The sequence below is a fragment of the Triticum dicoccoides genome, chromosome 2B, assembly GCF_002162155.2.
Source record: "Triticum dicoccoides isolate Atlit2015 ecotype Zavitan chromosome 2B, WEW_v2.0, whole genome shotgun sequence".
Taxonomy (NCBI): domain Eukaryota; kingdom Viridiplantae; phylum Streptophyta; class Magnoliopsida; order Poales; family Poaceae; genus Triticum; species Triticum dicoccoides.
In genome coordinates this window covers 127,089,855-127,147,780 of record NC_041383.1, presented here as the reverse complement: position 1 = coordinate 127,147,780, position 57,926 = coordinate 127,089,855, and the positions used below count along the sequence as shown (strand labels likewise).

At 45.2% G+C, this 57,926-nt stretch overlaps 3 protein-coding genes across 3 annotated transcripts; all 3 read left to right on the top strand.

The window, feature by feature from the left end:
- The first annotated feature begins 17,404 nt into the window (after positions 1–17,404).
- Positions 17,405–20,606, top strand: LOC119367358 (probable serine/threonine-protein kinase PBL8). The gene is made up of 7 exons (XM_037632890.1): positions 17,405–17,653; positions 17,740–17,881; positions 17,995–18,134; positions 18,229–18,912; positions 18,986–19,127; positions 19,366–19,502; positions 20,074–20,606. The coding sequence occupies exons 1-7, from the start codon at positions 17,648–17,650 to the stop codon at positions 20,530–20,532; spliced, it is 1,710 nt and encodes a 569-aa protein (XP_037488787.1). The 5' UTR covers positions 17,405–17,647; the 3' UTR covers positions 20,533–20,606.
- A 2,965-nt stretch (positions 20,607–23,571) lies between these two features.
- LOC119362551 lies at positions 23,572–27,004 on the top strand. Its single transcript, XM_037627793.1, has 4 exons — positions 23,572–24,981; positions 25,882–26,037; positions 26,132–26,321; positions 26,602–27,004. The coding sequence occupies exons 1-4, from the start codon at positions 23,701–23,703 to the stop codon at positions 26,673–26,675; spliced, it is 1,701 nt and encodes a 566-aa protein (XP_037483690.1). The 5' UTR covers positions 23,572–23,700; the 3' UTR covers positions 26,676–27,004.
- Positions 27,005–28,679: 1,675 nt separating this feature from the next.
- LOC119362550 lies at positions 28,680–32,039 on the top strand. The gene is made up of 5 exons (XM_037627792.1): positions 28,680–28,792; positions 28,874–30,114; positions 30,914–31,069; positions 31,168–31,357; positions 31,636–32,039. Exons 2-5 carry the CDS (start codon positions 28,891–28,893, stop codon positions 31,698–31,700), a joined length of 1,635 nt encoding a protein of 544 aa, XP_037483689.1. The 5' UTR covers positions 28,680–28,792; positions 28,874–28,890; the 3' UTR covers positions 31,701–32,039.
- Positions 32,040–57,926: the final 25,887 nt, after the last annotated feature.

Here is a 57,926-nt window from a genome sequence, read left to right as displayed (position 1 = left end):
TGGCGATGCAGGGCTTCCGGAGGGGCTTGGCTTGGTGGGGAGGAAGAGGGGGTCGCGGCGGAGCTCCTGAGCTCAGCGGAGGGGCGAGGGGTGGCCGGTGACGGCTGCTATGGCGAACGGCGGCGATGGTGGTGTTCGGCTGTGAGAGAGAGAGCGAGGGAGAGGAGGGAAGAACCGCGGGAGAGTGAGAGAGAGCAGGGGGGAGGGCGTGGCGTCGTCCGGGGCATCGAGACGAGGAGGGGAGGGGCAGGCAGGCAGGCGAGCAGGTGGCGTGGCGCGGTGGCGCGCGCGCGCGCCGGCCACACTCCCCTCCCTCTGTCGAGGACGAAGACGACAGAGGAGGGAGGCGGGCTGGGCCGCCTGCTGGCTGGGCCGGCTAGCTGGCTGGGCTGCACAGGGAGGAGCCCAGGTAAGGTCCTCCCTTTTATTTATTTCTGTTTTTTAATTTTCTGACATTTGTTTTGATTTAAATAATATATTAAATCATTTATTTACCTTATGCCAATTTTTGCAGGAGCTAGATATATTATTCCAGAGCTCCTTTATAAATGGCATAATATTTGGACATATATTAATATATATAACTAATATATTTCCAATGCAAATATTTATGCATTAATTCCAAATGCCCAAAATAAATACCTATGAGCTCTTAAAAATATTGGTTTGATTTTTATCTCTGTCCAATATTTTCAGAGAGCAACATGAGCATTTTCTTGGACCCTTTTGGAGAAATTTTTATTTGGGTCATTTTCAAAAATGATTCTGAGGGTTTCACAAATCCCCATTTCAAATTAAATGGAATTTTAAACATGATGCACACACTCTGATGCATGACTAGCTAGGGTGTGACATCGAATCCCCGCGCACCTTTAGGCGTTTAATGCCCATGGAGACCGCCATCCGGAGGCCATTTAGAAGGGCCTCGTATTCGGCTGCGTTGTTGGAGTCTGTGTACATTATCTGGAGTACGTATTGAACTGTGTCTCCGGTTGGGGATGTCAGGATGACACCAGCCCCCAGGCCGGCCAACATTTTGGAGCCGTCAAAGTGCATGATCCAATTGGAATATGCGCCGTACTCTTTAGGGAGTTCGACTTCAGTCCATTCTGCGACGAAGTCGGTCAAAACTTGTGACTTAATAGCTCGCCGTGGCTTGTAGGTTATGTCGAACGGGAGGAGCTCGATGGCCCATTTTGCAATCCGGCCAGTCGCGTCGCGGTTGTTTATAATGTCATTAAGAGGTACTTCGGAGGCTACTGTTATCGAACACTCTTGAAAGTAGTGTTGCAGCTTCCGGGATGCCATGAACACTGCGTACGCTATCTTTTGATAATGTGGATACCGGGACTAGCATGGAGTTAGGACAGTGGACACGTAGTAAACTGGTTTTTGAAGGGGGAACTTGTGTCCGTCCGTTTCTCGTTCGACGACGAGGACCGCGCTTGCAACTTGATGTGTTGCTGCGATATATAATAACATTGGTTCGCCCATGTTGGGCGCGGCCAGGACCGGATTTGTTGCCAATATGGCTTTTATTTCTTCGAGTCCGGCCATGGCGGCATCCGTCCACTCGAAGTGTTCGGTGCGCCGGAGGAGGCGATAAAGAGGTAATGCCTTTTCTCCCAAACGGGAGATAAAGCGGCTTACAGCCGTCACGCATCCAGTCAATTTTTGTATTTGTTTGAGGTCTTTTGGGATATCCAATTGTGACAGAGCTCGGATCTTGGCTGGGTTTGCTTCAATTCCTCTACCGGATACAATGAAGCCCAAGAGCTTTCCGGCTGGTACGCCGAAGATGCATTTTTCCGGATTTAGCTTAATGTCGTATGTTCGGAGATTGTCGAATGTGAGCCTCAAGTCGTCTACTAGAGTTTCGACATGCTTGGATTTGACGACCACATCGTCTATGTATGCCTCCACTGTTTTGCCGATCTGGTTTGCCAGACATGTCTGAATCATGCGCTGATATGTTGCGCCGGCATTTTTGAGCCCGAAGGGCATTGTGTTGAAGCAGAATGGGCCGTATGGAGTGATGAATGCCGTTGCGGCTTGGTCTGGCTCTGCCATCTTGATTTGGTGGTAGCCGGAGTATGCGTCGAGGAAGCACAATGAATCGTGCCCTGCGTAGCGTCAATAATTTGATCGATGCGGGGGAGGGGGAAGGGATCCTTTGGGCAAGCCTTATTAAGGTCCTTGAAGTCGACACATAGGTGCCATGATTTATCCTTCTTTGGTACCATCACCAGATTTGCTAGCCAGTCCGGATGTTTTATATCTCTGATGAATCCGGCTTCCAATAGTTTGGCAAGCTCCTCTCCCATTGCCTGTCTCTTGGGTTCGGAAAATCGCCGAAGAGCCTATTTGACTGGCTTGAATCCTTTTAGGATATTTAGGCTGTGCTCGGCCAGCCGGCGTGGGATTCCTGGCATGTCTGAAGGGTGCCAGGAAAAAATGTCCCAATTTTCCTGTAGGAATTCTCGTAGTGCGGCGTCTACATCAGGGTTTAACTGTGCCCCAATGGATGTCGTCTTTGTAGGGTCCGTTGGATGGACTTGGAATTTGACTATTTTGTCCGCTGGCTTAAAAGAGGTGGACTTGGATCTCTTATCGAGTATCACATCGTCCCTGTTCACCGTGGAGCGCAGTGCAGTGAGTTCCTCGGCCGCTAGGGCTTTGGATAGTGCCTCGAGGGCTAGTGCGGTTGTCTTATTTTCGGCGCGGAGTGCTATGTTCGGATCACTGGCAAGAGTGATGATTCCGTTGGGCCCGGGCATTTTGAGCTTCATGTATCCGTAATGGGGTATAGCTTGAAAAATTGTGAATGCCTCTCGCCCTAATAAAGCGTGATATCCGCTGCTGAACGGGGCCACTTGGAACGTGACCTCTTCGGACCTGTAATTGTCCGGCGAGCTGAACACCACATCCACTGTAATTTTTCCTGTGCAGCGTGCTTCCCGACTAGGGATTAGTCCTCTAAAGGTTGTGCTGCTTCGCTCAATGCGGCTCCAGTCTATTTCCATTTTTCGAATGGTTTCCTCGTAAATGAGGTTTAATCCGCTGTCACCATCCATGAGTACCTTGGTAAGGCGAAAGCCGTCCACTATTGGACTAAGGACCAATGCGGCTGGTGCTCGGGCTGTTCGGAATTTAGGTTCGTCACTGGCGTTAAAGGTAATAGCCGTGTCACTCCATGGATTTATTGTTGCTACTTGGTAGACTTCGGCAAGGCTGCGGAGTGTTCGTTTCCACATATTATTTGATGCGAAAGTCTCGAAGACTGTTAATACCATACTGGTATTGCTGGGCTGGTTCTCTTGAGCTAGAAGCTCTTTGCCACTTTTGGCCACCTGCCGTAGTATCCAACATGCTCGAAGGCTATGAGTTGGAGTGGCGCCCTCTGTACTATGAATTTTGCAGGGTCCATTGAGCCATCCCTCCAGTATGGTTCCGTGCCCTTTAGGGGTTTTTTTGCTTTTTGGTATTTAACCCAGGTGCCTGGCGATGATGCACCCTTTTATTTCGGACTAGGGTTGTATTCGGAGCCAGATTATCCCAAAATTTGGTTTTGGTTTTCCAGGCGCTCTCCATCGCACAGTACTTTCGTACTATGGACGTCAAGTCGGCAAAGCGTGTAATTTCACGATGACTTATGGCGTTTAGGATTCCCTTGTTCGTGCAATTATTGCAGAAAAATGAAATTGCGTCTTCCTCGCGGCAGTCCTTTATCCTGTCCATAACCAGGAGGAATCTGGCCTAGTAATGATGTACTGTTTCAGCGGGCTCTTGCCGGATTCGGGATAGATCGCTTATGTTTGGGTGGGCGGGTGGAATTAAATTCGGAACCCGTCCAATCTAAGACTCAAGGGCCGAAAAGTTTCCGAACTTGGAAGCTTGGGTTTTTGGATATTGTCCAATGAATCAAGCCCGCTGCCTGACTTTAGGTTCAGGACTTGATCGACGTCCGTCCCTCCGCGGGAATCCGGTATGGAGGGGTCGGGAATCCGGACATAGCTAGTCCTTAATATAGAGGAAGGGTCGCCGTACTGTTCCTCCACCACAGCAATGTGGTGGGTAGCCTGGGGAGAGTTGATCTCTCTCAGATGGGTTTTAGGCCCAATCTGATCATAGTCTGTAGCGACTCCCAGGGCGGCGATGCGATCCAAGAGCTCGTTTAAGGAGGAGAGCTCCATCGGATTTAGCTGCTCGACAAGTTCCGAGTTAACGTGAAGGTTGCTTTCGATGACCCGAGAAGTCATCGTCGGCTTGGCGGCCGAACAGGCGGTCATAAGAAAACCGCCTAGTCGAAGAGTTTGGCCGATGGTCAAAGCTCCTTTAGCAACGGTGCCGCCTTTAAGGACGGGACGAGGCATCCTTCCTGATGGCGACGGCACAGAGGAACTTTCAATGAAAGCACCAATGTCGGTGTCAAAACCGGCGGATCTCGGGTAGGGGATCCCGAACTGTGCTTCTAGGCGGATGGTAACAGGAGACAAGGGACACGATGTTTTTACCCAGGTTCGGGCCCTCTCGGTGGAGGTAAACCCTACTCCTGCTTGATTAATATTGATGATATGGGTAGTGCAAGAGAAGATCTACCACGAGATCAGGGAGGCTAAACCCTAGAAGCTAGCCTATGGTATGATTGTTGTTCGTCCTACGGACTAAAACCCTCCGGTTTATATAGACAGCGAAGAGGGTTAGGGTTACACAGAGTCGGTTACAATGGTAGGAGATCTACATATCCGTATCGCCAAGCTTGCCTTCCACGCCAAGGAAAGTCCCATCCGGACACGGGACGGAGTCTTCAATCTTGTATCTTCATAGTCCAGGAGTCCGGCCAAAGGTGATAGTTCGGCTATCCGGACACCCCCTAATCCGGGACTCCCTCAGTATATAAGAAGCCTAATTTGCACATAGTAAAATGTACTCTACATATACAGTTCTCCTTCAGGACCTTGTTTTCTCCTGCTCCAATACTATGTGGTTTCTGATGGCCAAAAATTGCAGGTACCGAGATCCTGAAATATTCATATAAGATTCGAATATTCTGTGAAAAACAGATTTGCAAGAAACAACATAAGGAAAAAAACAAAGAGGTTATAGAGTACAATCATTTATAGGGTGATGCCCATGCACAAAGAACATCAAGAACTGAGAATTAATTACAGTGTTCATGCTGCATTATACCTTGAACTGTTTCCAGCTTCATCCAAGACATCTAAAAGAAGCTTTTTGGTAAACACGCTTTCACTATATTCTTTTGCTGCATCATTATTTTAGGGCAATCCAGGCATCTCCTAACAATATGGTTTAGTTCTCACGCTTTCTGGGCTCAGATTCTGCTCAATAGCAAGTAAACTTACCAGATAAGTTTGCCTTGTATTCTGAAAAAAAAAACTGTTAGCATCTCAATTCGTCGTCGAAATAAAAAAAACAAGAGGTTGTCTTTGGTTTAGAAGGTGGCTGTGCATTGTGGAACTACCCCACTCAAAATATTAGACCGCTAGAACTGAAGTACGTTGGGAAAGAATCCCCAAATCTTCAAACTGAAGACCGCTAGAACTGAAGAATGTCAGCAGAGGAGAGGTAGAAGCGAGATTGATATTGATGCTCACCCTGGAAACGAAAGAAACCCGCCGTAGGCAGGGGCTTAACAAGAAGGACCCGTGGATTCCCCGAGGGACCCGTGGATTCCCCGAGGAACTCCGTTCCTTCCCATTACCCCTAAGCGGAATTGTAGACTGAATAGAGTGTCAGACTTTCTTGATGGTAATGGTGTTTGGAGGGCGGATTTGTTGAGTCTACATTTTTTTCCCTATTGATGTGGCAGCAATATGACATATCCGGACATCACCATGGCAGCAGGAGGATTTTATTGCATGGCATCCCGACCCGAAAGGGTGCTTCTCCGTTCATAACGCTTACAAACTCGCTATGGAGGAACATGATATTGTCTTGCGCCGGCAGCCTCTAGTTCCAACCCGGACGGCAACCGACGAGTGTGGAATTTGATCTGGTAGGCGGCCGTGCCGCATCGTATGCGTACAATAGCATGGAAGGCCGTTTCAGGGGCACTAGCCACCGCGGTGAGCAAGCATAAGCGGCACTTGGTGTTGACGCTGGAACGCGTCACACGAACACGTCGATGTGTACCCGCGGCACCGAGGGAGATGCTCCGCAACTCACAACGCGGGAGGCCGACTTCCAGCGCGATACGCAAGACAGCAAGCCAGCGCTTTTGGGACCCGAAACCCCACACGCCCGGGAGGGACCCCGTCTGGGCGCGCGGCGGCTATGGGCTGCCCTAGGTCGACCTGATTGCCCCTAGGGCCTCGAGGTTCGCCGCCCTGCAATGAAGAAGAACGAACGAAGAACGAGGAAGAAGAAGAACTAGGGTTAAGGAGAAAAGATAAAAGATAAAAAGTGGTAGATTGATTGATCGATTGTGTGTTGTTCAATCGGCCATCACCCCTCAGGTATATAAGAGGCGGCTAGACTTCCCGTGCAAGGAAAAGGCTTGGATTCACGTCCAAAACCCTAGTCAAATTTGGATTGGTTTTGTTCGAACTTTCCAAAACTGTTCGGTTTAAACTGGCTGCACCTTGCGGGTAACTTTTGAGGTGGTAAACGACCTCGGATGGAAACGATCCCAAAAGCAATCTTGACTGTTTCGACGAGACGAACAACTTTTATGTTGAACGTTTTTTGATTAGAGTTCATCTTGAGGGTCAAATCGCTCGTGCAACACAGACTGTTATTCGCGCTACCCATCACACATGGTGTCTGGTGGGGCGCGTCACTTTTGGCTCGTAATAGTGCTGTATTCGGATGGCTCTAACTTTTGCATACGAACTTGGATTGGAACGATTCTTATATCAAAATCGATCGTTTCAACGAGACGAAGACAATCCATGTAGATCATTTTTCCATACGAGGCAGTCTTGGGGGCGTAATGTGCCGAATAGTGTTCTGAATACAAAATCTCAGTATTTCGAACACAACTTCGGCCTTGGAGATGAGATCAGATGGTGATGACCCAAACTTCAAAGATGTTCGTATCGACAATACGAAACTTTTTCATGTAGAACACTTCTCCATTTAAGGCCATTTTAAATAAGTTCTTGATTGTGCCAAAATCTGGTGTCAACACATGCCCCCCTGTTTTTCGGCAAAGCCTGTGTGCCGAAAAATAACTTGCACATAGCTTGCTCTAAGGACGATGTCAACACTCCATCGGCCATTTTGGCATATTCTTAGGACGATAAGTTTATATCGGCCATTGCTTGTGTGAATATTTTGACGCAAGCTTGGGTGAAACTTTCTCAACTTCCTTAACAATCCGATGATAAAGTCCCATAGATATGTATCTCAAGGTCATCCTTGGAACCATATTATTCACCCTTTTGCTAGGATTTTTCTGATAATCAATAATAAGCTTTCTCCAATCCTTACTTTTTGCCTGCATAAAAAAATCATTAGTGGCCGAAGCGATGAACTTCGATTCAGCCTTACCTATGTTGACGAGACTAAGCATCGGCTATTGAATGAAATACAATAAACCATGATTAACATAGTAGCCTGATGCTTGCTGTGCCAACTCTTTTGAATTGTCATGCCTAGAAATATAAACAGTTTTAAAGCAACCAAGGTAAATTTTGCATCTAGGCATACCTCAAGATAAACTACAAGTGATTCGTCAAAACATTCATAACCCTTGGATATTTGTTGCACTACTCATAACGAATCACCAAAAGCCTCAATATGTTTAGCACATATGGCAAAAGTTCCAAACCGAATAACATTGCATATTCGGCTTTGATTATTGTGCAATAAATATTTTAAGAGGCATGAGGCTTCACATAACAGCACCATATGGAGATATATAAACAACACCAACACCATGGCCATTGTTATGAATTCAACCATCGAAACATAATCTCCATAGCACTAGAGAGACAAGGTTAATATCACTTAACATGTACCTTGTCTCGGTTCCAATTGAACTAAGGACGATGTTAGAATTTCACACTGGCCATGATCGGATAGTTTCTTAGGACGATAGTTAATTATCGGCCATTATCATGAGGTCCATGTAGAATTCATCCATTAAAGAATGTATAGCCGAAATAAATAAATAAAATAGCAATAAAATATTTCGGCCCCTTTGTCTTAGCAACAAAAATGGAACTAACCAAATGTATAGTGATTTGGTAATACTCTATCATGATATGGAAAATTATGTTGCATCCATGGATCAAAATAAGTCCATGGAGGGTAAGTGATCATACCTGTGGATGAATTCCATGGCAAACGCATCAATGGCATTGTTGAAAAAATGGATGATGTGCTAACCAAAGATTTTGATGTTGTGATGCGCACCTTCGGCTTAATTGTTTGTGGCTTTCATTATTTTCCTTCTTCACTTTTATTGTACTTGTTGCAACAGAAGCATGCACATTATTTTTGTCTTGATTGATCTTCTTGGGAACCCATGCCATGTTCTTCTTTTTCAGCTCTTGTGCACTAAGATATTGTAATTTCTTCTTTTGTCAATATGATAAGCCGAGTGGGCATCTCGGCTGTGATTCTGTTTTGACCAATGGCAATTCTTTTTTGGCTTTGTGCACTCTCAACTTCTTTTCTTCAGATTTGGCACTCTGAGTCTTAACAATTGATTGCTTCATCTCATTGTCTGTAGTAGTCAATGTCAACACTTTCATTGGCTCTTTTTCATTTGAGATCAAATCTGAAGCAGCACACTTACGACCATCTCTTTTCACGCGGTAAACTTGCTTTACTACCTCTTTCTTCTTCCTTGAGGTCTGGACCGATTCCTTATGATTGAAACGGTCTTTGACGCGTGATTGTTCAAATGTTGATCTCCTTGGAGCTGCATAGTATTGGTGAGATGGTCTAGAGTAAGATGGAGAATGTGCCCTTGTATCATACATGTTCCATGATGAATATGTATCTATATGAGCATAGGGAGGCATCCACGGCATTGGCATTGGCGGCCCAAAATAAGGATATGAATATGTTGCATTAAAATTATCACTTTGCCAATACCAATCCTCATATTTGCGCCTTGGCGGTGATCTTAGTTTCTTTGCATGATTTGGCCGATAAGCATTCTTCTCTTCACTCTGCTTTTGATATTTATCCAATAGTTCAGCAACGGTGATTTTTGATCTCTTACACTTGCGCTTATTCTGGCCTTTGTTTTCTTTTGGTTTGCTTTCATCGATCATTAGATTTGCTTGCTGCCCCCCAGTCCTTGGCGTCTCCATTGTAGCTTCGATGGAACTCCCTCCCTCAAGATTATGCTCGTTATGCTCTTCAACAACTTCTTTACTTGAAAGCTTGATCCCATCACCTGCAGCTTTTACATTCTCTTTAAATGAATCGGCTTGAAGCAGCCGATGCAAAAACTTTTTGCCATCGGGACCAATCGGAATAGACTGGTCATCTCTTGGTGTTTCAACAAACTTCAATCGTCCTTTTTCAATGGCCGATTTAACTATTTGACGAAAATGTTGCAATCCTCAAAATTATGCTTGGACGAATCATGCAACTTACAATACATTTGTCCTTGGATTGATGGCTTAACATGGTGATCAAGAATTGTAATGTAATTATTTTTCAGCAACAAATCAAATATTTTATCACGCATGCTTGAATTGAAAGTATACTTCTTGTTTCCTAGACGATCTTGCTGTTTGAACGGCTTTGGAGATAAGCAAATGAATGGTTCAGATTTGGAATCTCCCCATTCGGCTATGCATTGTGTTTTCCACTCTATCTCCATGTCTTTGGATATGATATTATATTAGCATCGGTTTTCTCAATAGAATTTAACCTTGGCTTTAAATTTCTGAAACGAAGATATTTAAAACATACATGTCTCAGTTGAGACCAAGTGTAAGCCAAGTAAGAAATAAGCAAAGCTACCCAACTAGATATGAACTTTAGAGAAAGCAACGGGAAAAGTTTTGGCTGTAACAATAAGTCATTATCGGTCTTTATAAATGGTGCAGTGGGTTGACCGATATGTTCCATAACAATTTTACTGCTAACAAGTAAATTACCCTTCCTCATTGGTCTTTCAAAATTACTTATGAGAATATTTCTTATAGATGCATCAATAATGAAGTTGCGACCAAATCTGAAAATAGGTAAATTACTCGCTATGCATATCTCTTCAAATATGTTGGGAGAGCATGATAGTGGTGCAATTTGAAGAACATCTTGATCCGTCTTTGGATGGCTCCCCAACACCTTGTCATCATCTTTTTCTTGAATCCGTGCATCATTGCTTTGAAGATTTTTGTCGGCCGAACTTTGTTTGGCTACTTGTTCTTGTCCTTGAAGCTTGTCAATTTCTACGGCACGGAACTCATAGGGCAGGAAGTAGGTTCCATTAACTTCAGAAAAATCAAGCACCGTTGTTTTCCTATGCTTGCCATGCCCTTTCTCAATAATGCTTGCCTCGTTGGATTTGATGGATTCAGAATATATACTACTTGATTCGTCTTTTTCAACCGAAGCACTTTCATGTTCTGAATCATCCTTCTTTTCATTGATAGTACCAATTGGCAATGCTTCTTTTATCTGAGCCAATTCTTTTTCTATTTGTTTCTGACGGCGAGCGGCAAAATTAGCTTTAAGCTTTTTCTCAATTTCAGACCACTCCGGATATGATTGCCCCCCAATGCTTTTAGATTCTTTCGGCAATGACACACGGGTGTTGCCAAAATTTTGCAATTGTGTAGGGGGTGTATAATATAATGTAGCACTAGGTGAAGGCATATGCAGTGTTGTAAAACCATACTTTTGCTCGCCAATTTTATCAATTGGCAAAGATTCATCTTCTTGCAAAACTCTAGCTTTTATTGCGGCATAATCAGGAAATAGCCCCTTTTCATGTTGTTCAAGGCAAAGAGCACTAATTCTCTTATTTTGGGCTAAACTCTTCAATGCAGCCACCACTACCTCATCTTCTACAATGTTGGACACAACCGCTCCTGTAAAATTTACATTCATTCGGCTATAACCAGGAAGGTGTGAAGTCGAATTATGAGCATCTACAGTTGTGTATGGTGCCGAAGAATTACTAACATGAGGTGTAGCATATGACGGTTGAGAGTAACTGGCCAAATAGCCATTAGTAGCATGGCCAATTCTCTCATTCATCGGCATGGTTGGATTACTATATTGCACATTAGCTGCCGATGAATAAAAGGGTGAAACACTTTCTTGTATGGCATTAGAAATTCTAACTTGGGGTGTTTCAAATTGATTAATCGAACTCATCATGTTGCTCATCGGCATATGAATTTGTGGGGTTGCCGATGCATGGGAGTTGGGATACATATGTTGCATGTTGCTAAATTTATAAGAATTTGAAACATGAAGATTGTTTTGCATCGGCCCTTGCACATAGTTAGATGCATGATTGATAAAACTAGGGCTAGCCGATACTTTATGCTCAATAGGTGATCCAGCAACAACATATGGATTATTTGCATCTACAAAGGGGAATTGGGAACTCATATTACCTTTATAGATTGCAGCAACTTGATGACGATCTCTTCGTAGCAAGAACGGGCTGGAGACCGTTCAAAGCTTCGTCCCCAGCGGAGTCGCCAAAAAGTGTGTTGACGCTGGAACGCGTCACACGAACACGTCGATGTGTACCCGCGGCGCCGAGGGAGATGCTCCGCAACTCACACCGCGGGAGGCCGACTTCCAGCGCGATACGCAAGACAGCAAGCCGGCGCTTTTGGGACCTGAAACCCCACACGCCCGGGAGGGACCCCGTCTGGGCGCGCGGCGGCTATAGGCTGCCCTAGGTCGACCTGATCGCCCCTAGGGCCTCGAGGTTCGCCGCCCTGCAAAAAAGAAGAACGAACGAAGAACGAGGAAGAAGAAGAACGAGGGTTAAGGAGAAAAGATAAAAGATAAAAAGTGGTAGATTGATTGATCGATTGTGTGTTGTTCAATCGGCCATCACCCCTCAGGTATATAAGAGGCGGCTGGACTTCCCGTGCAAGGAAAAGGCTTGGATTCACGTCCAAAACCCTAGTCAAATTTGGATTAGTTTTGTCTGAACTTTTCAAAACTGTTCGGTTTAAACTGGCTACACCTTGCGTGTAACTTTTGAGGTGGTAAACGACCTTGGATGGAAACGAGCCCAAAAGCAATCTTGACTGTTTCGACGAGACAAACAACTTTTATGTTGAACGTTTTTTGATTAGAGTTTATGTTGAGGGTCAAATCGCTCGTGCAACACAGACTGTTATTCGCGCTACCCATCAGACATGGTGTCTCGTGGGGCGCGCCACTTTTGGCTCGTGATAGTGCTGTATTTGGATGGCTCTAACTTTTGCATACGAACTCGGATTGGAACAATTTTTATATCAAAATCGATCGTTTCGACGAGACGAAGACAATCCATGTAGATCATTTTTCCATACGAGGCAGTCTTGGGGGCATAATGTGCCGAATAGTGTTCTGAATACAAAATCTCAGTATTTCAAACACAACTTCGGCCTTCGAGATGAGATCAGATGGCGATGACCCAAACTTCAAAGATGTTCGTATCGACAATACGAAACTTTTTCATGTAGAACACTTCTCCATTTAAGGCCAATTTAAATAAGTTCTTGACTGTGCCAAAATCTGGTGTCAACACTTGGCTCATAGGGCGACTTGTACAATCTGTGGTAAGTATGATGAGGACTCGTTCCATGCACTTGTCACATGTGATAATGCGGCCACTCTTTGGGATACTATGAAAGAGGTTTGGTCCATACCTAAAAAGGAGCAAGTTGTGCACACGGGGATGAGTGGTTGTTGAATCTATTGGATCAAAATACTAGTGAGGTACGGGATATGATCATCATGCTACTGTGGAGGATCTGGTACTTGCGGAATGAATTATCGCATGGTAAAGAAATCCCTCCAGCTGAAACGTCTAAGACATTTCTATGTAGTTATCTTAGTTCTATTCGCAATGCAGCCAATCTCACCACAGAGCAAATTATCAGAGGGAAATCGCCTTTGGAGGGTGCATTGCAGCCAGTACCGATCAAGGCAGTGCCGCCGGATGCACCATGGCAGACACCACCACCACCTGGCTGGCTTGCCTTGTCTGTGGATGGATCTTATTCAGCGGAAGAGGGCTCGGCGGGAGCAGGCATGATCCTACGGGATAACTTGGGCTCTGTCATTTTTTCATCATGTCAACTATTATTCTGTTGTAACAATGTTCTCGAGGCGGAAATTCAAGCTATTAAGATTGGAATGTCTATGGCTATCGAATGGTCTAACCTTCCGGTCTTAGTACAATCGGACTCGATGGTGGCCCTTTCTTCTATGACTGATGCCTCACTTGATAAATCACCCAATGGTCAATTGGTCAGGGAGATCAAGAACTACATGCTGCAGAGGGAGTTTAAACCAGTGAAGATCGTGAGATCACAGAACATGGTCTCACATTGTCTTGCTAATTATGCCCGAACGGCTCGTAGCACCGCTTGTTGGTTGCAACGGCCACCCCCCTTCATTCATAATCTTGTATTAGCGGACTGTAAGCCTGTTACTTTGGAATAAACTTCTTTTAAACCCGCAAAAAAGAAGAAGAAGGCGACATCGAGGACATCATGGCACCGGCGCACCGCCCGTGTTCCCTTTGGCGCAAGGCACCATTATGTTGTGGCCCCATAGGGTCTCCGTCTGGTTGTCGCTCAGCATCAGGCTATCGCCGCCTGGGCCGCCAGCAACCGCACCCATGACCCATCTGAATCAGTCGTCGTGGCTGTGACCCCTCCTCGATCTCCCCGTAAAAGCACCCATGCGGCAACCTATGGTAGGAAGTGCCATCGACGACATGTTGAAGGACGTGTCGGCGGTGATGGTCTAGCATGGATCTGGATCCATCGTGGCAGCGATAGTCAAGGCGGAGACAAGTGTGGCGAGGCGATGGGCGGTCGGCATGATAACGTGTGTGAGGAGGAGACATCGAGGCGAGGGGACACTAGAGAGGAGGCGATCGACGGAGGAGAGGTCGGCGACAGGCACGGATATAATCTCGCCGCGCGCTGCTGTGAGAGAATAAGAATTCAGTCGTGCGGAAGGGAGGGGAGGTCGGAGGCTAAGGAAGGACGAAGCGATTGGTTTTCATTTTTTTGAGCTGACAAAGCAATTGATTCGGTAGACAGAGGATATTATGGCAGAAGAGGTGGAGGTTTCCTTTTCGCCCGAGCGAGGGAGAAGTGGAACGACGAGGCGAGCGAGCGAACGAACGAGGTACCACTGACCATCACCGACCGCAGACTCGTTCTTTAGGAGTAGATTAGCGGACTGTAAGCCTGTTACTTTGGAATAAACTTCTTTTAAACCCGCAAAAAAGAAGAAGAAGGAGACGTCGAGGACATCATGGCACCGGCTCCCCGCCTGTGTTCCCTTTGGCGCAAGGCACCATTATGTTGTGCCCCCACAAAGTCTCCATCTGGTTGTCGCTCAGCATCAGGCTATCGCCGCCTGGGCCGCCAGCAACCGCACCCATGACCCATCTGAATCAGTCGTCGTGGCTATGACCCCTCCTCGATCTCCCCGTATAAGCACCCATGCGGCAACCTATGGTAGGAAGTGCCATCGATGACATGTTGAAGGACGTGTCGGCGGTGATGGTCTAGCACGGATCTGGATCCATCGTGGCAGCGATAGTCAAGGCGGAGACAAGTGTGGCGAGGTGACGGGCGGTCGGTATGATAACGTGTGTGAGGAGGAGACATCGAGGCAAGGGGACACTAGAGAGGAGGCGATCGACGGAGGAGAGGTCGGCGACAGGCACGGATATAATCTCGCCGCGCGCTGCTGTGAGAGAATAAGAATTCAGTCGTGTGGAAGGGAGGGGAGGTCGGAGGCTAAGGAAGGACGAAGCGATTGGTTTTCATTTTTTTGAGCTGACAAAGCAATTGATTCGGTAGACAGAGGATATTATGGCAGAAGAGGTGGAGGTTTCCTTTTCGCCCGAGCGAGGGAGAAGTGGAACGACGAGGCGAGCGAGCGAACGAACGAGGTACCACTGACCATCACCGACCGCAGACTCGTTCTTTAGGAGTAGATTAGCGGACTGTAAGCCTGTTACTTTGGAATAAACTTCTTTTAAACCCGCAAAAAAGAAGAAGAAGGAGACGTCGAGGACATCAGGGCACCGGCGCCCCGCCCGTGTTCCCTTTGGCGCAAGGCACCATTATGTTGTGCCCCCACAGAGTCTCCATCTGGTTGTCGCTCAGCATCAGGCTATCGCCGCCTGGGCCGCCAGCAACCGCACCCATGACCCATCTGAATCAGTCGTCGTGGCTGTGACCCCTCCTCGATCTCCCCGTATAAGCACCCATGCGGCAACCTATGGTAGGAAGTGCCATCGACGACATGTTGAAGGACGTGTCGGCGGTGATGGTCTAGCACGGATCTGGATCCATCGTGGCAGCGATAGTCAAGGCGGAGACAAGTGTGGCGAGGCGACGGGCGGTCGGCATGATAACGTGTGTGAGGAGGAGACATCGAGGCAAGGGGACACTAGAGAGGAGGCGATCGACGGAGGAGAGGTCGATGACAGGCACGGATATAATCTCGCCGCGCGCTGCTGTGAGAGAATAAGAATTCAGTCGTGCGGAAGGGAGGGGAGGTCGGAGGCTAAGGAAGGACGAAGCGATTGGTTTTCATTTTTTTGAGCTGACAAAGCAATTGATTCGGTAGACAGAGGATATTATGGCAGAAGAGGTGGAGGTTTCCTTTTCGCCCGAGAGAGGGAGAAGTGGAACGACGAGGCGAGCGAGCGAACGAACGAGGTACCACTGACCATCACCATCCGCAGACTCGTTCTTTAGGAGTAGATTAGCGGACTGTAAGCCTGTTACTTTGGAATAAACTTCTTTTAAACCCGCAAAAAAGAAGAAGAAGGAGACGTCGAGGACATCATGGCACCGGCGCACCGCCCGTGTTCCCTTTGGCGCAAGGCACCATTATGTTGTGCCCCCACAGGGTCTCCGTCTGGTTGTCGCTCAGCATCAGGCTATCGCCGCCTGGGCCGCCAGCAACCGCACCAATGACCCATCTGAATCAGTCGTCGTGGCTGTGACCCCTCCTCGATCTCCCCGTATAAGCACCCATGCGGCAACCTATGGTAGGAAGTGCCATCGACGACATGTTGAAGGACGTGTCGGCGGTGATGGTCTAGCACGGATCTGGATCCATCGTGGCAGCGATAGTCAAGGCGGAGACAAGTGTGGCGAGGCGACGGGCGGTCGGCATGATAACGTGTGTGAGGAGGAGACATCAAGGCGAGGGGACACTAGAGAGGAGGCGATCGACGGAGGAGAGGTCGGCGACAGTCACAGATATAATCTCGCCGCGCGCTGCTGTGAGAGAATAAGAATTCAGTCGTGCGGAAGGGAGGGGAGGTCGGAGGCTAAGGAAGGACGAAGCGATTGGTTTTCATTTTTTTGAGCTGACAAAGCAATTGATTCGGTAGACAGAGGATATTATGGCAGAAGAGGTGGAGGTTTCCTTTTCGCCCGAGCGAGGGAGAAGTGGAACGACGAGGCGAGCGAGCGAACGAACGAGGTACCACTGACCATCACCGACCGCAGACTCGTTCTTTAGGAGTAGATATATATGCGCGGATTTTTCCTTAAATTCTGTTATTTGTTTCCTTCAAATTCGTTATTTTATTTCCTATTAAATCAAATTGCATTAATTGGAGGAATCGATTGATTTAGTAAATTAGGAAAGTTAGACTTGTGATCTTTTATACGTTAGGAAAGTGTTGCTTTACAAGAAAAGAGTGTAGAGGAAAATAAACCCGTAGAAAAGGGGTGGGAGGGGGACGAAAAAACCAGACAAAAAAACGAGACGAAAGTGGTGGGTACTATTCAACCAACTCGTTCATTAGGAATAGAGATACTGGAGTGTTATGTCTGAGCTGCCCGTCAGCATGATACGGTGGGAGAGAAATATACAAAATGATGGCTCCGACGGTTTAGAGACAAAAAGAATATTTAAATTTAAAACTAATATTTGACTTTGACACAATACATGTGGACCAATTCGTTGTCTTCGAATATAAAAACCTAATTTCCTTGAAAAAAAAGAATATAAAAACCTAATTTGACGTGGGGAGGCAATATATGCTAGGCAGCATCGCTTGCAGCTTGCAAGCCAGCTGCGTGGGTGCCGCGCGGGCTAGCTATGGGGTCCAGTTCCAAGGCTGCTTCAAGGAAGTCTGACGGCGTCGTCGTCGTCGTCCTCGTGGAGAACACTCCTCCACGGCTGCCTCGGCGGGGCCATGGCGGCGGGGGAGAAAGTCCCAGCAAGCGGCGGGTTGGCGCAGCAGCCACCGCCGATCGTCACGAACAACGACCTGCCGCTGGCGGCGTCCAACTCCAACCTGCACGCCTTCACGTTCGCGGAGCTGTGCGCGGCGACCGAGGGGTTCGCCTGCTGCAACCAAATCGGCAGCGGCGAGTTCGGGACGGCGTACAGGGGATTCATCGAGGACGGTGTCCGGCCGGGGCTCCCGGCGCAGCCCGTCGCCGTCAAGCGGACACGGTGGCGGGTCGACAACTACGTCGAGGGAATGGTGGTACGTACCTACTCCTCGATGTCAGCCCCCAATTTCACATTGATCAGATGTACTCCATCTCCATCTCTCGGCTACCGTGTGATCAGAAGGAGGCGATGTTCCTCGGGGAGCTGCAGCTGCGGCATCCCTGCCTGGTGAGGATGATCGGCTACTGCTGCGAGGAGGAGCACAGGCTCCTCGTCTACGAGCTCATGGACCATGGCAGCTTGGACGACTACTTCTTCAAGCGTACGTACGCACACAAGGAGCCCTCCTAGCGTTGATTCTATCCCCAATTCCCCATATGTGCAAATCAGAAAATGACATCGAAATGAATTCATTTCATGTGATGCAAATTTCAGCTTTTTATCGTCCCGTGCTGCCATGGTCAACCAGACTAAGCATCGTCTTAGCTACGGCGAAAGGGCTGGTGTCCCTCCACGGCGCGGAGAAGCCATTGATCTGCGGCGAATTCAATGCCTCCGACATCCTACTGGACTCGGTAGGAGACCATTCTGCATCTCTCGCCCTTGTTAAATGTTAACTACGCAACTTGGGAGGACACAACCGGCTAATAGTTTATGCTCCTTCTCCAGGATAACAATGCCAAGATCTCGCTCTCGGGCCTGAGGCTTGACACGAGAGCGAGCGACGGCTCGGTCACCACCACGCGCTCGCGCCTTGGAACACCGCGCGGCAGCGCACCGGAGTACGTCATGTCCGGCAGTCTCACCCCGAAATGCGACGTGTACAGCTTCGGGGTGGTGTTGTTGGAGATTCTGATCACAGGGATGAAGTGGGTAGACATGAAAAGACCCGTCAAGGAGGAGCGGAACCTGTTGGAGTACGCGCGGCCGAATCTCGAAGACCCGGTTAAACTGGCAGGGATCATGGATAGAGCATTGAAGGCCATCTACCCAGTGGCAGCCGCACACAAGGCTGCCCTGGTCACATACAAGTGTCTCCATGTCAAACCCGAGGAGAGGCCAGACATGTCGGACGTCGTGAAGGCGCTGGATCTGCTTACCGACGCCGCCATCAAGGAGGATCAGTTGCCGGTGCCGGCGCCCGTGTCGCCCAACTCCAACATGCACAGGTTCACCTTTGCGGAGCTGAGCGCCGCAACCGGAGGGTTCGCCTCAGGAAACAAAATCGGCAGCGGCAGTTTCGGGACGGTGTACAGGGGATCCCTCGAGGACGGCTTCCGGCCGGGGCTCCCGGCGCAGCCAGTCGCCGTCAAGAGAGTCCGTGCTGACGACTACCACTCCGAGGAACATCTGGTACGTAGGTAGATCGATGTACGTGTTCTGTTAGTGAATAGTATCTCTAATCAACTTCCTTCTCTGTGATTAGAAAGATTCGATATTCCTGGGGGAGCTGCAGCCGCGGCAGCCGAGCCTGGTGAAGATGATCGGCTACTGCTACGAGGGGCTGCACAGGCTTCTCGTCTACGAGCTAATGGGCCATGGCAGCTTGGCAAACTACCTCTCCAGTGGTAAGTCAGTACGCACGAAACCTCCCAATTAACGCCTTGACTTTAATTAACCCACATTTACAAAACTACGTACTACTCCTTTTGAAAGTGATCTGTGATGTGTGCAGAGCATGATTCATGATTAATGATTTCTGCAAGAATTGAAATGGATCAAGTTAATTTTCCAGTGATTTGTACCTGCAAAACAATTTCATGTGATATCTATTGGCAAAATAATATCATGTATCATATGTTTTAGATATTCGTGTTGTGTTGTCATGGTCAACACGGTTAAGCATTGCTCTAGCTACCGCGAAAGGGTTGTTGTCCCTCCATGGTGAAGAGAAGCCACTGATCTCCGTCAAATTTAACGCCTCCAACATCTTACTAGACTCGGTGATCATTCTTCCTCTTTTTTTAGTGATTGTTTATTTAGTCCATATGCATGGAATTTTGAGAGGATAACAATTTTTTGATGAAATAAACTCTGCACCCTAATTTCATTGAAATAAAATTGATAGTACAACACAATAAACATGTTTTGTTTGGTTGACCGTGCCCACTAGGCAACGATTGGAAAGAAAGAAACAACCACCTAACGCGAGAGGAACGGGCAACAAATTTTTGATGAGGGGCGCTTTTAATTAATTCAAATATAGCATCAAGCAAATACAAAGCATGATTAGCAATACCCGGCCTCTATACAACTAAGATGCACACAGTCAAAACTATACTTAATCATAATTAAAGAAGTGGTTCTAGGTATAGTTTTCTTAATTTACTTTTGCAATCACGATTTTTTCCATTTGACAAGAACTTCGTATTTTCGTTTATGCACTGAAAGAGTCAGGGCATCGTAATTAAGCATTTTATCAACAGGGCCACTAGAAAGACCATCGATTGCCACTATTACCTGGCTAGACCCAACATACACTCGCTAATGATTTTTACTCTTTGTACACTTCAGTATAACAATGTCAAGCTATCAGACCTGTGGTTCGCCAGAAAATACGGGAAAGGTGACGATCCTAACGTGTACACACTCGTAACAAGTGGGTACGGCTCTGCGCCGGAGTATGTCATGTCCGGGGACTTCACCAAGAAGAGCGACGTGTACTGTTTCAGAGTGGTGTTACTGGAGATCCTAACCGGGCAGAGGTTGGCCTGGTTGGCCTGTGCTTCAGAACAGAACCTGCGGAACCTACGACCACGTCTGAGAGACCCGCTCAAGCTAGGGAGGGTCATGGACCCGGTGTTGAAAGACATTTACCCGGTGGCAGCGGCACATGATGCTTGCATGGTCGCGTATAGGTGCCTTCACGCAAGCCCCGGGAACATGTTGGCTGTTGTGGAGGCGCTTGATTTGCTTGTTGGTGTCACCGTCGCGGACGAGGTCGAAGTTAGTCAGACAAGCACAAGGTCATGATCGTGAGCTAAGCTTTGTCATCGTTTCCATGTAAACATGTTAATCCGATCTCTATTTTCTTGTAATTATGTAGACGATCACTGTCCTTGTGTTTATACTTATGTACTATGGCGTGTTTGCATGTTTAATTCACTATGTTGTTTCTCTCTTATGGATACATCAAAAAAGACATCCAAGAAGGCATATTATTATTATTATCAGGACGAGGAAATCTCAGGCGGGAAGTGCAAGGCCAACTGGAAGCTCGTAACCTCGCCGGTGGACCGCGGTGGCCTTGGCATTCCAGACATGGTACGTTTTGCGCCCGCACTCCGCCTACGGTGGCTCTGGCTCGCATGGAAGCATCCGGACAGGCCATGGGTCGGCACGGGATCGCCGTGCGACGACAAGGACAGAGAACTATTCGCCGCTGAAACTAGAGTTGACATAGGAAATGGAAGGAGGGCCACGTTCTGGAACTGCACCTGGCTCGGCGATCAGCCGCTAAAACTTCAGTTCCCTCTGCTGTTCGCCAACTCATCAAGAAAGAACCGATCGGTGGCTGAAGCGCTCCAGGGCGACAGATGGATCCTTGATCTCCGGAGAAGCAATGCGATGGAGATCATCCCGCAGCTGGTCTCTCTGCGCCGCAGCATCCGCGAGGCCAATCTCACCTTGTGGGAAGAGGTGGAGGATGAGATCTCTTGGCGGGCGGGAGCTCAGTACAGTGCCAAATCAGCCTACGATGCTCAGTTCGATGGGCAGCCAAGAGGTGCACTACAACAGCTCATCTGGAAGGTATGGGCGCCAGGGAAAATCAAGTTCTTCATGTGGCTGTTGCACCATGACCGGCTCTGGTGCAACGACCGGCTGCAGCGGCGCGGATGGAAGAATGGCTACTTCTGCCAGTTATGCCTCAGAAACTTGGAGAGCTCGGCGCACCTCCTTTGGGACTGCCCCACGTCACAGCTGATTTGGGCCAGGGCAGCAGCATGGAGGGGCTGCGGCGCGCTCAGCCCAGTAACCTGGGACGGGTGCAAGACCACAACGGAGGTTGTCACTGCAATAGTCTCTGCATCATCACCATCCAACAGACGAGCCTCCAAATCCATGCTGGCTCTGGTTGCATGGAACATCTGGCAGGAACGCAACAGCTGCACGTTCAGGAAGAAGGAGGCTTGCGTTGACGATGTGATCAGTGCTTGCAGAAGAGAAATAGAGCAATGGAGGCTGGCAGGAGCAAAAGGATTAGAGCCCCCCTTCGGGGATATCACATGAGAAATAAACCTTAGACGATATCCAGAGGATAGGGGAAGGGGGAGAGCCTGCGTGCTCTTCTTTAAACCCGGTCTTTCTTTCTTCTGTTGCTAATCTCCTTTGATTAGTGACAATTTTTGTAACTCTCTCTTCTGCTAAATCAATGAAAAGCCAGGCATCTGGGTCTTTTAAAAAAAAGGCATATTATATCGGATACTCCTTCCGTCCCAAAATAAGTGTCTTAACTTTATACTACCTTTATTGAAACACCTATTTTGGATGTAGACACTTATTTTGGGACTGAGGGAGTATTTAGCAAGAAAAATAATGGGCAGTACAGTTGAAACACAACTGGACAGTACCAATTTTTTTTACATTGCCAAATATACTACTCCCTCCATCCCAAATAAGTAACGCCGATTTAGTACAAAGTCCATACAAAATTATACTAAATCAACGACACATATTTTGGCACGAAGGGGGTATTCTTCTTCTTCCTTCGATTGTACGCCACTCGGCAGAGATTGAAATTGCACCGAACCAACAGTGAAAGAAAGAGATATGTGCAAACGTCTTCGTTATACCACGATTTAAAGACAGCAATAACCACTCGTCCATTGAGATGAAATCTAGAAGTCGTTGAAGAAACATCAGTTGAAGCATCATGCCATGCAAAACAAGCTTGCAATCCGTCAACATCGTTTCAGAGGGTTGGATAAACCAGACCATGCCGAAGAATAATACAAATAAGATGTCAAAGTTGTCACACTAATGGCTGGCCAATTGCTCTGCTTGAATGACACACCAGAAACCAAGATATGAAGACAGCCAACATATCTGGTGATACAAACTCCCACGGGACAAAAAACTCCCTTCACGCCGGAACGGACATTGTCAAGGTAGGAAGAGACTAAAGAGACCTTGTTCCAACACATCATTGCTGCCATCGTCGCCTCGCCGATAAGGACATAAAACGGAATGGGCGGGCGGGTCCCTACTCCTCTTGCCACCGAGGGGGCCATCGAACGGGAACCCGATGCAGGTGCGTGGGGGGGGGGGACTTGGTGGCAACGGCTAGGGTTGAGAAAGGTCGCGCTCACTTTGACAACAAACTTGAGTTAATCCATAAGGTTTTAGTAGACAACATAGCAGTCAAGTTATCTAGACCCCTGCACAAAACTTAAGTCGTGTTTAAATCTTTTTTAACTAAAGTATCTGAATGCTACATGAAACATAAGCCAGATGACAGACGCAGAGACCTTAAAAAATTATAAGAGAATTTAGATCACTAAATTAGTGATCTAAATGCTTTTATATTTTTTTTACAGAGGGAGTTACTGGTTTATGCCTTCCGATGCGCAATTTTTGAGTTAATGGACAGAAGTGTGCATCTGGTCCAAGTTTATGGACCAGTGGGGCATTTTACTCCAGAACGTTCTAGGCAAAAGAAAACCGTGTCGTCGCTTGGAAGCAGTAGAATGCATTAGTTGGATTCTTTTTTTTAGAAACATGAGATATTTTTTAGACAAAATGGAGAATTTTTTGTAGTAGTACATTTGTTGTTGGAGAAATATAATGGGTTGCTAACTGGGCCACCCCTTGGTAACACACGCGGCGGAATGCCCAAAGGCCCATCGGCTGAAGCAGCCGCCGCCCCATTTGCTGCGGGGGAGAGCCCTGAAAACAAAATTGGTGCGGGGGAGAAGGCGAGTAGCGAACTGGCGATCGAACTCCATCCCCAAAATTTCGAAATCCAAAAGCGGCAAAGAAGTCCACGCCATTTCGGCGAATCCCTCCGTAAGTTGGATCCCTTCCTCCCTCAGCCCCTCTCGCTGCGATCCCATCCCCATACGCACATTCCTCCATGGATTTTCCTGCATAATCCTTACGCCGGGGTGCCCGAACCTGTACGCAGGCCATCTGCTCGACGAAATGCGCCGGACAACCTCCCGGCGCTGGGGGCCTTACCGCCGCGCTGGCCAGGCATCAGCCTCCGCCGCCGGCGCCGGCGCCGTCGGGGTCGACCGCCTCAGCGCCCTCCCGGACGCGCTCCTGCACCACATCATGTCGTTCCTCAAGGCGTGGGAGGTGGTGCCCACCTGCGTGCTCGCGCGGCGGTGGCACCACCTCTGGGCGTCTGTGCCCTGCATCGACCTCCGCGTGCGCCACTCCTCCTTCCGCGATGCCAACCCGCCGGAGGAGTTCCGTGACTTCGTGGACAGCCTCTTCCTCCACCGTGATGTGTCCGCGTCGGTGGACACGCTCCGCCTGCGGTCCAGCGACGACTATGTGGGCTTCGACGAGAAAGATGCCAACTCGTGGATCAGGACTGCTATCAGCCGCAAAGCGCGGGTTATTCATCTTGTTGGACATCGTAAGGGAGTCGCGTCGTTGGACCGCGTGCCCTTCGTCTCTTGCCACCTCAAGATCTTGAAGTTGTCGTATGCCAGGCTCGACGATAGGATCCTTGGACAGCTTTCTTCTAGTTGCAAATCCTTGGAAGAGCTGGATCTGAAGGATTGCTTGGTCACTGGCCCTAAGATTGTGTCTACCTCTTTGAAGACATTAATCATGCTCAAATGCACGTTCAATTGGGACTTCTCCATTACTGCTCCGAACCTCGTGCTGCTGCGCCTCATCACACCTTCCGTCCGAGTTCCGTCATTTATCAACTTTGGGTCACTGGTCACAGGCACCATCATACTTGATGATTCTCTCTTGTGTGATGATTTTGGATACATCAGTGATGAAGATAATTTTGATGAAACTACTGATGATGATAACCACAACAATGATAAGAGAGAGAGCTATAAGATTCATGATGACTGTTCCTTGAGTGATGATGATTTTGGATACATCAGTGATGATGATTTTGGATACATCAGTGATGATAACTTTGGATACATCAGTGATGATGGCAATTTTGATAATTTTGGATTTGGATATGGTTTTCCTAAAGGAAGATATGGACACAGTCGTTACAAGGATAATTATGATTATGGTAGCGATATTGATAGTGATGACAATACCTATGAATATAGTGAGATTGCAAATGATGCAAAGTATGGCTACAAAGGGGCCAAGCTTTCCAGTGAAGATGGTAAGTATGGTGGAAACAGTGGTCGAAATTATAGTAAGATTCTAGGTGGCCAAAATATGCTTGAGAGCCTTTCTACTGCTACGAGTTTGGACTTGTTAAGTGATGCTGGAGAGGTATAGCTATCACCATCTTTTACTGATCTGTCTCTTTCCTCTCTTATTTTCTATTTATATTTTCTGCAGTTATCATCGGACATTTTTTTCCGGACGTTTCACAAAGAAACGTCATGTTCCCTTGAACAGAACACATGTGTCGAATGAACACATTTCTGACCTTCTGCTCTGGTGTCAATACCTGGGTACAGAGTTTAAATGAATAAAGTAGTACTGGTTTGCTTAACCATCAAATGTAGTAGGGCACTGTAGCTTCGAGGGAGCATTGTTTACCATTTACATTCTCATAGGATTGTTTGTCGTTTTTCTCTTTGTTGCAACAGTATATCTTTTCAACAGATTAACTATATATAATGTAAAAAACTGATTAATTATATCCAGTCATTATAAGAGAGTCTAAGGCTGATGTTCCTTCAGTTACTAGAAAACTGATTAAGGATTTTTGTAGGAATTATATACGATAGGATTTCTAAATGAAAAATTTCCTATAGAGCCATTTGGTATATAGGAATGAATTCCTATTCCCATGTAGGACCTGTTCCTGTCCTTCACATTTCAAAGGGGGGAAAACATTAGCTCATACCTAATGGAAAAATTCCTATCCTATGAACCAAGTGACATCTCTTTTCCTATAGGAACTGAGATGCATGTCATCTCACTTCCAATGACTTTTCTATTCTTATGATTTTCCTATCCTATGAACCAAAGGAGGGTATCTTTGTTTTCCCTTCTTTTTTGAGATGGGTATCTTTGTTTTCCCTTCTTTTTTGAGATGGGTATCTTTGTTTTATTCTTTCTGTTGAATAAACCACTCGTATGCTGTTTGTATTGTGAGAACTGAGAAGTTGATTCGACTTACTACTGCTCTTTGCTAAATACTCTTTTGGCTGCAATATGAAGGTGGTTCTGAGTAGGGAATTGAAAAGGTGTCCAACTTTTAGCAACCTGAAGACCCTGTCCCTTGGTGAATGGTGTATGGCCGCTGATTTTGATGCATTAATTTTCCTGCTACAGCATTCACCTAATATAAAGAGGCTTTTTCTCCAACTTAAATTGGTATGTGTGATTACATATTTGGTGTATGCTACTTGATCATTTACTTTATTTTTCTGATCGCATGCTTATTAACAATTTGGTTGTTGTGCTAAAGAACTTCGGCATGAGGAAGGCATTGGAAACAGGTATCAAGCTTGAGAGGAGATCATTTACTTGCAAAGACCTTAGAATGGTTAAGATCAAATGCTCAAAGGATGATGGGAGAGTCCATACCTTGGCACATATGTTCAGTGCAAATGGTATACCCCTTCAGTATATATATGTGCGTCGGAGCGGGAATGCTCGTGAGTCATACCTTCTCTTCATATACCATTTTGTATTTACTTCCAGTATCAGTATTTCCTTACTGGTTTGTTGGTTTATATATTCATGTGCTATTTACTGAGATGTAATGACACACATTGCCATGTTCCTGAAAAGCGAATTATGTTTTAGGTGGCATATGATCTGCTTAGTGTATCATTGATATTCTATTACATGAGAAGTGTATTCTATTAAATTAGAAGATGTTCTTTCATACATGGTCCTAATCTATAGTCATCTACTTTCTGATATTTCTACTAGATCTCCGCGGCCAGAAGTTTATGAGGGAACTCGCCAAGCAAGAACTGGATGAATGTGGGGATGACTGGATGTAACATGACATCCAGAAGTTTACGGGGTCTTCTAGATATTAAATCCTACCGCGATCAAATCGTCCCTTATGTAGTTAGCAAGGACCTAGTAAGCACTGATAATGCTTTCAAAGCTTCACCGGATCTTTTGATGTCTTTTTTTGGTAGCATGGATGATGGAACTATTTATCGGTACAAATCGTCGGGAAGTTCTTCCTAGAATCGTGGTGGGATGAGTTCATATGTGTGGTCTGTGGTAACTTTGCTTTCTTACCGGAACAGAAACAAAATTATGGATGCTCCTTGCCTGAATTGTGGTGCAGCTGAGATACGCTTTGTTATTTCACTCTGAATGTATGACTGTACGGTTCATTTGTTAGATTTTTTTAATCTTCGTAAGTAGTGTATTGAAATACGTTTCATCTACAGTAAAAAGGAAATACACTTCATATACATCAGGTAGAATATCAATATTGAAGTAAGCTTCATGCTCTGCAATCATGTGTGCCTACAACTACGAGCAGCGAGGTACTTTCTCTCTGAATAACAAATGCTAACACACCTGAAAAACTGCACAACATTTTTTTGTTGAAAAAGCGCACAGTTAATAAGAGAGCGAATTTCACATGTTACCCACTGTTTTGTGTATTTGTGATAGTATTTACCCCATTTAAATTTTCTGCCACATTGTACCTCAAAATTGTTGTCTTGTGTCTAGTTTAACCCAATTTAATAATTTGCCTGATTTTAACCGGTTGGGTCCACTTGTCAAGATGATGTGTGTGATGGCCAATATTCCAACTTGGGAGTGTAAACCAGATGGGAGTATCCTCCCTACCCACCTAATCGGACTCGCGTCCCCGTCCGCCTAATCAGCAAAACCTTGCCCATGGCAAATCTAGTTTTGGTTGTCGCTTTGCCGCCCTTTGTTCATCTTTACCCCACTGCTTGCGGTTTCACACAGTGGGTCTGACTTGACCATTGACCAAACCACCAAACATGGTGCAGTCAAATGAGCTGGGTGGTTTTATGGCATGTGCTCAGGGGGGATGCCGAGTGAAAGCTTTGCGCTTTGTCGCTGACGACGACGATGCTTGCGGGCGGTGTTATCTTCATGAAGACCTCGTCGTGGTGCTCCTCTTCGTGTCAGAGTTTCGGGTGAAGACCCTGGTCCCTTCTGGACAACGGCGATGCTCTGCACCGTTCTCCCTCCTCGGGGTGTTGTCGTGGAGCTTAGGTGTTTGGGGCATTGTGTAGCGTTGTACTCGGTTTTCCCAATGCTTTCTTTCGGTAGCGTAGTCGTGTTCTGCATGATTAGATTATCTTGGGATCGACATTGTATGAGAGCTACCTCACCATCTTGTATCGTTCGACCGTGTACTTGGTTTGGGGATTGCTTATATATAAAGCGGGGCGAAAGCCTGTTTCGAGGTTTTATGGCCTGTGCTGGCAGACGGGGATGTAAGAGCAAACCTAGTAGAGTCACCATATTGTGCATCGGAAGGCCAACGTGAGCGCGGCGTCCATTTCTGCTAGGCTGCTATCAACATTGAGTCAAAAATACTCGAGGGCGGCGGGTAGGCGGGTCCCTCCGACGACTGATTCAACCTTACGGTGAGCGTCGTCCTCGGTCAACTCCAAGTAGTCCCACGCCTTCTTCCAGTACTCTCTTGGCGCGGGCCTCATAGGTCTTACCGGGAGGATGCGGCCGCACCAATGATCGGAGTTGAGTGCGGCGGCGGCGACTAAGGAGGGTTGAGAGGGGGCGGGGTGTCGACCGGTGAAGTGGGGCGGATGAGGTGAGTGTGTCGGCGATGGGGACGGGGGACAGAGATTGAATGTGGTGCTGATCCGTAACTCTAATTCCGTACGTACGAAGCTATTTGAAAAGAAAAACGTACGAAGCTGTCCTTACGTCGAGCGTCTCTCGGTATACACTGCCACAATTTAATTTATTTTTTTCAATGTTGACAATGCCACAAATTTACAAACGGGGGTACAAGTGGAGTTCACTCTCAATAAAAAAAGAGAAGACCGAGTTTACCCCATCCCACTCCACAATTCACTCTCAATCAGCCGCCGCCGGAAACCGAGAAAGCGGCAACAAACTCCGCCCATTTCGCCGAGTCTCTCTCCTCTTGGTAAGTTCCATTCCATCCCTTCCTCCACAGATCACAAAATCTCCACGAGGCCGCGCCGTGTGACCCTAAACCTGCGTGCAGGTCTTCTGCTCGACGAAATGCGCCGGAGCACCACCCAGCGCCCGGGGCCGCGCCGCGGCGCCGGCGGGAAGCCCGGCTCCCGCGTCCAGGTCGCCGTGAAGCCCGACCGCCTCAGCGCCCTCCCGGACGCGCTCCTGCACCGCATCATGTCGTCCCTCAAGGCGTGGGAGGCGGTCCGCACCTGCGTGCTCGCGCGCCGGTGGCGCCACCTCTGGGCGTCCGCGCCCTGCGTCGACCTCCGCCTGCACCACTCCTCCGGCCGCGACGCCGACCCGCCGGAGGAGTTCCGCCACTTCGTGCACCGCCTCTTCCTCCTCCGCGACGCGTCGGCGCCCGTGGGCACGCTCCGCCTGCGGTCCGGCGACGAGGACGCGGGCTACGACGAGGACGACGCCAGCGCGTGGATCAGGGCCGCCATCAACCGCAACGCGCGGGTCATCCATCTCGCTGGGCATCGCTTGGAGATCGCGTCGTTGGACCGCGTGCAGTTCGTCTCCTGCCACCTCAAGGTGCTGAAGCTGTCGTATGCCAGGCTCAACGACAGGATCCTCAAGCAGCTCTCTTCTAGCTGCACGTCTTTGGAGGAGCTGGATCTGAAGGATTGCCTGGTGACAGGCCCTGGGATTGTGTCTGCCTCTTTGAAGACTTTAATCATGCTCAAATGCAAGATCAACTGCGCCTTCTCCATTGCTGCTCCGAACCTCCTACTTCTGCGCCTCACCACACCTTACGTCCGAGTCCCATCGTTCAAGAACTTGGGGTCACTGGTCACAGGCACTATCATACTTGATGACTCTTTCTTGGGTGATGACTTTGAACACATCAGTGATGAAGATGACTGTGATGGAACTACTGATGACGACGGGGATGAGAGCGATGATAATGATTGGACAGAGAGCTCTAAGATTCATGATGACTCTTCCTTGGGTGATGATTTTGGATATGATCATTTTATAAGGTTTGGATATGGACATACTTTTGCTGAAGAAAGTTACACGCACGGTCATTACAAGGATAATTTTGATTATGGTAGTGATATCAATAGCGATGACAATACCTGTGAATACAGTGAGATTGCAAATGATGCAAAGTATGGCTACAAAGGGGCCAAGCTTTCCAGTGAAAATGGTAACTATGGTGGAAACAGAGAATGCAATGGCAGGAAGATTTTAGGTGGACGTCATATTCTTGGGTCTCTTTCAAGTGCTAGAACTTTGGAGTTGTTGACTGATGCTGGAGAGGTATAGCTGTCAGCACCTTTTACTGATCTCTCTATCTTTGAGTACGAAAATTTCCATGCTATAGCCATAATTGTTTTTAGCAGCCTTTTCTGATCTTCACAAAAGACATTTATGTTGCTCCCAATATAACGCATATATGTCCAATGTGCACATTTCGTACATAGGTACCAACCCCTGGTTAGCACAGTTGACTTGCTGAAGAGTTCAGAATTCAGATCAAGAAATTAGTACTAGCTCATTTCATCATCAAAGTAGTAGGTGAAATCACTGAGATAAGGAAGTGTGTGTGGCTTCAACAGACCATTATTCATCATTTATTTATTTCAGATTAATGTTTGCCATTTTCTTGTATTCTTATTACTGTTTATATTGTTGTATAATTAACTATTTTGAGTATGCACGTAAAATGGCAACGTCCCTTCACATTATAGAAAAGAATGCTGAATCATATTTTACCAATAGGCGCTAATCATGGCTACACATTACTCTCTGTCTTTTCCTTTTCGTGTTGGGTATGCTTTTTTCCTCTGCATATCAAATAGACCTCTTATGTCCAGTATGTAAAATGTGAAGTTGATTCAAATTATTATTGTTCTTTGCTGAATACATTATAGTATGTTGATTCAAATATGAAGTTGATTCAAATACATTATAGTATGTCTTTTCCTTTTCGTGGTGGGTATGTTTGTTTTCTTCTCTGCATATTAAATAAACCTCTTGTATTCAGTATATGAAATATAAAATTGATTCAAATTACTATGTTTATTTGCTGAACACTCATTTTATGTGCAATGTGTAGGTGGTTCTGAGTAGGGAACTGAATATGTGTCCAACTTTTGACAACCTGAAGACCCTGTCCCTTGGCGAATGGTGTATGGCTGCAGACTTTGATGCATTAATTTTCTTGCTGCAGCACTCACCTAATATACAGAAGCTCTTTCTCCAACTTAAAATTGTATGTGTAATTACATATTTGGGGCTTATGCTTACTTGATTATCTTTTAGTTTTGAGTACCTGAACACATGCTTAACAACTTTCTTGATCTGCAAAAGAACTTCAATACCAGAAAGGCATCAGAAACAGGTATCAAACTACAGGGAAGATCATTTACTTGCAAAGACCTTCAAATGGTGAAGATTACATGCTCAAAGGATGATGGGAGAGTCCATAAGTTGGCAAATTTGTTTAGGGAAAATGGAATACCCCTCAAGAAAATTTATGTCCGCCGCAGTGGGAGTGCTTGTGAGTCATACCTTCTCTTCAGATAACATTTCGTATTTATTTGTGTTATCGGTATTATTACTTGCTTGTGTGTTTCTGTGCTATTTGCTGACGGATGTAAGCTGCATATTGTCTTGTTCCACCTTCCCCGAAAAGCTACATGTTTTTATGTGCATATAATCTGCTTGATGTCTTGTCACCATTCTGTTAAATTGAAAGTATATTTGTGAACTTAAATATGTTTCTTCTGTGCATGATCCTAAACTACACATTTATCATCTCCTTGATAATTCTACCAGATCTCCGTAGCCAGAAGCAGATGAAAGAATTCGCCAGGCGTGAACTGGAGTTTTGGGGGATGTAACATCCAGCAGCCTCATTTGCTTTCAGATAAGAAATCCTGTACCATGGTCTCCACGAAGCTCTGATCGTGCTCTCAAAGCTGCGCGGAAATTCTCGATGCCCTCTTTTTTTTTGTAACATGCATGGCTGATGGTTATGGCCATCAATCATTGGAATGTTCTTCCCCGTATGATGATTTGAGACTTTAAATTTTTTAAACCAGTAGTAGGTCTAGGCTCAACCGCTCAAGTTCATTTTTGCTTTGTTCCTGTAACGGATATGAATGCTCCTCGTTTGAGTGTTTTAGACTGGTACGTCTCAGGAGTTTGCCATGCAACCATGTCGTTTCTACGATGACAAATGTTGATCCTTATATAGGCGGCTTTAGTGCCGTGCAAATCCAGATGTTATATACTACTCCCTCCATTTCATAATATAAGAACGTTTTTGACACTAGTGTAATATAAGAACGCTTTTGACACTAGTGTAGTTTAAAAACGTTCTTATATTTTAGAACAGAGGGAATAGTAGTAGAACGAGATGACAGTAACAATAAAACTAGGTGCATATTGCCAACTCGTTCTTAGACGTACAGTAACAGTAAAGATGCGGCAGCATCAACCGAATGCAGTGCTGATAATACCGGCAAGTAAAATCGACCAACACTTGGGAAATAAACCCTTAGAGCATCTCCAACAGCGGTGATATATATCACGCGCGGAGCGGTTGGACGCGCTCCAGCAGGCGCGGGAGACTCTGGCGTGCGGGAAAAAAATCGCACATGCCCGAGCCCGCCAACCGCCACTCCAGTGCCTTTCTTCTTCCCAGCCACCCCCTTCTTCCTCACATCTAGCGCCCCGTCACCGCCGCCGCGCCTTCTCCCCCGCCGTCGACATGCCGCTGTGCGCTCGAAGCAGCTCCGGCTACCGCGGCGTCAATGCTCGCCCCTCCAGCATGCTTTACGTGGAGATCCGCTCCGGCGGCTTGCGTCTCGGTGTCGGGACATTCGAGACCGCCAACGAGGCCGTCCGCGCGTACGACGCGGCGGCGTGGCGCCTCTCGAGACCACGTTCGCAGATGAACTTCGACGACGCGCCGACGTGCCAACAGGCGCAAGACTTCACGCCTCCACCGCGACTAATAACCGACGAGGACCGCCGCACATGTATGAAGGCACTCTCGGTGGCGACGTCATGCAGGAAGTGCTGGCGCCACTCCGCAATGGCGTACTCATCTGCCTCGGCACATAGATAACAATAGACTTGTACATACAAAATTCACAGCCTTCATACAAAATTCTATACATAACAATAGACCATAGATAAGAAATCCACAAATAATTCTCAAAAAACATATACAAAATTTCAGAATTCTTGTAAACTAGTATTTTCAGAAATATTACAATTGATATCCATCAGTTCACAAAGATTCAAATATCGGTCGATCCAAATTTCCTTGCGACCAAGTGTTGGCCTAAACTGTTTTCATGTGCCATCATAGTTCAAGTTTGTTCACAACAAAGAAAAAAATTGAATTATCAATTGCCATGTCCGTGGCAGCGATACTTTCGAATAAGATGAACTGCAAGACGACGATCACTAGCCCTACTTATGTTTTATGTCATTTCCGCATCGCCGTCAGATATTATAACTTGATGTTCACTGAACTACACAAAAAATTAAGTTAGCACTGGTTTACATTTTCAATAGAATAATTTTGAGTATATAAACGGATTAAGATGAAATAATATCAACCAACATGTTGTATGTGCAGTGTGCATAATAAAATCGAGACCACACTTGCTTGCAAAAAGAATATAATTTTTTCAAGCTTCTTTGAGCATCTACAAAGTACTCAGATTCAGAATGTCCTATGAACCAGAATGCCACTTGCAGTCAATACTAAGTACTCAGATTTAATATCCATTTGTCAGGGGATAAAGCAAAAAGAATCAAATTTATGATCAAGCTGATGTCTGTGTGTGTGTCATCCTATGCCATGTAAAAATGTTGGACAAGATTCTGACCGAAGCAAGCAAGAAAAATAATCACAAGCTGGAAAAGCACGACTAGAGTACCAAATTACTAATAAATACGTAGTATGTGGCCACACTATACTGCTACTTACAAGCTACTTCATGATGAGTAAATCATTTGTCAAACAGATTGCTACACAAGTTCACTTAAATGACAACATGTCCTAATCGGAGCAATAGGGAAAAGAAAGTAAAGAAATAACATCTTTAACTAGCTAGGCACTTGGCAAGCTGGTAGTACTATCAGATTCCTTATAATGAGGGGAGCTCCTTTTCACACTTATGCCTTTTGTATTCCAAGGCAAATTAAAATAAGGCATATGTCTACGGGGAGCTCTTGGCTAGTTCATTGTGACTTATTATCATAATTAGTTTGCTACTTTATCTATTATGTTGTCATCAATGCCAAAATGGGGAGGTTAAAAGGGCATTTATGCCCTTAATTATTTTTGTGCTAATGACAACATAGCTTGCTGTTCTAACCACATGCTTGAGTCTATAAATAGTGCTGCCACGTCATGGAAGAATGCATCGATGGTTAGGTGCTCCTCAATTCGAAAAGGTAAAAGAAGAATTTTGCCAGTGTCTTTACTTCTTAATATTTTAGTCCATAATAGGGCAACTACACTATCAATAGGGGGTTCGCCATGAAGGTATTGTGGGAATCGACTACACTTACACCAAATATATGTACCCAAGTCATATAAAAATGTGCGAGGAGAGGTCCTCTAATTCTACTAAGGTACACATGTTCTGGAAACCCTAGAGCCTCCGGGGTAGCCAGGAACTTCTGAGGCAGGTTTCGGGGCGTTGAGAGAGATTGCACAAACTGTGCAATTGTCTCTCGAAACCTGAGAATCTGCCTGAAACTTCTAGTGGTCGGAACTTCCAGGACTGCCTGGAACTTCCGGAGGTAAAAGAATCTGTGAAAATCGGTTGGATTTTCGGTGACCTTATAAATTTACTTTTTGTTCTCCAAGAAGAAAATGATGACTCCATTTCTCTCATTTCCATTTTTAAAACTTGATTTCTTGAGGATCACCCCCTAGCCACCCAAAGCTCTTGATCTTTTGAGGAGTGAAGGAGTAGTGCCCCATCTACACATTCACCAAAGCAAAGGAGATTCCTCCTTGTTTTCGTGGCGAATCTTGTTACTCTAGGAGGTTGAAGACTTCTAGGTGATAGGAATGCTCCAGCGAGGAACCAAATTGTGATTTACCCCGAAAAGTTTGTGAAGGTTTGGAGCCACCTAAAGGTCTGTGGTCTACCACTAATGGTCGAGAGTCACATTTGTTGTGATATCTCAAGGAGAATAGGGATGAGCCTTCGTGGTAACACCCAACCCTCTAATCGTGACTAGTTCCCCTCCAAGGAAGTGAACAGTAAGATACATCCTCATCTCCAGAGTTCGGTTATTCCTAACCCTAGCTCCTTACTTGTGGTTACTTTTTCCTTGTCCTTGCAGTCGGTATATCGTATTATGTTGTTCAGTTTGCACTATTATTGCTATCATCTTTGCTAGAAACTTGACTCACCTTTGCAATTGTTAGGCATACGTTGATATTCCCCATTTTCCTAAACTTGCTAATTAACAAGTAAATTTTTAATTTTTTCTATTCACCCCCTCTCTAGGTCCATGTCGATCCTTTTGGATGACATTCCTCAGATTTGCTCAGACTTGATCGTCAAGGTGAAAATCCATGATTTGGCCTTCGGCAGTTGGATCTGGCGATGATGGCGCTTGAGCATCGTTCCCTTCGTGAAGGCATTGCTATTGGACAACATTTATTGTTTACTTGTGATGTCAAGGCATGGTTGTTGCGGATATGGTCGTTGTTGGAGTTTGTTAATCATTGTTTTCATCGTGGCCGGTCGCTGAAAAGAAAACAAAATCACCCCCGCGTTGCCCTCCTCTGGCGAATCGGGGGGCGACTCCTCCAGCACCGCCGCCAGGTCCTCTCCCTCCCCCTTATCGTCTCTCCGCCGCTGGAGGCGCCGCCGGCAAAACCCGGGCGGGCTCCAGTAAGGGCGGCGGCGGGGCAGCTTCCTGGGCAACCTCCCCCTCCCCTCCTCTCCTCGTTGGGGCGCGGTGGTGCGCGCCAGATCCACGAGGCCCAGTGGTTGGGAGAGGCGGCGGTCCACAGCGGGCGGCGGGCAGGGCTCTGCGGCGGCGTGGAGGCCCAGGCGATGGTGAGGATGAGGCAGTGTCGGCCGGGGCTGACGGGCCAGATCTGGGCGCCACGAGCCTGCGGGCTGTTGTCGTGTTCATCCTCACTGCGGGTGGTGCAGCACCCGCTGCTCGTGGCGGGTGTGGCGGTGGTGGATGGGGCTCCCGGCGGTCTTCCGGCGGTGGCGTCGATCCGAGTGGCCTTCGATCCCCCTCCTCATCATCTTGGCGCTATTTCCGTCGAAGAGTTGACCCTCTCCCAGTTGAAGTCCATCATTGTCTCGCGCCCGGTGCAGCAGGACCGAACTCGTCTCGCACCCATGTAGCAGGACCGAGCTCGTCTCACGATCGGTGCGGCAGGACGGTCGATGGAGGCCAGTTTTGGCTGACCTATTGGGTCTCGGCACTTGGGGTCGGCCAGGGGTGCGAAAGACGGGGCCTTTCCGCTCGTCTCTTTGGTTGGGGTAGCGGCGGGTTTCGGGTGAGGGGGTGTCAAGGTCTTGGTTGCCGGGGTGGCGGCCCTGGTGGTGGTAGCATGGTACTCTTGGGCAGAGCCCATGGCTTGGTGCTGCCCGGTGGCCATGGCCGTATGGGCAGTGTGGCTGCCGGGGTGTGGCGTTCAGTGGCGGTGAGTGTTGGCCGGGGTGAAAACCTGTTCTATCTTCGGACGGACCGGCGGCGACGAAGCTCGTTCCCTTCTTGAAGGCGTCGTCGCGGCTCTCATTGCCCGTCGTGATGCTCCGGGGGAAACTCTGATCCTTGGATCGGGCGGTGGCGGCGCTCTGGTATCATGAACTTCCTGAAGGCACCGCCTTGGAGCCCACGGTTCGTCATATGTGGCTTCATCTCCTTGCGGTGGCCTTAGTGCTAGGGGTGGTGTTGCTGCGCTCGGCGCTTATGTATCCTGCCTTGGGTGTGTGTGTGTGTTGTAGTGGCGTGCATTTGTACCAGGTGGTTGATGATCATTGCTTTATATATAAAGCGGGGTGAAAGCCTAGTTTCATCATTGTGAAGTTTTTTTACTCCACCAATGCATAGCTTCGGTCTTGTATGACTTTGCTATTTGCTGGTGTGATTCTTCGTGTGTGCGTTACTATTGTTTTGGGGGAAAACTTCCAATCTATTCATCGTCTGTCATGACAGTATAAAGAACACCATAAATAATAAAAATTACATCTGGATCTGTAGACCATCTAGCGATGACTACAAGCACCGGAGTAAGCCGAAGGTAGACCATAGTCAACACCTCTCCCTCACCGTAGCAAGGAATTTTTTGTTGTGGTAGATAGTCAAGAAGTCGTCGTGCTAAGGCGCCACAGGACCAACGCACCAGAACAACAACCATCGCCGATGAGTAGAAGCATAGATCGGGAGGATCCAAACCGTAGTCACACAAACGAAGATTGGATCCACATAGATTCATCGATGACGAACATCAACCGAATCCTACAAGATTTTTCGGAGACACACCTCCACATGCCCTTCGATGACACTAGACACACTGCCGAAAATGAGGGCTAGGCGTGAGGACCTTATTCCATCCGCAAGGAGCCGCCGCCGCCGCCTTACCGAGATGGACACAAACCCCAATCGACCTAAAAACACCTAAAATTGGGTAGGAACCCTCCTGCCTGCAAGGGCCGATGCCCACCACGCCTCCATGGTCCTAAGGTCATAGAAGACGAGGTGGAACGATGGCGCCGTTGACGGGAGGCGGAGATACCCTAATCACCTGGGCAATTGTGAGAGGAGGCGAAGTAGTATTTAGTCTCTCAATTATTGGCATTGATGGTTGTGTCCGTTGGTGTTAGTTATGTGTGCATCCTAACTACACATAGGTTAGGTCTAAAAAAACTACACAGAGATTAGGTGTATGCTTATTGTGTTTGTATTTTTTGACGCGCTTTGCATCCAATCGCTTCGAAAATACGAATACCAAAATCAGGAAGGCACTATCCTAATTTGCATATTTTATTTTATTTTTGAGAATATATCCAATCTGCATTTTTTTAGTGTATATCTTTTTTTCCTGAGAATCTTTTGAGTGTATATCCTTTTTTCTTGAGAAACTTTTGAGCGTATATCCAATCTGCATCTAGTCCGTTTACGCCCTAACTAACTGTCCAAGACCTAGACCGTTTAAGGAGCGTCTCGATGGGCCGAGGGCCTACAGAGGAGGAGAAAGTTGTAGCATCGCAACTGCGAGAAGCCATGAGACAAGAGGAGATTTGGCTTAAGCAACGGTCGCGAGTGCTCTGGTTACGGGTGGGAGATCGTAACACCGGCTACTTCCAAGCTCAAGCCGCCCACCGCAAGAGGATTAACCGTATTACTTCTTTGGAAAACTCACAAGGACAAATTTTCCAAGATCCAGAGGAGGTGAAGGAGGAAATCAGCAGTTTTTATCACGCCTTGTACCAGACACAAGGCTTTCATCCCATGGATGACTTATTGAATTGTGTGCAGCCCAGCGTTACCGACAAAATGAATGATCATATCAACAGACCATATGTGGCGGCAGAAGTGAAAAAGGCTCTGTTTGACATGGCGCCATCTAAGGCCCCGGGGGTCGATGGGTTCATGATAACCCACAAGTGTAGGGGATCGCAACAGTTTTCGCTAAGTAAGAGTGTCGAACCCAACGAGGATCTAAAGGTAGAATAAATATTCCCTCAAGTTCTATCGACCACCGATACAACTCTACGCACGCTTGACGTTCGCTTTACCTAGAACAAGTATGAAACTAGAAGTACTTTGTAGGAGTTGTTGGATAGGTTTGCAAGATAATAAAGAGCACGTAAATAAAAGCTAGAGGCTATTTAAATAAAGAAGCACTAAAGTAAATATTAGTAGAGAGCTTTTTGTTATGAGAAAGTTATTTGTCCAAGGCAATCGATAACTAGACCGGTAATCATTATTGCAATTCTACTTGAGGGAGAGGCATAAGCTAACATACTTTCTCTACTTGGATCATATGCACTTATGATTGGAACTCTAGCAAGCGTCCGCAACTACTAAAGATTCATTAAGGTAAAACCCAACCATAGCATTAAAGTATCAAGTCCCCTTTTATCCCATACGCAAACAACCTACTTACTCGGGTTTGTGTTTCAGTCACTCATTCAACCCACCATAAGCAAATCATAAACATATTGCAAACCCTACAGCGCGAATCCCTCATGCTTGCGCGACACGGAGGGCACAATAGGACAGCACCAATAATAAAGCATGCAACTCAAACCAATCACGATCATCAATTAACCCATAGGACAAAACAGATCTACTCAAACATCATAAGATAGCCATACATCATTGGGGAATAATATATAGCGTTGAGCACCATGTTTAAGTAGAGATTATAGCGGGTAAGAGAGAGGTTACACCGCTGCATAGAGGAAGGAAGAGTTGGTGGAGATGTTGGTGAAGATGGCGGCGGTGTTGGTGAAGATCGCGGTGATGATGATGGCCCCCGGCAGCGCTCCGGCGCCACCGGAAGCAAGGGGGAGAGGGCCCCCCTTCTTCTTATTCTTCCTTGACCTCCTCCCTAGACGTGAGAAGGGTTTCCCCTCTGTTCCTTGGCTCCCATAGCGTGGGAGGGGCGAGAGCCCCTCCGAGATTGGATCTATCTCTCTATTTCTGCGTTCTCAGATTCTACCCCTTCACCGTTTCTTAAATATCCGGAGATCTGTAACTCCGATTGGGGTGAATCTTTCACCCAGATTTTTCTCATAAAATTAGATTTCTTGCGGCAAAAGAAGGGCATCAACCGCCTTACGGGTGGCCCACGAGAGGCCAGGGCACGCCTGCCTCCCTGGGGCGCACCCCCCTATCTCGTGGCCACCTCGGACACCGTTTCACGTTGATTCTTCTTCCGGAAAATCCCAAATATTCCAAAATAATTCTCCGTCTGTTTTTATCCCGTTTGGATTCCGTTTGATATTGGTTTTCTGCGAAACATAAAACATGCAACAGACAGGAACTGGCACTGGATCAATATGTTAGTCCCAAAAATAGTATAAAAGTTGCCAAAAGTATATGAAAGTTGAAGAATATTGGCATGGAACAATCAAAAATTATAGATACGACGGAGACGTATCAGCATCCCCAAGCTTAATTCCTGCTCGTCCTCGGGTAGGTAAATGATAAAAAGATAATTTTTGATGTGGAATGCTACATAGCATAATCTTGATCATATATCTAATCATGGCATGAATATTAAGACACTAGTGATTCAAAGCAATAGTCTATCATTTGACATAAAAACAATAATACTTCGAGCTTACCAATAAAGCAATCATGTCTTTTCAAAACAACATGGCCAAAGAAAGTTATCCCTACAAAATCATATAGTCTGGCTGTTGCTCTATCTTCATCACACAAAGTATTTAATCATGCACAACCCCGATGACAAGCCAAGCAATTGTTTCATACTTTAGTAATCTCAAACTTTTTCAACTTTCACGCAATACATGAGCGTGAGCCATGGATATAGCACTATAGATGGAATAGAAAATGATGGTGGGGGTTATGTGGAGAAGACAAAAAGGGAGAAAGTCTCACATCAACTAGGCGTATTAACGGGCTATGGAGATGCCCATCAATAGATATCAATGTGAGTGAGTAGGGATTGCCATGCAACGGATGCACTATAGCTATAAGTGTATGAAAGCTCAAACTGAAACTAAGTGGGTGTGCATCCAACTTGCTTGCTCATGAAGACCTCGGGCATTTGAGGAAGCCCATCATCGGAATATACAAGCCAAGTTCTATAATGAAAATTTCCACTAGTATATGAAAGTGATAGCATAGGAGGATCTCTCTATGAAGAACATGGTGCTACTCTGAAGCACAAGTGTGGTAAAAGGATAGTAACATTGCCCCTTCTCTCTTTTTCTCTCATTTTTTTTATTTTTTCTCTTTTTTTTCTTTATTATTATTATTTTTATTTTTGGTGGGCTTCTTTGGCCTCTTTTTTATATGGGCTTCTTTGGCCTCTTTTATTTTTCATAAAGTCCGGAGTCTCATCCCGACTTGTGGGGGAATCATAGTCTCCATCATCCTTTCCTCACTAGGGCAATGCTCTAATAATGATGATCATCACACTTTTATTTACTTACGGCTCAATATCTAGAACAAAGATATGACTCTATATGAATGCTTCCAGCGGTGTACCGGGATGTGCAATGATCTAGTGTAGCAATGACATCAAAAAACGGACAAGCCATGAAAACATCATGCTAGCTATCTTACGATCATGCAAAGCAATATGACAATGAAAATCTCAAGTCATGTATATGATGATGATGATGATGAAAGTTGCATGGCAATATATCTCGGAATGGCTATGGAAATACCATGATAGGTAGGTATGGTGGCTATTTTGAGGAAGATATAAGGAGGCTTATGTGTGATAGAGCATATCATATCACGGGTTTTGGATGCACCGGCGAAGTTTGCACCAACTCTCGAGGTGAGAAAGGGCAATTCACGATACCGAAGAGGCTAGCAATATGTGGAAGGGTGAGAGTGCGTATAATCCATGGACTCAACATTAGTCATAAAGAACTCATATACTTATTGCAAAAATCTACAAGCCATTGAAAACAAAGTACTACGCGCATGCTCTAGGGGGATAGATTGGTAGGAAAAGACCATCGCTCGTCCCCGACCGCCACTCATAAGGAAGACAATCAATAAATAAAATTGTGCTCCAACTTCATCACAAACCGGTTCACCATACGTGCATGCTACGGGAATCACAAACCTCAACACAAGTGTCTCTACAATCCACAACCACATACTAGCATAACTCTAATATCACCACCTTTATATCGCAAAACTATTGCAAGGAATCAAACATATCATATTCAGTGATCCACAAGTTTATGTAGGATTTTATGACTAACCATGTGAATGACCAATTCCTGTCATCTCTCTAAAAAGATATAAGTGAAGCAAGAGAGTTTAATTCTTTCTACAAAAGATATGCCCACGCTCTAACAAATATAAGTGAAGCAAAAGAGCATTCTACAAATGGCGGTTGTCTATATGAAGAGAAACAGGCAATCCAAACTTCAAATGATATAAGTGAAGCACATGAAGCATTCTATAAAGCCATACTCAAAAGATATAAGTGAAGTGCAATGAGCATTCTATAAATCAACCAAGGACTATCTCATACCAGCATGGTGCATAAAATAAAAATGAAAACTAAATGCAAAAGACACTCCAAGACTTGCACATAATGCATAAACAAAACGAATTCGAAAACATACCGATACTTGTTGAAGAAAGAGGGGATGCCTTCCGGGGCATCCCCAAGCTTAGATGCTTGAGTATCCTTGAATATTTACTTGGGGTGCCTCAGGCATCCCCAAGCTTGAGATCTTTCCTCTCTTCCTTTTCCTCATATCGAGACATCCTCGATTAGACACTACATCCACACAAAACTTCAACAGAAAACTCGGTAAGATCCGTTAGTATAATAAAGCAAATCACCACTCTAAGTACTGTTGCGAACCAATTCATATTTGTTTTTTGCATTGTGTATACTTTAATATATATTTTCCATGGCTTAATCCACTAATATAAATTGATAGTTTCATCAAAACAAGCAAACTATGCATCAAAAACAGAATCTGTCAAAAACAGAACAGTCTGTAGCAATCTGAACATTCACCATACTTCTAGTACCCCAAAAATTCTACCAAAATTAGGAAAAATAAACAAGTTGTACATCAAGATATTTCAAAAGGAATCAGAACCATTTGACGTTCCAGTTAAAAATGTAAAATCAAGCACTACAGCCAAAGTTTCTGTCCTGCACCGTACAAACCAACAGGCATTGTAAACATCCTAAAGGCAAACCTTGGCACATTATTTTTATAATACAATGGAATTATACAAGGGAATAATTATTTTTGTTGAAAAGTTTCTGTAATCAAGATTCACAAAGTTTCTGTGAGCATGAACAAAGTTCAAGGAGCTCTCCCACTTCAACAATGCTTGTCTTTCTCACTTTCACTTCCCTTTTCGAAAAGTTTTTAGGTTCCCCTCTTTATTTTTTTTGTTTTTAAACTATATGAAAGCAAAAAGAAATAAATGACTCTCTAAAACTTCCGGGTTGTCTCCTTGGCAGCGCTTTCTTTAAAGCCATTAAGCTAGGCATTTAGTGCTCAAGTAATGAATCCACCCGGATCCCAAGGTATATCAAAGCCAATTTTAATTAACAATGATTTGTAATTTAGTAGTGAGCACAAAGTAACATATATCATGCAACAACAAAGTCTAACTCTCTTCCTATGCATCAGCATGTCATAAAAGAATAATTCATGCACACATAGTAAAGGCCAATGCATAGTATAAACAGTTTCTTGCAATTTTATCGTATTGGAAACATAGAGAGGTGGAGATGTAGTTCCTCTCTCATAATAATTTCAAGTAGGAGCAGCAAGCACATGCATATTATATTCATTAAAAGCATCATATGCAACGGTAAAAGGCAACCCATCAATATAATCCTTAATAAGCACAAACTTCTCCGATATAGTGTAGTAGGGAGAATTCAAAAAGATAATAGGACTATCATGCGTGGGTGTAATAGCAACAATTTCATGTTTAACATAAGGAACTATAGCAAGTTCATCTCCATAAGCATAATTCATATTGGCATCTTGGCCACAATCCTAGAAAGCATCATCAAAAAGGGATATTTCAAACAAATTCAAGGGATCATAGCAATCATCATAGAAATCATCCTTCGGTAAGCACGAAGGGGAATTAAACAATGTATGAGTTGAAGAGTTACTCTCATTAGAAGGTGGGTACGGGTAGCTAATCCGCTCTTCCTTCTTTTGTTCTTCGCTCTCCTCATCATCTTTTTCATCCAATGAGCTCACTGTTTCATCAATTTCTTCTTCCATAGCTTCCTGCAAAATATTAGTCTCTTCTTGGACATCGTTGACTTTCTTCATAAAAGCATTAATATAGTAATTGTATTCATAAGTTTCATAGCAATATCCAAGTATAGCAAGATTTTCCATCCTATAACCATCATCATCAAAAGCTTCATACTTTTCAAACAAAGCTTCAATATCATAGGTAGCCTTAAAAGCAACAAATTCTTCTATTTGTTCCACATCATCGTAATCATATTTACCATTAGCATAGGAAGCTAAGGTTTCATTATCGTTAAATTTGCATGAAAAGGGGAGGTGTGGAGCCTCCATCCTAGAGCAACAAGTAATATCATATCTCAAGCATAGATTCCAGGCATACCAACGCAACATAATAAATTGATCCCATAATAGTTTCCCTTTTTGTGTCGAGCGATAATCCCTAAAGTATTCATGTTGATCCAACGTGTCTCCCATTATAAAGTTGAATGGGGCTTTCTCAGGATTATCAAAGTAGTACATAATATCTCTCACATAATGAGAGTCGGGGGTTTTAGGAGTTACCCCATCTTCATGAGTAGCAAGTACAGCTAATTGTTTTGGTATTTTGCGTTCCATATCCATAATTAAATATAGAGAACAACTAAGAACAACAAATAAAAAATACTTAGTGATAAAGCAAACAGGCACACACGAGAATATTCACCCCATGCTATGACTCCCCGGCAACGACGCCAGAAAAAGGTCTTGATAACCCACAAGTGTAGGGGATCGCAACAATTTTTGATAAGTAAGAGTGTCGAACCCAATAAGGAGCTAAAGGTAGAATAAATATTCCCTCAAGTTCTATCGACCACCGATACAACTCTACGCACGCTTGACGTTCGATTTACCTAGAACTAGTATGAAACTAGAAGTACTTTGTAGGAGTTGTTGGATAGGTTTGCAAGATAATAAAGAGCACGTGCAATTCTATTTGAGGGAGAGGCATAAGCTAACATACTTTCTCTACTTGGATCATATGCACTTATGATTGGAACTCTAGCAAGCGTCCGCAACTACTAAAGATTCATTAAGGTAAAACCCAACCATAGCATTAAAGTATCAAGTCCCCTTTTATCCCATACGCAAACAACCTACTTACTCGGGTTTGTATTTCAGTCACTCACGCAACCCACCATAAGCAAATCATAAACATATTGCAAACCCTACAGCGGGAATCCCTCACGCTTGCGCAACACGGAGGGCACAATAGGACAGCACCAATAATAAAGCATGCAACTCAAACCAATCACAATCATCAATTAACCCATAGGACAAAACGGATCTACTCAAACATCATAAGATAGCCATACATCACTGGGGAATAATATATAGCGTTGAGCACCATGTTTAAGTAGAGATTACAGCGGGTAAGAGAGAGGTTACACCGCTGCATAGAGGGAGGAAGAGTTGGTGGAGATGTTGGTGAAGATGGCGGCGGTGTTGGTGAAGATCGCGGTGATGATGATGGCCCCCGGCAGCGCTCCGGCGCCACCGGAAGCAAGGGGGAGAGGGCCCCCCTTCTTCTTCTTCTTCTTCCTTGACCTCCTCCCTAGATCGGAGAAGGGTTTCCCCTCTGTTCCTTGGCTCCCATAGCGTGGGAGGGGCGAGAGCCCCTCCGAGATTGGATCTATCTCTCTGTTTCTGCATTCTTAGATTCTACCCCTTCACCGTTTCTTAAATATCCGGAGATCCGTAACTCTGATTGGGGTGAATCTTTCGCCCAGATTTTTCTCATAAAATTAGCTTTCTTGCGGCAAAAGAAGGGCATAAACCGCCTTACGGGTGGCCCACGAGAGGCTAGGGCGCGCCTGCCTCCCTGGGGCACGCCCCCCTATCTCGTGGCCACCTCGGACACCGTTTCACGTTGATTCTTCCTCCGAAAAATCCCAAATATTCCAAAATAATTCTCCGTCCGTTTTATACCATTTGGATTCCGTTTGATATTGGTTTTCTGCGAAACATAAAATATGCAATAGACAGGAACTGGCACTGGGCACTGGATCAATATGTTAGTCCCAAAAATAGTATAAAAAGTTTCCAAAAGTATATGAAAGTTGAAGAATATTGGCATGGAACAATCAAAAATTATAGATACGACGGAGACGTATCAGTTCATAGCGGGGTTTTACCAACGGCATTGGGAGGTCCTTGGTGAGGACATCACAGTGGCCGTGCTACAGTTCCTGAATGGAGGAGAGCTACCTTTGGGTCTGAATGATACTTCCATCACTTTGATTCCCAAGGTACGACACCCGCAAAAAATTTCTCAATTCAGGCCGATTGCTCTTTGCCCTGTTCTTTATAAGATTGCAGTCAAAGCAATTGCAAATAGAGTTCGAGGGATATTGGACGAGGTGATTGGCGAGGAACAAAGCGCCTTTGTCCCGGGCCAGTTGATCACAGGTAATGTACTGGTGGCGAACAGAAGTATTCATGCTATCAAGAGGCGAAAGAAGGGTAAAAATGCATGTTGCATGGTGAAGCTCGACATGCTCAAAGCATATGATAGAGTGGAATGGCACTATCTCGAGGCAATGCTAGTCAGGTTGGGCTTCGGTGATAACTTTGTTCGCTTGATTATGACGTGTGTGACTTCGGTCCGGTTCACGATCAAGGTAAATGAAGATCTTCTCCCTTATTTTACTCCTTCGAGGGGGCTGCGACAGGGCTGCCCTATGTCACCATATCTGTTTCTTGTATGTGCTCAAGGCCTTACTTCACTACTGAATAATTTTGGTGGCGCATATGTGGACAGAGGCATCAGGGTGAGCATCCATGCACCTTGGGTTAATCACCTATTATTTGCTGACGACAGCTTGATTTCCCTCAGTGCAAAATCTCAAAGCACAGAGAGGCTCAATGAGATTCTCCAGATTTACGCTGAATGCTTCGGACAGGCAGTGAACCGGGAGAAAAGTCCGATCTATTTTAGTGCCAATACGGGACAGCCCTTTCGACAGAGCATGAAACAATCTCTTGGTATCTTTGTGGAAGCTTTCTCTGAACGTTACCTGGGCCTCCCAACAGCGATTGGGAAAATTACCAGTGGGACTTTCGAACACATGGTGGACAGGTGTCGTGATAAAATACGGGGCTGGTCAGAGCGAAACATGGCCTGTGCGGCTAGGGAGGTTCTTCTCAAGACGGTCGTCCAGTCGATCCCCACCTTCAGCATGAGTTGTTTCCTCTTGACGAAGAAAGTTTGCAAATCGATCACTTCTTGCATGGCTAAATACTAGTGGGACAGTTCGATCGACAAGCGTTCGCTACACTGGCTCTCGTGGGACAAGCTCGAGGTGCCTAAAGTAAAGGGTGGCATGGGTTTTCGCAACATGCAGTCCTTCAACCTCGCTATGCTTGGGAAACATGGTTGGCGTCTTCTTACAAGACCAGGCTCTTTGTGTGCTAGGGTACTGAAAGGAAAATATTACCCTCACACAGATTTTCTCAATGCAACAGTTCCGGCCAAAGCGTCGATGACCTGGAAGGCAAAAGTGGCAGGACGAGATGCACTACAGGTTGGTCTCATTCGTCGAGTTGGCGATGGATCAACCATCTCAACATGGACTGACAGCTGGATTCTGAACACGACCACAATGAAACCTACGGGGCGTATTGTGTTGGAAATATGCCGTAGATGCAATAATAAAATGATTATTATTATATTTCCTTGTTCATGATAATTGTCTGTTATTCATGCTATAATTGTGTTATCCGGAAATCGTAATACATGTGTGAATACATAGACCACAACATATCCCTAGTGAGCCTCTAGTTGACTAGCTCGTTGATCAACTGATAGTCATGGTTTCCTGACTATGGACATTGGATGTCGTTGATAACGGGATCACATCATTAGGAGAATGATGTGATGGACAAGACCCAATCCTAAGCATAGCACAAGATCGTGTAGTTCGTTTGCTAGAGCTTTTCCAATGTCAAGTATCTTTTCCTTAGACCATGAGATCGTGTAACTCCCGGATACCGTAGGAGTGCTTTGGGTGTACCAAACGTCACAACGTAACTGGGTGACTATAAAGGTATACTACGGGTTGATACGTCTCCAACGTATCTATAATTTTTGATTGCTCCATGCTACTTTATCTACTGTTTTAGGCAATATTGGGCTTTATTATCCACTTTTATATTATTTTTGGGACTAACCTATTAACCGGAGGCCCAACCCAGATTTGTTGTTTTATGCCTATTTCAGTGTTTCGAGGAAAAGGAATATCAGACGGAGTCAAAACAGAACGAAATCAACTGGAGAAGTTATTTTTGGAAGGAAAGCCACCCGATGGACTTGGAGTGCACGTTAGGAGATACGGGAGGTGCTCACGAGGGTGGGGGCGCGCCCCCCTGGGTGCGCCCCCTGCCTCGTGGGACCCCCGTAGCTCCACCGACGTACTTCTTTCACCCATATATACCTACGTATCGTAAAACTTCCAGAACAGAACCTAGATCGGGAGTTCCGCCGCCGCAAGCCTCTGTAGCCACCAAAAACCAATGGGGACCCTGTTCCGGCACCCTGCCAGAGGGGGATCCCATCACTGGAGGCCATCTTCATCATCCCGGCGCTATCCATGACGTGGAGGGAGTAGTTCACCCTCGGGGCTGAGGGTATGTACCAGTAGCTATGTGTTTGGTCTCTCTCTCTCTCTCTCTCGTGTTCTCTCTCGTGTTCCCTCTATGGCACGATCTTGATGTATCCCGAGCTTTGCTATTGTATTTGGATCTTATGATGTTTCTCCCCCTCTACTCTCTTGTGATGAATTGAGTTTCCCCTTTGAAGTTATTTTATTGGATTGAGTCTTTTATGAGAACACTTGATGTATGTCTTGCGATCCACTTGATGTATGTTTTGGTGATCAACTTGCGGGTTTTGTGACATTGGGAACCTATGCATAGGGGTTGGCACACGTTCTTGACTCTCTGGTAGTAGCTTTGGGGCACTCTTTGAAGTACTTTTATGTTGGTTGGATGAATCTGAGATTATGTGACACATATCATATAATCATGCCCACGGATACTTGAGGTGACAATGGAGTATCTAGGTGACATTAGGGTTTTGGTTGATTTGTTTCTTAAGGTGTTATTCTAGTACGAACTCTTTTATAGATTGATCCGAAAGAATAACTTTGAGGTGGTTTCGTACCCTACCATAATCTCTACGTTTGTTCTCCACTATTAGTGGCTTTGGAGTGACTCTTTGTTGCATGTTGAGGGCTTGTTATATGATCTATCTATGTTATTATTGTTGAGAGAACTTGCACTAGTGAAAGTATGAACCCCAGGCCTTGTTTCCTATCATTGCAATACCATTTACGCTCACTTTTACCACTTGTTTACTTGCTGTTTTTATTATTTCAGATTACAAAAACCTATATCTACTATCTATTTTGCACTTGTATCACCATCTCTTCGCCGAACTAGTGCACCTATAAAATTTACCATTGTATTGGGTGTGTTGGGGACACAAGAGACTCTTTGTTATTTGGTTGCAGGGTTGTTTGAGAGAGACCATCTTCATCCTACGCCTCCTACGGATTGATAAACCTTAGGTCATCCACTTGAGGGAAATTTGCGACTGTCCTACAAACCCGTGCACTTGCAGGCCCAACAACGTCTACAAGAAGAAGGTTGTGTAGTAGACATCAAGCTCTTTTCTGGCACCGTTGCCGGGGAGGCTAGGTAAAGGGTAGTCACACTCCGTCAACTAAGCTCTTTTTTTGGCGCGGTGAGTGCTTGAAGGTATATCTTTAGATCTTGCAATCGAATCTTTTTGTTTCTTGTTTTAGCACTAGTTTAGTTTATAAAAGAAAACTACCAAAAAAATGGAGTTAAGTTTGTCTCATACGCTTCATCTTTTTAATATCTTTCGTGAGTATGATGGAAAGGATAATTGTGCTCAAGTGCTAGAAGAAGAAATCTCTAAATTGTTTGGCACTAAATCTTTGAATGATGAGCATGATTGCAATGTTGTTAGTATGAATTCTTTGAATATCCATGATGCTAATGATGATTGCACTAGTTATGATGAAAATGCCTCCTATAAGCATGACAATTTTTGTGGAGTGCATTGGGCTTGCAAGGAGGCATAAGTACTTAGAAACTAAATTGTTGCAAGAAGAGCTAGATGAATGTGCTGAAAAATTCAATATTTTTCGCGCTCCTTGTGAACTTTGCAATGAACATGGTCATTTAAAGCTCCAATGCTATTTGTTTCATGATCAAGTCGTGTCCAAATATTGTGATAATTTGATTACCCTTGAGCATCATAAAGAGTTTAGCCTTCTTTTGGGTTATGAAGAAATGAAGCGTATAACTGAGGGTATTCCAAAATGTAGTCTTGATAAAATTCTTGATTTTGATCTAGAGAAAATTTATATGTATTGTGCGGAGAATTGCATTGAAAATCCTTATATTGCCAATTACCTAAAGAAAAGAAAGCAAATGGAAGATGATGAGAATACTAATGAAAGGGAAGAGGCTTCCCAATCTCCTCCTATTATTTCATATGATGAATCAGGTAACGAGGAGGAGCTTTCTATTCAGCCAATCTCATCAATAAGGAGCTCAAAGAGGAAGGTTGAACCTACACATAATGTGAAGAAGAAAAAGAAAAGAAGGAGCATCAAAGGTAAAAAGGTATCCCTCCCAAATGATGTTGCTCCTACTACTACTTGTGATGATGATAATTGCTATACTATTGGTGCTATCCATATTTTTAATGATGAGAGTGATTATGCTTATGATATGAAAGGGCCCAAGCTTGGGGAAGATATGTTTGATGAGGATGAAATATTTGACAATATATTTGCTGAAATTAATGATTGTCCCAAGCTTGGGGATGCTACGTTTAATCAAGATGATATTTTTAGCATCCCAAGTTTTGATATGCAAAGTTGTTATGATGATAGCATGCCTCTTTATGATGATTATATTGATGAAAGTGGGTTTGGAAGAGTGTCAACTTTAGGTAGTATTAATACCACTATTTTGGAGGATGTTGAATCTTATTGTGATGAATATGAAAGTGGATTTGGAAGAGTGTCAACTTTATTTAGTGATTCCACTATCTTGGGAGAGGTTTCAATCGATTATGATGAGAATGAAGTTGCTACTTATGATGATTATTGTGATGAAACTTATGCTATAAAAAGTAGTGAGGATTATATTTACAAATCTTGTCATGATTATGATTACCCTTTTTCTGAACATTACTCTTTTAATGTGGAAACAATTTTTAGTGTTCAAGTCTCTCATGATACTCCCGCTACTATTCATGAGAAGAAATTTGCTTATGTTGAGAGTAGCAAATTTTCTATGCTTGTAGATCATGAAAAGAATGCTTTAGGTGCTGGTTATATTGTGGAATTCATTCATGATGCTACTAAAAATTATTATGAGAGAGGAACATATGCTTGTAGGAATTGCAATAATGTCAAGTTTCCTCTCTATGTGTTGAAATTCTTGAAGCTATGCTTGTTATATCTTCCTATGCTAGTTGATTATTGTTCCCATAAGTTGTTTGCTCACAAAATCCATATGCATAGGAAGTGGGTTAGACTTAAATGTGCTAGTCATATTCTTCATGATGCTCTCTTTATGTTTCAATTCTTATCTTTTATGTGAGCATCATTGTCATCATTATGCCTAGCTAGAAAGGCATTAAAGAAATGTGTTGATTCTGTTTTCATTGTGTTGTTTGCTTATTTTGATGCATCTATGGCTAGTATTAAGTGGTATGAACCATAGAGATGTTAGTATACAGTAGATATTACACCAATATGAATTTAGAATGAGTTCATTAGAGTACCTAAGTGGTGGTTTTATTTTCTTATACTAACGGAGCTTACGAGTTTTGTTTTGAGTTTTGTGTGGTTGAAGTTTTCAAGTTTTGGGTAAATATTCGATGGACTATGGAATAAGGAGTGGCAAGATCCTAAGCTTGGGGATGCCCAAGGCACCCCAAGGTAATATTGAAGGACAACCAAGCAACTAAGCTTGGGGATGCCCCGGAAGGCATCCCCTCTTTCGTCTTCGTTCATCGGTAACTTTACTTGGAGCTATATTTTTATTCACCACATGATATGTGTTTTGCTTGGAGCGTCATTTTCTTTTGTTAGTTTTTTCTTGCTGTTAGTTAGAATAATGTTTTGCATCTTTAGTTTCAATAAAAAGTCAAGGATAGCCATTGTCATGCTTATTTTGCTAGTTTTGCTCATTGTGCTTCACTTATGTCTTTTGAGCGTGATAATTTTTGCTCTAGTACTTCACTTAGATCTTTTAGAGCATGGTGGTGGATTTGTTTTAAAGAAACTTTTTGATCTCTCATGCTTCACTTAGATTATTTTGAGAGTATTAAATAGCATGGCAATTTGCTTAATGTTAATATACTTGGTATTCAAGATATGTGAAACTTTCTTTTGAGTGCATTGAATACTAAGATAAGTTTGATGCTTGATAATTGTTTTGAGGTATGGAGGTGATAATATCAAAGTCGTGCTAGTTGGGTGATTATGAATTTGAGAAATGCTTGTGTTGAAGTTTGTAAGTCCCGTAGCATGCACGTGTGGTTAAAGTTATGTAACAAATTTGAAACATGAAGTGTACCTGGCTTGTGCATCCTTATGAGTGGCGGTCGAGGACGAGCGATGGTCTTTTCCTACCAATCTATCCCCCTAGGAGCATGCGCGTAGTACTTGATTTTTGATGACTTCTAAATTTTTGCAATAAGTATATGAGTTCTTTTGACTAATGTTGAGTCCATGGATTATACGCACTCTCACCTTTCCGCCATTGCTAGCCTCTTCGGTACCGTGCATTGCCCTTTCTCACCTTGAGAGTTGGCGCAAACTTCGCCGGTGCATCCAAACCCCGTGATACGATACGCTCTATCACACATAAACCTCCTTATATCTTCCTCAAAATAGCCACCATACCTACCTATTATGGCATTTCCATAGCCATTCCGAGATATATTGCCATGCAACTTCCATCATCATCATCATGACATATATTACTCTTGTCATATTGCCATTGCATGATCATGTAGTTGACATCGTATTTGTGGCAAAGCCACCATGCATTATTTTTCATACATGTCACTCTTGATTCATGGCACCATCCCGGTACACCGCCGGAGGCATTCATATAGAGTCATATCTTGTTCTAAGTTTCGAGTTGTAATCCTTGAGTTGTAATCAATAGAAGTGTGATGATCATCATTATTAGAGCATTGCCAAAAAAAAGAGAAAGGCCAAAAAGAAAAAAAGAAAGGCCCCCAAAAAAAGAAAATAAAAAGGGCAATGCTACTATCTCTTTTTCCACACTTGTGCTTCAAAGTAGCACCTTGTTGTTCATGTAGTGAGTCTCATATATTATGCTTCAAAGTAGCACCTTGTTCTTCATGTAGTGAGTCTCATATATTGTGCTTCAAAGTAGCACCTTGTTCTTCATGTAGTGAGTCTCATAAGTTGTCCTTTTTATACTAGTGGGAATTTTTCATTATAGAACTTGGCTTGTATATTCCTACGATGGGCTTCCTCAAATGCCCTAGGCCTTCATGAGCAAGCAAGTTGGATGCACACCCACTAGCACTACAGGAATCAGCTACTTTGCCATCTACCATGGCGGACGGCAAAGGCATGGATGGCGGACGGCAAAGACCTTTGCCGTCATCCACGGACGGCAAAAGGGGACGACAAAGTAGGGGATGGCTAAGAGCTGCGTTGCCGTCCGCTTCGGGCAGCTGACGGCAAAGGGGCCTTTGCCATCAGCAGCGGACGGCAAAGAAGGCGAACGACAATAAATGCGCTGTTACTTTGTTAGGTGGTTAACAGCAGGCCTTTGCCGTCCGCTGCGGACGGCAAAGCCTATGCCGTCAGCCACTATGGGCAAACTGACCAAATTGGTCAGCCTCCTAGGAAGCACAGTTGCCTGCCACGTGGCCTCTTTGCCGTCCGCTGCTGATGGCAAAGATCTCTTCGCCGTCGGTGGAAGACGGCAAAGATCCTGCATATTGTCTCTTTTTTTTGTTTTTTTACTCCAACAATTTTCACAGCAAATATATATCACATATCCAGCACATAAGTTTCATATCAAATATGCAGCACATAAGTTTCATATCACATATCACATATCACATCAGTTTCATCCATACACATTGTTCATACATAAGCAAGTTCCATCCATACACATTATTCATACATAAGCAAGTTCCATGATAGCAAGCTAGATACAATGCAAAGTTTCATCAAAGGAAAAGCAAGCACTCCATCATAGCAAGCTAGCTTCCATGAAGTGAATGAAATCTACAAAATGGTAAATAAGAAAGTTAGAAATAGGTGACTAGAACAAGAAGAAGACTAGAACAAGAAGTATATCTCATTTATGAGCTAACTTAGGTGAAATGGATCATATATGAGCTAACAAAGTTGAAATGGGTTTTTTATGATCTAACTTAGTTGAAATGGATCATTTATGAGCTAACTTAGTTGAAATGGGTTGTTTATGAGCTAACTTAGTTGAAATGGATCATTTATGAGCTAACTTAGTTGAAATGGGTCGTTTATGAGCTAACTAAGGTGAAGGGCATCGTTTTTGAGCTAAGTAAGGTGAAATGGATCGTTTTTGAGCTAACTTAGGTGAAATGGATCATTTATGAGCTTTTATGAGCTAACTTAGTTGAAATGGGTCGTTTATGACCTAACTAAGGTGAAATGCCACATTTTTGAGCTAACTAAGGTGAAATGGGTCGTTTTTTAGCTAACTTAGGTGAAATGGATCATTTATGAGCTAATTTAGGTGAAATGGATCGTTTTTAGCTAACTTAGGTGAAATGGATTGTTTAGGAGCAAATCTAGGTGAAATGGGTCATTTTGGAGCTAACCAGGTGAAATGGGTCATTTTGGAGCTAAACTAGGTGAAATGGGTCATTTTAAAGCTAACGTAGGTAAAGTGGATCATTTAGGAGCCAATCTACGTAAAATGGGTCATTTTAGAGCTAACTTGGATAAATTGGATCACTTGTAAGCTAACTAAGGTAAAATGAGTCATTTTAGAGCTAACTTTAGGTAGAATGGATCGTTTATGAGCTAACTAAGCTAATTATGCAATTTTTGACATAAGTAACCTAAGTACATATCATTTTAGAGCTAACTTAGGTAGAATGGATGGTTTATGAGGTCAGTAAGCATATTAAGTCATTTTGGAGGAAAAGAAGCTAACTCTAGGTCATTATGGTAAGCATATTGGAGGAAATAAAGCTAAGTATAGGTCTTTATGCATTTGTTAAGCAAAACACTAGAGAAACTTACCGTGATCAGGGAGGTGTACGAGCGGGCTGGCTCGCGCCGGTAGCTGGAGAAGGATCGTGCGATGCGTTTCTGGAGTTAAGCTGCACCAAAGATCATTTCCAATGTCTCGTTAGCATTATGACACTCAAATGTTAAGACTAGCAAGTAATGTCCATTCTAATTAAACTCACCATGCTCCCAGGAGCAATCACTGGCATCGGTGGAGCGGTCTAACTAGACTTCTCGCACATAGACTGCACATTTGGTTTTCACAACAGAGTCATACTAGTTAGTAATGAGACTCAAATGTTAAGACTAGCAAGTAATCTGTAGAAGAAACTTACCACAAGGAGCTCATACATGGCCCTTGCATGCATGTCATTCCGTGCCCTCTCCTCCTCCAACATCTTTGTCGTCCTCTCCTCCAACTCCCGCTGCCTCTCCGCCGCCTCCGCCAGAAGTTTCTCCGTTCTATCTCTCTCACTCTGTATAGCAGCCTGCAACACCACTCACATGACCATTTGTAATCATTGATGGCACACAATGTAATGGAGAAAGATAGCTGAGTACTTATAACTAACCTTGAAGGAGTTGGACTGGCCGTTCACAAGGCCTTATCTTAGGAGCGGAGCTCGACTGGCGCACTTTGATCTCCGGGAGAGTGCTAGGACAACGGATAAGTCCATCTCCCATGGCTATGGAGCCATGGGACCTCCCGCCACCAGATATCATCAGCAGCTCTGTATCAATGGGACCCTGGCTCGGGTTAAAGTCCTCCCCTTTCCTCGCCTTCCCCTGATCTCTATATTGCACGAGCTTGTCGTGGGCGGAGATGTTGGTGAAGTTCTTTGGATCATCGAGGTCAGACGCAGAGAATGCCTTGACTTTCTTGTAAGAGCCAGTGTGGGCCATGTCATACAGGTCGTACACCCCTGGCACCTTATCTGCCTTATTGTAGCGTGCCTGAAAGAGAGAAACAAAGTAAATTAGTAATTAAAGGGCTAAAGCTAGCATGATGAATGAATTGCATGAATCATGAAGCAAACCACATACCCAGTTCCGCCCGTACTAAAATAAGTTGGAGCTGCCTTGGTGGTGTGGCACACCTTCCATTTGGGCACGTTTGTCCTTGGCCTCATTGTGGGTGGCCCGCCATTGTTTTGAGCACCACGCATTGACCAACACCTCCCAACAATCCATTCGATCCGCACACCATCTCGGAGGGGCCTAAGTTAGCAAATAGAAACTTGAGCGCTACGGCTATGAATTACTAAATGAAGGAAGTAAGTACAAGGCCTTAAGAATTACCTTCATGTACTGCTCCTTACTCAAGAACTTATCGCGGCACTCCTGCTTGGGCTTCTTGATACCACGCCCGGCGTAGTAGTGTCGAACAGCCTGCACCCGAACCTCATGCCGTAAGTTCTGAAGTAGGCGCTTGCACTCCTTGTCGATAACATCTGCCGCCTCCTCCTCGTATCCCTCCTCACACCTGTAGAATGTCTGCAATCAAATGATACAATATTGATTAGTACAATTAATAACTAGCTAGTTCAAGATTTTTAATTGTGTAAAGGAGAAATTACCCAGAACTTTCTGATCACCACGTCTGCCCTCGTCTTGCACAAGACACCGTCGATAATCTCACCCGGCGGGGCCGGGGCAGCCAAGTAGTGCTCCCACCTCAATCCAACCTCTGGAAGCCGACCCTCACCAGGCAACGTGACAAACCCCGGGAAGTTTTGCCGAATCAGAACTCCAAGGACGGAGTTGGGCCGGCGGACACTTTCATGGTGGTCCCAACCCCTGCAGCATGACAAGGCCAACACATTAGTTATTTGAAGAAACATGAATGCAGAAGGTACAAAAAGATTAAATGCACTTACCTCTCCCCATCAGGGAAAATCAACCACCTCTGCTCGCGGGTCGCCGGCACGGACGGGAGCCGTGTAGCACCACGCTGGTAGACGTTGCCCCCCTCCTCCTCAATATCAGTCAGCTCCCCGTCATCATCAGCATGGCCACTCGGCTCCCCGCCATCATCAGCATGGCCACTCGGCTCCTCAGGCTGACCCGACCAGGTACCCCATCCAGACGTGTGCTCCTCCGGGGTCTCGTGGGCCGAAGGCCCGTCGACCCGAGGCTCGTGGGCCGAAGACCCGTGGACCGGAGGCTCGTGTCCCGGAGTCCGTGTAGCCTCCTCCTCGGACGAGTCCACCCTAGCAGTCACGTGCTCGGGTGAAACAACTGGGGGTGGCGGCGAGGAAGGAGCCGTAAGAGTCACCCTACCTCCTCTCCCGCGACCACGTGCTCCACCTCCTCTCTTCTTCTTACCTCGTCCCCTGCTGGGCACCGCAGTCGACGAAGAAGGGCCCAGTGGTGTCGACATACTGTCCAGCAACGCTCGGCAGAGAGGTGCGTGTGCAATGGAAGACCTCGCAACACCCGCCGACGAAGAAGGGGCCTCGGCGCGCTCCCGACCAGCGCCCACCATCTTTCAACACCTGCCATGACAAAGCATAAATGAAATTAGTACAACATAAAAAAAGTACCGACATGAATAATAATATGTATATCACTTAAGTGTATCATCATCAAGTACAACATAAAAAAATTGAATACCTGACACTACTAATAATCTCGATCAGTATCATCAATAAATGCATAATCATCATCATAGGCACTGACGAAATTTATGCGTCGGATCCGGAGCAAAGAATATGCGTCGGATCGGGTGTTGTTTCGGGGTCGGGGGTTCGGGGTGTCGTGTCGGTGTCGGGGTGCCGTGTCGGGGTCGGGGTGCTGT

Coding starts and splice junctions, on each gene's coding strand:
- LOC119367358 (XM_037632890.1), top strand. Junction 18,913..18,985: donor ACCACTCCGAGGAACATCTG/GTACGTAGGTAG, acceptor CTCTGTGATTAG/AAAGATTCGATATTCCTGGG. Junction 19,503..20,073: donor CCAACATCTTACTAGACTCG/GTGATCATTCTT, acceptor TGTACACTTCAG/TATAACAATGTCAAGCTATC.
- LOC119362551 (XM_037627793.1), top strand. CDS start 23,701: ATGCGCCGGACAACCTCCCGGCGCTGGGGGCCTTACCGCCGCGCTGGC. Junction 26,038..26,131: donor TTTTTCTCCAACTTAAATTG/GTATGTGTGATT, acceptor GTTGTGCTAAAG/AACTTCGGCATGAGGAAGGC. Junction 26,322..26,601: donor GCGTCGGAGCGGGAATGCTC/GTGAGTCATACC, acceptor TATTTCTACTAG/ATCTCCGCGGCCAGAAGTTT.
- LOC119362550 (XM_037627792.1), top strand. CDS start 28,891: ATGCGCCGGAGCACCACCCAGCGCCCGGGGCCGCGCCGCGGCGCCGGC. Junction 30,115..30,913: donor TGTTGACTGATGCTGGAGAG/GTATAGCTGTCA, acceptor TGCAATGTGTAG/GTGGTTCTGAGTAGGGAACT. Junction 31,358..31,635: donor CCGCCGCAGTGGGAGTGCTT/GTGAGTCATACC, acceptor TAATTCTACCAG/ATCTCCGTAGCCAGAAGCAG.